Below are 60,948 nucleotides of genomic sequence, written 5' to 3'. Positions count from 1 at the left end.
CGCGACCTCGTCAAACCACTGGTCGTCCGGACCGAATGAGATGGGTGGCATCTTCGACCTCTTGGGGCTTTGCGCGGAAGATGAGGAAACCGCCAGGACTTTGGCGTCTTTCTTGTGTGCCGACTTCGACCTTGGGGGCGCATCTCTTACTGTTACCACGTTCACTATGGTAAGGCCTTGTTCGTTGTCGTCCTGGTCATGACGTCGCTTTACCGCACGGGTCTTGTCCTCTCCCTCGCGGTCGCGATCTCATCTTCTCGACTCCCTGATGAGATGGGAGAATTCGGTCCTTTAGAGGCTCTTGTTTCCTTCGGTTTGGTCCTTTAGAGGTCGGGGCTTCGACAAAATTCTCTTCTCGGCTATCTGTTGATAAACCTCTATGATGGGGACGGAGAGGGGGGTATAATTGGTGAACTTTCCGACCCGGGAAAACGGTCTGGACGACTTGCCCGGACCGCCGTCTCTGGCGTGCTCCTTTTGTCTATCTCCGCCGCCGTGTTGCCTAGGTTGATTGTAGGAGGGTTGTCGCTTGTTGGCAACCACGACTTGACTGACTTCTTCATCATTGATATATTCCCTGGCTACGCTTCGGATCTCCTGCATTGTCCACACCGACTTCGTGGTGAGATGCTTTCTGAAGTCTTCATTCAGAAGTCCATTCGTCAGGCACAGACTAGCTACCGAATCGGTTAGCCCGTCGATCTCCAAGCATTCGTCGTTGAACCGGTCTAGATATTTTCTGGTCAGCTCGCCGGACCTCTGCGTTACCCCGAGCAGATTGATTGGGTGCTTTGCCTTTGCGATTCTGGTAGTAAATTGGGCTTGGAAAGTGCGGCTAATATCCGAGAATCTGGCCACCGAGCCCTGCGGGAGGCTATTAAACCACCGTATTGCAGGTCCCGCGAGAGTGACCGGGAAAGCGCGGCACCTTACCTCGTCTCCCACTCCTTCCAGGTTCATTCTGGCCTCGAAGGCCATAAGGTGTTCTTACGGGTCTTGTGTTCCGTCGTACCTCATGTTCGTCGGCTTGTCAAAGTGCTTTGGCAGCCGGACCTCGAGGATGGAACGATGAAACGGGGTTGCGGCCATTATCACGGGTCTCTGCGCTCTCCTTGGTCTTCCCTCGCCGTCTTCCCGTCGCCCGTCTTCCCGTTCTCGTTCTGTGGCGCGTCTCCTTTCACGCCTGGTGTATATGATGGGGTCGCGGCGTCTTCTTGGGCGTCCTTCCTCCCGGGCGCTCTCGGGTTCAGATCGTGGGCTCGGCGTCCGCCGGGAGTGACTTCTCGAAGGAGACCGGGAGTAGCTTGATTCGGGAGTTCGTTGACGATGTTCCTGATTTGCCAGCTGGCGCTCCAGATTTTGCATCCTGTGACGCAGTTCCTGAATTATCCTGGCGCTGTTGTTGCCTGTTCCCCCAAAGGGGCGTCTTTCTTGAGATTGGGAGGACGGCTCGGTTCGTCGTGGAGGGGACCTCGTGCGCTCCCGGGAGGAAGCCACAGAGGCTTCTCCTCTGTGCTCGGCCCCGTGGCCTGGTTCTCCAGGGCCCAATACAACGTCCATTCAGGCTTCCCCACAGACGGCGCCAATGTTCAGTAGCTCGGATACCGGACGGGTCGGAGTGAAGCTTCAGTTGGTGAGACGGGGGTTGCCTGGTTCCGAGTTACTGGACTGGAGGTAGAGTAGCCGACGTTCCGAGCTCTTCGTGCGGAGAAGGGGGGTATCACCTGCAAAGACACTCCGACGCTCTAGTCAGTCAGGTGTGCAGGCGAAAAAGGTGTAAAGTGATGTGTGTCATACCTTGGGGGAGGGGTAGGACCCTCCCCATATATACTGTGTCAGAAGTGGGTCCCACAAGAGCAGACCTTCCTCGAAGTAGCTTCCTCATACAGCTGTAGTGGAGAGCTATCAAGGACGCGTGTCCGGGTCGGTGGTTGGGTTGCTCGGACCCGACCGTTCGGGTCGGGTGGTCTATGGGTCGGGTCAGCCCGCAAGCTATTATTTTCATAGTTAATTATAGCAAGTTCTTGACCTCAATAAAGGAGAAGGGGTTCTAATAGGAGTAAAATAAAAAAACAGCAACAAAATATACATTGACACACATTTTATATTTATTTTTTATTTTCACCTACCATATCATACACAATATTAGTGATTAGGTTATGTAAAATTAACATTCAATATTGGAAAGTATTTGTTATCATTGTTATTTTAATATTCATTCTCTTATGTAAAAAAAATGTATTTTTTGAGTTATTTATTTAAACGCTACAAAATAACTAAAAATTCAAACACAAAATAACTTATTTATAAGTTGTTATTAATAAAAGTCCTTATACTTTAAACTCTTTTTCCAAAAGAACTTATTTAAACTCTTTAACTGGACCTTAGTCTATGAAGTTCAACAGTAAAAGGTTTGAGCAGTACTAATATATACCATTCTAAATCTAAATTTCAGTATCATCTATTGATGTTCGTAAAAAGATTACGTAATATTATTATAACAAGTAATATAATTAATATATTAAAATAATTTTATCCTTATTATTCCATTTCACAATAATTGTTTATTTTTTTAATCTAGTATTTACTTATTATTTTAAAATATATCTATACAGACCATTAGTATCTAAGATGGCATTCTTGGTTATTGGTAAAACATAACATTTATAATTAATTGTGTGAATTTTTTAATAGTGAACTTATCATAGACCCTTTTATTTTGTTTCTCCAAATGTAGAATTCATTTATTGAACATTAATTTTGAAATACAATAGAGAATCACTAAGGACCAACAACAATATATAATAATGAAATTCCCAAACAAAACTAGTGAAAAATAAATAAATAAAGAGAATATTCTTTTAAAAAACTAAAAATAAGAATACCCTAGCTTGATTCATGATTTATTAATTTACAATAGTTTAATTTAAAGTGATTGATAGTTACAATGGAAGTGTCATTGACTCATTGTATAGAAAAGGTGGCACATCATTTCAATAATTCTTTCAAAAATTAATCTTACACTTCTGGTAGTTACAAATAGTGCAGCTCCTCAAATCCGTATATAATTGTAGGAAAAGTAATAATTGCATGAGCAACTCACAAATAATCAACGGTTTAATATATTTGAGTTTGATACCCACCCCAAAATGGATAAGGAGTTTGAAATTAAATAATGATTTGATTGGTAAATAAAATAACGACTTATAAGAAAGCTAATAAAAAATAAAAGAAAAGTGTTGTAGCCTGTAGGCATGGCTGGCATGTGCACCGCAACATTAAGGCTTTGGTTAATTATACTTAATTAAATAGAAAAAATTTTAAGTGTATCGAAATTACTGGTGTTCGTTGTCATTGTTTTAATCGTTAATTTAAATTATAAAAAATATATATAATATATATTAATTAAAATCAACGATTAAAATAATTAAAATACCGGTATTTTCAGTACACTTAAAATTTTTCCAATTAAATATATTGGATAAGATAAAGTTGCATACCAATCCATAGGATTGAATATGATAATTTCAATTCGATTCACATTCAACTCATCAGATTAAATTTATAGATATTATTCGATTTATATTTACCCTTAAATTTAGAAAGTTGTTAAATGCAAACTTTAAATTAGAAGTAATAATAAGGTTAGACTGGTTAGTCATACTAATTTCTTTATGAGTGTTGAATACAATCCATCTTTATCTTTATAATTAAGGATACCTAACATTTAAGTAAATTCCTAAATTTCAATCCAATCATAATATAGTAGAGCATTAGTGAGTTATAGTAGTTATTGTATATTCTATTATATAAAAATCGAATTTTTATATTTAATGATGGAGTTGACGTGACATGCTTTTGAGAGTGTTTCTTGATTTATTTCTTTTAACTCATTAAATACAAGTTTTTACGATAAATTAACTATATCAACTAATTGATTTGATTAGATATATAATTTATTATAATTTATATCAATTTGATTTGGTAATATTTCTTAAATTATTTATTTTAATATTCTGTTAGTATTTATTTATTTTTTTTTTTAATTTATTAAACTAAATTTATTGTGTGTACTAATTAATTAATTTAATTAATTTATTAGTCATTAAAATAATAAATTTATGAATAAAATAGGCAATAGAGATATTTTCAACTAATAATTAAATCAAATCAAATCATATATATTGAATTAAATTTAAATTATGTGAATTAATGACTAAATTAAAATAAGATAATTTCTTACTTATTCAAGTTGAGTGTAATAAATACAAATTATTTTTGTTAGATAATGATAATTTTGTCTAGTCTACTATATATAGATGGCCACACAAAATTATAAGAATCGTGATTTTTATCGCTCTTGCTATTTCAAGTTTTCAACTCTTCTTTTCTTCTTTTTTTTCTTTATGTATAATTTCTTTTATATATAAATGTCCCAAAATGAGAAAGTACGGATGAGTATTTTATTGATTGTTTGTTTGATGAATATATCTCAATTTAGACATTCTACTACTGTGAATAAAAGTTGACCTGTAGCAATTCAAAGTGGCCAATGTATTTTTTTATAGTATTAGATAGAAGAATATTTGTTAAAATGAATATATCCATTGTAATGATTTTTTTTTTCAATTGTTATATTTTTATGTCAGTTGTGTAAATTTTTTGAAGGCACAAGATAATAAAATAGGTTGACTTTAATATCATTAGAAGCTAAATTTAATGGTTCAAATAAGCACCACTAATTATATTAAAAAAATAAATTTGTAATAATAATGTGATTTACATATTAATTTTTTCGTGTAAATTCATTTCAATATGTAGAAATTAGACTCAATTACGCTAAAATTTTAAAGGTAATATAGAATTTGACGACAAAATTAACATTCATTAAGAAAATAAATTTATTTATGGCTATTTTCTAACTATAAATAATAACAAGACTTATGAAAAAAATATTAATGTCATCATTTTTATTAATTAAATCATAATATTAGGTAGTTGATAGTTTCATAAGCGAAAATTATTAAGTAATTACGTAAAAATTAGCAACGAACAAGCAATAAGAATTCAAAAAAAGTCTATTATATAATACCAATTTCATAATTAAAATATGTCACATATCATATTCTCATATATTCTATTTATTATCTATTCTATTATATAAAAATCAGGTTTCTGCGCTTAATGATGGAATTGACGTGACATATTTATGAGAGTGTTTAACAATTTGTTTCTTTTTACTCATTAAATATAATTTATTATGATAAATTAACTATATCAACTAATTAATTTGATTAGATATTTAAATAACACATAATTTATTATAATTTATATCAATTTAATTTGGTAGTATTTTTTAATTTATTTCTTTTAATATCCTATTAGTATTTTTTAATTTATTTTTTTAATTTATTAAATAAAATTAATTATACTAATTATCTGTATTAATTAATTAGATTAGATTAATTAATTAATTATTAAAATAATAAATCTATGAATAAAATAGGTTTTCGAGATATTTTTCACTAATAATTAAATCAAATCATATTTATTAAGCTAAATTTAAATCATGTGAATTAAGGACTAAATTAAAATAAGATAATTTTTTAATTATTCAAATTGAATGCAATAAATAAAATTAATTTTGTTAGATAATCATGGTCTTTTGGTCTTCTATATATAGATAACCACACAAAATTATAAAAATTATTATTTTTATCACTTTTACTATTTCAACTTTTTTTATGTATAAATGTACTCAAAATGAGAAGGTATGGATGAATGTTTCATTAATTATTTGTTTGATAAATATTATAGTCTGAAAATGTCTCAACTTAGGCATTCTACTGCTGTCGATGGAAGTTGAACCTCTAATAATTCAGGGTGACCATGATATTTTTTATAGTATTATATAGAAAAATATTTTTTAAAATGAATATATCCATTGTAATTAATTTTCTTTGTCAATCTGTTATCTTTTATCTAACAAACAATATCCATGTTGTATTATTTTCATCAGAAGTTATACATAATTGATTGATAATTTTATATATAAAAATACTTATGTAGTAACTAAATACCATATTGTTATCTCGCTAAAGTTGATTCATCTATGATTATGCGAATGTACAGCATTATCAGATGAAAATTGATTGGATTACATTTATTTCCAATGAGGTAGGTGATCTTTTAGGCCCAATCACGGTAAGAGTTGAGGAAGGTTTGAAAAATGCTAACAATACAAATATTTTTTTATTTTTAATACCCAATAATAAATATATAAATTAAAACTAATATTGTTTTATAAAAAATTATAAAATGTATAGCATACTCAAAACATGGAAAAGTCTAGGGGTCAGCAACTTTATCAAATTTTGGCCAGCATGTAACCAGCAAAGAAAAGTGAGCCATTAGATGAAATCTCACACCAATCTCACACCATTAAAATCATCATTGATGGCTACTTGATGGCTACAAATCACAAAAGTTGCTCGTCCCATAGCACTCCTCAATAATATCCAATCCGTATTAACTGTCATTGTTTATCAATTACGTTATGACAAATCTGGTTATTAAAAAAGATTAAAATTAACTTAAATATACACAATATTATTTCATGCTTTTCATTTTTATTTTTATTATCATAAAAAGTCATATATATTATAAGAGAAGCTTATCTTTTTACTAACGGTTCTTTCATTCAATGGTTTCTATAAAGAAAAAAGACAATAATATTGTGTTTGGCAAGAATATATGAGATTTTGAAATATTGAAGCATATGTTTAGTTCTTAACATATTCGTAGATAAAGTGTAGAGTAGATAAAAAGACAGCTAATAAAAGAATAAATGGTTAAAACTTCCTCAATACTAACAATCGTAGTGTATGATAGGTGTTCTATAACTTTTTTGGATTTGATTGTTTCTTTATTATTATATGTTGTTCTTTTTAATTTATGCTAAAAAAACTTATGATAATCATTTTATCGTAGTAGTGTAAAAGTTGTAGGTATTATATTTACTTTGTATGCTCTTAAATCTCATGTCTTTGATGGATATTTGTGACTGAGTAATTATTAAAAGAAATTGGTTTAATATAGGGATGTCAATGGGGTAGGGCGGGGGCGGGGGATGCCTCCCTGCTCCCCATCCCCGCCCTCAGATTTGCTCCCCATCCCCGACCCATTCCCCGCCGTGGGGGAATATTGCTCCCCATTCCCATTCTCCACGGGACCTTATTCCCCGCGGGGACCCCATTCCCCATCTACATAATAGTTCTAATTAATTATTAATTTCCATATGAATAGAGCTGTAAGTATCTATCTTATACAAAAACTGCAAGATTTTATACAAAAAGTCTAAATGATACGATGGTGACTTCTCTCGAAATAACGCAATAGGGGGACACAACGACGAGTCAAAGGACAAAGCAGTGGACAAGGTAAGAGACGTGGCAACAGAGAGGAGAATGGACACGACGGCAGAGTTATGAAAAAGAACGCCGCAAATAGAAATTACGACGCGGTAAGGGTGATGACACGGTGAGGTGTCACGATTCGGTGAGAAGGGTGACGAGGGGTGGCTGCAGAGAGGTTAGATGGAATATGGACAGCCTCAGGGATCTCTGAATTGAAGAATGGTTATGCAAATAAAGATTAGGAGTTTTGGGTTTCTATATATGTGTGTGTGAGAAATGACTAAAAAACATATATGAGAAATAAACTATTAAGGATAATTTAAGGAATTCATAAATTTCGGGGAATAGCGGGGACGGGGCGGGGATCCCCGCTCGGGTCCCCGCGTCTGCTTCGGGAAAATTTTGTCCCCCATCCTCATCCCGCGAGAAAAATTCCCCACAATCGGATCCCCATTCGGGGCAGTCCCCGCAGGGATCTCCGCGTCTCGGGAGATTTTGTCATCCCTAGTTTAATATCTATTTTATATTCTATTTAAATTATAATAGTGAGTAAATATTTTTTTTTCAAAATAAATAATGCGATTTTTCATAAAAACAGCGTTTAATTAATTGTAAAATTAGATTATACTACAAATGATGATTAATATTTTGGTATCAGATGTGCTATAAAACAAATTTTTAGGAATAGAATGTTGTATTATATAATTAAGTTATATATTTCTTATCTTCAATATATATTATTTAGATTGGTATATTTCTAAAAAGGGTTATTCAATTTTTTTTAAATTATTAAATTAAATTAGTTACAAACTAATTAATTAGGTTGATTAAATATCTAGATATCTTATAATTTAATATAATTTAATTTATATAGATACATAATTTTTATAGTTTTATTATTTATTATAATAAATTTTAGAGATAATTTTTACAAGTTATAATTTATTTTTTACCTACATATTCGATTTTTAAGAATAATTTTTTTAATTTTGTATTTATAAATAAATTGTTTTCTACTTTAATATATGATTTTATTTATAAATTTTTTTATTGTGCAATTCACTTTAACAAAAATAAATTAATTTATGAAATTTAAACTTGAGCGCTTTGCTATGGTTAAACTCAAACTTTAATTTATTTTGTCATATTATTATATAAATATTCAATTCTTTGATTAAACACTCATTTGATTACGAAATGATATTATATATGTTACTTTCATATGACAATTAAATTTCAGTTATTATACAAATATTATATTTTAGGTAATTGTATAATTATTTTGTTATTTTGAAAATTATTATATAATTTTAAGATCATTTAATTATGTTTATATTTTTAAAAATATTGTTATTATTGGAGAGTAACTAATATTTGTGATAGTCTAAAATTGAGACATAAAAATACAAAATATTAATATGCTAAATTTTTGAAGTATAAATCTTGAAGTAAATATATGTGATTATAATTAATGATCATAATTAAAAGTCTTTATTTTATTTCAATTTATTCAGGACATGTTTATTTTAAATTTTATTTCTTTATTAATTAGTATTTTTTTTGTATATTTAATTGTCATTAATTTATATAAATTAAAATGTATAACTTAAAAAAATAGAGACGTGTCTAAAAAATAAAATATATTTTTTTCGTTAGTAAAAAATTTTTGTTGCTTTAACTTTTTTTTTGGCATCATATCTTACATTTTTATTATAATTAAAATTTAGAGATAAATTATTAAATATAAATTAGTAAAAAAATATAATACTTAATGAATTATCATAATCACATTTAAAGATATTTAAGTTATTTTCATATAATAAAAGTGATATGCTTCAAAAAATATTTGTATATAATTTACTAACAAATATATGAGATATTTATCATAATTTTTATTTTTTATAATAAAAATATTTTTATATACACGTGGAATTACAAGTGAAATTATAGAATTTACATAGAATTTTTTAATTAGTGTATGTTTTTACAAGTGAAATATAAGTTATTGTTTTATGAAAAATGTGACTTATTTATATATTGTTTGGATTAGAAGAATTTGTAGGAAAATAAAATGTTGGAGAAGAAAATAGACGAAAAAAAATCATTTTTTCATTGTTTGGATCAATAAATAAACTGAATGGAAAACATAAAAGTGTATGTGGAGTTCATGTAAATTTTTTCTCTTCAAAGTTGCGAAGAAAACTGATATAAAAGTGCAAACATGGATAAAAATACAGAGTTACCATTTGAATTATAATTTATATATAATATATAAAAATATTAATATAATTTTACTCTATTATATATAATTTTTTCTATTATATTTTGAATTATGTTTTATATTTGATTGATTATAAACTTGAAGATTTTTAATTATATATTTTGGACAATATTTATTTTGCTTTGGATAATATTGGTTTTATTATTTTATTTCAATAAATTTAGTTTATAATTATGTTTATTACATATTTATAATTATAAAGACTTTAATGTGTGTGAATTTAAAAATTATAATTTTTTTTATGTTTTTAGAAATTATAAATTTATTGAAATTATATATATTGTTTAATATTTAATGGTTTATAAAAAAAAAGAGAACCCGCCAACTCGCCAACGTACCATTAGGCGGGGCGGGAGAGAAATTTAGGACCGCCTTACTAGGTGGGGCGGGACGGGGCGGGACGGGGCGGGCCAGCCCACCAGATGACGGACTTTCTCGTTTGTCACCCCTAATGGGATTGGACATAAATACCCGCCGCATAGAACCTGTTAAATATACGAGAATATAAAATTATTAATTTATCCTAATTTATATATACATAAATCCATTTATTAAATTTAGTAACCCTAATTTCTACCTCCAATTCAAATTCTTCATTTTTCTTCTAGACTCATTCTCAGCCTCAATTATCTCTCTCTCTAACTCACTTTCTCTGCCTCTCAAGTCTGTCAATACGTCGCTCAATATCGTCCCAAAAAATTATGTTATGTTATTATGTTGGAATATGTTTTTATGTTTTCTTCTTTTAAAATATTATCTTTTATAATGAATATGTTATAAATTGTGTTGAATTATATTGAATTGATTATTTTATGATTATTATATTATGTTTTTTTATGTTAATTTTTTTCAAAAGTTTTCAAAGAATATTCGTAGATACTCGAGGAGATCTGCATTCCCTAAGGGGTAATTAAACAGGAACTTGCAATGACAGAAAAGGAACGGGGCATTTTTTTTAAATAGGAGTGAGGGATGGGAATGGGGGCTTGTCACGCACTCCTAAGTATTCATTACCATATCTAACTAGTAACGGGATCCAATCTAAGCCAATTTAAGAGGGGACACGTGGACTTTATCTGTATTGGACATTTAAGTAATGAACGTAAGTCGGATTTGAGACCCTAACAATGGATTTTAGTTAATCTTGCTTGCATTGATATCTTAATAGGTCCAAATATATTTTGGATTAATATTTTGAGTCATTGTTATAGCAAATACTATACTATTTAATATTATAACACTTACTATATGTAAAAGTTGAAAATTTTTTAATATTATAACACTTAATATTTACAAGATATTTTTTAATTCAAGTTAAAGAAATTAATTATCTCTTTTTTAGTTTTAAATATTATTTTCTAATGTAATGAAAAAGTAAAAATAGCAATAATCACTCACATAATTAAAATAGATAATCTTAATATTAATATGACACTATATATATCAAGAATTATTATATATGATATATAATTTTTTTTCTTTTCTGTAATGACTATTTATATAATTTATTGAATAATTTTTTTTATCTTAATATTTAATAAATTTAACATACAAAATATTATTTAACATACAAAATAAGTAACTTAAGTCATTATCTAAGACAATAAATATAATAGTATAAATATTTATTTATTTATTAGTAGTGAAAAATATGTAAATAGTATAAATTGATATTTTTTAAGTATGAAAGCAATAATAAAGGTTATTAATTAAGTTAATTACATAATTAAAAAATTATGAAAAATTTCTTAAATAATAATAAAAAAATAAGATCACTCTTTTCACATATTACAAAATTTATGAAAAAACTTTTGAATAATAAATCAATCCTCAATAGATTATACATTAATTCTGTCAAAAAAATTAAATAATTAATATATTAGATATTATTATTTAAATACTAATATATATATATATATATTATCGATTACTAAATTTATAATTAATTTTTAATTCAATTTTTCGTAATTAAAATTTAAATGATTGAAATTATTAAATGCTGAATATTTTGTATCTAATCAATTTATTTTTTTATTGAAATTAAAAAAATGAGTTGTTAATTAAATTTAAATTTAAATTTAAATTTGAGTAAGAAAATAAAAAAATATTTTAAATTCTATCTCACTAACCAGAATTAATTTTAAGATAAGAAATTATTTTGTACATCATATATATTGTAAAATAGTATGGTCATTTGCTATTTTTTAATGGTAAATATTGTCAAATAAAATAGTGTAAGAAATTAGAAAAAAATATATTTACAAGTTTAGAAAATATTAATTTATTTTTCAATAGAATAAATTATATATTGAATAACAAAAGTTGTTATTGGTTTCTCTTCACACTAACTAATACTCAACGATGGTGTTTCGGTACACTATGTTACCAAGAAATATTAATCGATCTAATAACTTTTGTAATAACATAAGTTTATAAATTTGAAAATTTAGAAATCAATTCATAAAATGTGAAGTTTAACAAGTAACAAGGTTGATCATATTGTTTTGACTTCAAGAATGAATATGATACCAACAAATAAAATTGTCCCAAGTAAATTTCAACAAAGACAAAAGTTCATGAGTATTGCTATTAATGAAAAATTAATCTATTTTAAAGACAAATACAATTTTTTTTTCTACGGATTTCCTAACTCGACAAGTCGATGACTAATCCACCACATATTGATACTCTATTTATTAAGGGTGTAACACCCTACCACACTAATCTTTACGCTTAAATCGTAAAACAGAGGTGGTGTGATATTACGACCTCTAAAACAAAATGAGTACATATAATAGCAGAAGAATTATAATATGCTAGGAGCTTTGAAGAATAGAGGAAACAAAAATCGTGAAATAAAAGCGCAACGCTCAAGGAACGAGTTAACTTGCGTGCTAAGAAAACCATAACTATTAAACATAAGATAACAGATATAGGAATAGAGTGCCAAAGATACAAAATAACAAGCTCCTAACTCAGCCCGCGAAGTCAAGACTGGCCAGAGAATATTTACACATATATACATACATATCCAAAATCCAAAAGTTCATGTACACAATCCTGCCTCTCCATAAACCTCTAAAAGGATAAAAAAGAACAAGTTATGCAGAGAGAAAACTAAGTACATATATACATTACCGTACAGCAAAACTACCCAGTAACCACTCTGCTTCAAGAGTCCAGACGCCTAACGAGATGCCTCTCGACCTGCATCTGAAAAACAACAACATAGTATGGAATGAGAACCGGAGGTTCTCAGTATGGTAAAGGTGCCACACACATAATATATAAGGCCCTGGGAATGCCAGAGGCAATCCTAGAACGTCGACACTCAAATTATAGAGCTTAAAGTATTAAACAGAAGCCATAAAAGGTGGTTTTCTAAGAGTATCTAAACTTAACTTAACTTAATCTTAAGTCTAAGTCTCACACTGCCATTCCTCCATACCTCCATCTCCATCATGCATTTTACAGACAAATAAACAGATAAAGGCAAACACATGAAGGTTACAAATACTGCAAGTAATAAATACACATTTAGCATTGCAAGTACACTTAAGCACACCCAGTTAATGCACAACAAGTATTCAAATAGAATGCATATGATGCATGCCTGTCCTATGGCTGATGAGGCTCATCTGTCGGTTATCCAGCCAACCCGACAAGTTTGAATTGTACTTAGACTGTCCCCCGACGTGCATCCCCAAGAGTCTATGCATAGCTTTTTCTCAAATATTCAATATTGCTCAATGGGGGTTATATTCCCAGGAATTTATATAGTGCCCGGTCACACGTACGTCATAGGGTCAACAGAGTATCGAGTTTTCAACCTGGTACACGTGGTGGCAAGCCACGGTACTTTATCCAGAGAATCTCGTATCTCAGATCATTCAAATTCATAAGCCATATAAATAATTCAATTATAATTCATCAACATCAACATCATTTTCAATCGCATCTCGTTCATCATCATACATCAATCATATTCCATCCTTATCCTTCATTATCACACCTCCCATTCGATCCATCAATAGTTCCAATTCAAAATATAATTCATTATTTTCTAAATGAATCAAACTTAAAACATACTTATTTTCTTAATAACTCAAAATCAAACCATATTACCTTTGAATCTAAATATTTTTAAATAATCATCTAAACAAAATCTCTAATTTTTATAAAATTTCGGCAGCATCTCCTCTAAAACTCGGACGTTGCCACCCTTTTCGGACCCAAACCTGCATTCTTTTCATTTCAATATACCCTTCCTCATCATCATAACAATCACCACAATAAATTTACCTCGAATCAACAATTATACTCATAAAATATTCAAATCCATCAACCAAAATTCAACCAAGAATCATAGTTCACAAATCCTAGGCTTTTAACACAAAATAACCTTTCTCATTATCATAACAACATCCACAATAGTTATACCTCAAATCAATAATTCACCAAATCACCAATTAATCAACAAACACCAAACCAACCATGTTTATCAACAAGATACTAAGTATCAAATATACACATGCAATCCAACTTATCCTACGGTCATCTAGCCTAAATTTTTACAGAACATTATATATTAAATACAAGAAACCTAAACCATACATTGACCGATTTCCACGTAACGACCAAAGCAATTTATTTAAAACCAAGGCAGCCCCTCAAAATTTAACTAATCAGCTTCCTCCAAGTTTCAGTATTCACAATTTTAAGTTCCAATTATTTATTCTCAACCTAATACACATTTATAACACATATATACCCAATTTAATACTCAAAGCTCAAATTCAATGAAATTAAAATGGAATTATAGTTTTCTCACCTTACCCAAACTTCACATAAGTAAGAGTGAACATTTTTCTCAAACTAATTGGATCCTAAAACATCAGAAATTAAAGAAATTCAACTTTCCCATTCAAAATTCGAAAATTGGTGAAAATAAGAGGCTGAGATGAAATATCAAGTTACCTATGAAATTGTTCTGGTAGAAATGTAGAGCTCGATGCGATGAACGCGTGGCCGTAAATGGTGCGGCGATCGGAGCTCGGACGGAGAAGTTACGGGGATCGGAAACCACCGTAAGGGTTTCGGGAGCTTTTCTCGTTTCTCCTCTCCCTGGAAGCTGAAAGCTTCGTTGTCGTTGAAATGGGGAGAAGACAAAGCTTGGGTTCACTTAAAAGGGCTGGTCAGGTTGGACCGACAGCCTGGTTTGGGTCTGGTTCAACCGGTTCGGTTATTTCGGTTCAATTTTGGACTGTTTTCTTTAAAATTAGTGTCAAAATTCTCGTTTCGATGAACTATATCCTAATTTGATATAATTTTCATATTTCTAATCCTCCTTATTAAAAACTAATTTACTAACTAATTATCTACTAATTAATCGGGGTTTACAAAAGGTCTGTCGCTAACTAATGGATTGTTATACACACAAGACGAGATTCGAACTCCAAATACTTGCTTAAACGGACAAATAAGATGACCATTCAACCAATCCAAATTGATTAAAATAAATATTAATTATTTTTAATATTTTTAAGTTATAAAATATTTATAATAATTATTATAGATATTTTTTATTTAAATTTTAATAAAATTTTTTTATATAATTTTATGTATTATTCCGTGCAGGACACGGGAACATACACTAGTTTGTTTACAAAAATAAATATAAGATATTAAAAGGGATAAGTACTTTTTTCGTCTCCAACGTCTGGGGTCAAAATCAATTTCGTCCCCGACCTTTTTTTCTTATTAAAATCATCCTCAACGTTACAAAACATTATAAAATCATCCTTTTGTTCATAAACAATATTTTTTAGACAATTTTACCCTTTTACAAAAATAAAAAATATTAAAATTAATATTAAAAAACAAAAGAAACCTCTCCATCCCTGGCGTATCTCTCACTCTCTTTCGGTCTTTCTCTTCTCTCCGTTTCCGTCACCCCACCACCGCTGCCCCCACCTCCTTCTCCATCTTCTTCTCCCTCTCCAACACCACCTCTCTCTCTCTCTCTCTCTCTCTCTTCACCACCACCACGACCACCTCCACCACCATACCACTCACTACCCTTAACTCTAACACCAATCCTGCTAACTCTTCATCCATTAAAATCAACATCTGAATGGTTGAACAATATCACCCAATCGATTGAACAAAATTAACACCTCCGCACCAACATCAATTGAATGCTCAACACAATACCCGAACAGAGAAACAAAATTCCCACAAAATCAGCACCAAAAATAATTTTAAAACCGCAACCTAAACAAAAATGAAGAAATCCATAATTTAAAACAGAATTGTAAGGGGGTTTGTTCCTATAATTTAAATCCATATTAGCAAACTACAATCTATGCCATCAAATTTTACCGACTCATCAACCTGAAAAAGAGAAGAACGGGAAGCGAAAAGAAGAATTGGCGTGGGCGGCGCGATCGGAAAGCGAGGACATGGAAGCCACCGCGACGCAAGTGGTTAACTTAGCAGCTGCCGTGGCTTCAGAATAGATCTTGAGGATCTTGGATCTTAGTGACAGTGGAGCTGTTGGTGGCGCGGGAATAGTTGGGCCATCGTGAGAACAAGGCGGCGGTGGAGTTGTTGATGGCGTGGGAGTGGTTGGGCCATCTTGAGAACAAGGCCATCTTGTGACTAATCCACCACCACTCCTGGTGGCAGTCTTCCCTTGGAATCGAGATGGAGGACAAAGTGGCGAGGGCTTGCAGGGGCAAGTGGCGGCTTCGGAAAGAGGCAGGGAGAACTCAAACAGCGAACGGCGGAGGATCGGGAGCTGGACAGGAGCGGCGGTGCCTCCATGCAAGCTTGCGACGATTGGTGGCTGCGGGTTGGACGCAGGGGCGGTGGGGGTGCACCTCCCAGGCAGTCCAAACGACGGCATGAGGGGGTGGGGGGTTACGGCGAGGGGGTGAGGGGGTGAGGGAGTGGGGTGAGGGGGTGGGAGTTATAGTGAGGGGGTGAGGGGGTGAGGGAGTGGGGCGAGGGGTGGGGGTTACGGTAAGGGGATGAGAGAATGGGGTGAGGGGGTGGGGCTTTGAGGGGGTGGGGGCTTTGAGGGGGTGAGGGGTGGGGGCTTTGAGGGGGTGAGGGGTGGGGTGATACGGGAGTGTGGTAAGGGGGGTTAGGTTTTGTTTTAAATTTTTAATTATTTTTATTATTTAATAAGGGTAATTTGGTAAAAAAAATAAAATTGAAGTAGAAAAGAACGATCTTATAATGTTTTGTAACGTTGATGATGATTTTAATAAGAAAAAAAGGTTGGGGATGATTTTGATTTTGACCCCAAACATTGGGGACGAAAAAAGTACTTATCCCAATATTAAAACATAAATATAGAAATATAAATTTATATATGTTTAATAGATAAAATATAAATAAAAATATTATATTATAAGATATTAAATTAGTATATTTTGTATTTTTTTTATAAATTTTTTTTTGATAAGATACAGAACTACTGAATGAAAAACAACTTCTTTTTTATTTATTATTATTATTATTATTATTATTATTATTATTATTATTAAATTTTTATAATTATATTTTTTATTATTTTATTGTTTATTCTAAATTTTGTATGAAAGAAAAAATAAGGTAAATCAGATTTTTTATTATTTGTTCTATCTTATATTCGGTTTATCACTAAACAAAATACAAAAATATTATTTTTTGTATCTTTTTTCTTGTGTCATCTTTTCAGTATCTTGTCTTGTTCTATTTTCAAAATCAAACGCAATCTTAAAGTCTTTTAGATATTAATCATCATTTCTTTAATTTGTATATGCTGGTACAAAAAAAAATAGATTTTTTCGATTATCAGTGGTTTTGACCATAAAAATAGTGTTTCGACTACAAAAGTAGAGATAGACAAGTCAAAGTCGAAGAAAGATGGTACAAAGAGCGTCGGAGTCGAAAGGGTAGTTATTTCTTTTCTTTGATCATCAAGGCTTGCTGTTGGACCTTCAAGCTGAGTGGAGGACATGAGTACAAAATTTGAGGAACAAGTTGAAAAAAACGTAGGACTTTGACCAAAGAAGACATGAATGTCAAAATTTAAGGGTCAAGATTCTTTATGGTCAAATAAAGCAATGTTATGGCTGAGAAAAAGGAAGAAGACAGTGGACAAACATGCTCCATGACAAGTCTATTTTTGTGATCTATAAATAGTAAAAATTCAGACTTCAATCAAGAACATTAGATAATTACATAATTTCATCAAATTCCCAGTCTCCGCAACATAACAGATGAACATAGAGTACAAGTAGTGTATGTGAGTGTTAGAAGTCGATTTTTTACTTGTTTTCTTTCGTTTATTTGGTTCAGTTTCATTTAACTTTGAATTTTGTTATTACTTTGTTTGTACTTTTATGATCGTCTTTTTCTATTTTATTATTTATTTCTTTGTCGTTTATTATAAAGTTTATCACTAGCAATCTCGACATAGATTACCTTAACACTAATTAAGTAATTTTCAGGTTAAACTTACTCTTTTTTAAAAAATTCAGTACTTAAAATTTTGATACAAACTCGTTTTAATATCACCTGTCAAAATCGACAAAAAACGAATGAAATAATATATATTTAAGAAACAATGATAATTTAGTTAATAATACACTTCTAATCATTCAGTAATTGAAAATACTAAATCCATTTCTTGTAATTTATTTTCCTCTGGCTAGTTCTTATTTTCATCTTTTTTCAAGGAGGATGACAACCTTGTAAGGAAATTATTTTAATTTCTTAATTTGTTTGTGGACAATACATATATTAATTATAATCACAAATTATGCTATTTTAAATTAAATGACTTATATAATGGTGATTTTATTTATTGTTATAAATGCTAAATTGAATAAAAGCTTATTTGGGAAGTAGTAGAAGTTACTTTTTCTGATTTTTGAATTATGAAAAGTTACAGTACGTATGTTTGACATTATTTTAAAAAGAACTTTTAACTTCCTGTAAAGTTAATTTATAACTTTTTGAAAAAGTAGAAATATATGACTTCTCCTCCTCGATATATAAGTCATTCTATCATTTCCGTAGAACAAAATAACCTCAAAACAAAAAAATACTTTCATTCTTGACTCTGTACAAAAATACTAGAAATACTGGCCACACCACTATTTTCACCCAAGGTTCCATATGCTAGAAACATTGGCCTTCCACCATCATTTTCACATAATGATTTATCTATTGAAAATATTGACCCTCCACCACCATTTTAAAATAATGTTCCATCTAAACCACCTATTGCATATATTCCTTTTGGTTTTTTTTTTTAATCATTTTACCACTCTATTTTTATTATTAAATTTGTATTTAACATTGTGTGTGGTATAAAATCTCATTTTTTATTTTATTTTTTCCCATGTAATTTTATTTTTATATAGCTACTATTATTTTTATAGTTAGTTATAGCAAGTTCTTGACACCAATAAAAGAGGTGAAAATTCTAATAGAAGTAAAAAAATAAAAACTAACAACAAAATATACATTGACACACATTTCACATTTATTTTTTTATTTTTATCTACCATATCATACACAATAAAATAGAAAATACTAATTACACAATAATTTCTTTGGCATTGCCATCAAGATTATTGTGAATTAAAATTTTATTACTATTTACTACATACAAGAACACCATTATGGGTGAAGATAAAGTAGAATAACCAGTTTCTATCTAAAAAATGAAACTAATAAGAGAGCAAATAAAAAATTAATTGCCTAAACAATTGTAATCTTGGTGATTAGGTTATAAAAAATCAACATTCAATATTGAAAAATATTTGTTATCATCGTTGTTTTAATATCCATTTTTTTTGGAAAAAAATTGTATTTTTTAAGTTATTTATCCAAACGCTACAACTTTAAAATAAGTACTTCTATAACTAAAAATCCAAATACAAAATAACTTATTTATAAGCTGCTATTAATAAAAGTCCTTATACTTTAAGTTCTTTTTCCAAAATAGTTTATTTAAGTTGTTTATCCAAACTGAGCTTAAATCATTATTACTTTTGATTTGGAATTAAATGAGAATAAAATCATATATTATCTTTTGTTCTTTAGATAATTATCTTTTGGATTTTAGATATATTATCTTTTGGAGTTTAGATACTATTTTATTTGGGTTTTAGATTTTAATAAGTGTCATGTTCAAATATAAATAGTACCTTCAGAGTTTCTGCCTCCAATATACTAAAGCCTGCCTTTATTTTTACACATCAAAAGAGTCACAATTCAACCATTATGATACACAAGGCTTTGGTTGAGGAAAATCGAAAGAACCATAAAACTAAGACAAATCTTCCATCTAATCCTCCTCACCAACCACGACCAACAACAACAACCTCAACCGCCACCGCAACTGCCTCAACAATCTTCTCAACCGCTTTCCGCTGCAGCTTCCGCCCCTATCTCCTCGATGGGGATGTTATCTGCCGCGAACGCTGTGGCAGCTGCGCTGAATCGCGTGGCGAGCAGTAAGGTGCCGAGAGGGAGGCGCCTGGCGGGGGACCATGTGGTGTATGACGTGGATGTGAGGCTTCCCGGGGAGGTGCAGCCGCAGCTTGAGGTGGCGCCAATAACGAAATATGGTTCGGATCCTAACTTGGTTCTTGGAAGGCAAATAGCTGTTAACAAGTCTTACATTTGCTATGGGTTGAAGCAAGGGAACATTAGAGTGCTTAATATTCACACAGCTGTTAGGTCCCTTCTCAAAGGCCACAATCAGGTTCGTTTCCTCTTTTGGTTACTCTTGTGCTTGTAATGAGAGGGGAAGAGACATGATCAAAGATTGAAATGAAATGAAAGACTTAATATATATGTGTTTGTTTTTAAGTATATTTAAGAATGTAACATCATGTTGGGAAATAAGAGTAAGAAAGGTGGAGGAGAATCTTGAATTGAATTAAGTTGAATTTTAGAAGGTTTAGTGTGTGTTTGGATTACATTTTGCAAATTGAGTTTGCATAAAATTGATTTTGTAAAATTGATTTTGATGATAAGTTAGTTTGGGTTAACGTAATTTATGTTTGGTAATCTTTGTATTAAAATTGATTATAGTAAAATAAATGTTGTTTGGATTATACTACTCAAAATCACTTCTAGATGAAAAATTACTAAAATAGACATCAATTTTATATACCTGCAAAATCAGAATACTATAAAAAATATTTATCATATAAATAAAATAAATATAATAAAAAATAAAAATATAAAAGAGAGTACTATAAATTTTATAATGTCACACAAAAAGAAAATATTCTATAATTTTTTTTAGTATCGTCAGTATTCTTTAATTTAGTATTATTTTAGACTATAAATTTTTATTATTTATGACTCTATTGTTACTTATAATTAATTTTTTATTTATTTTGTTATTTTTTTATAGGATCATAATTTATATTATTCAAAATTTTGATAATAAACAATATATAATAATTACAATTACAAATTTTACAAATTCAGAATAAAAAATAAAAAAATTAATACAAAACAAAAATAGAGTACATCAAAGAATAGAAAAAAATTATACAGATAAGAAATAATAAAAATTCCATAAAACCAACAACATATATTATATGAACAAAAAAATACCATAAAACGTAAATAAAATTAATATGAATAAAATCAAATAAAAATAAAAAATTTCAATTTGTTAGTGATTGAAATAAATCTGAACGATTTTGATGAAAAAAAATGGAATTAAAAAATTATGAAGAAGTAGGAAGAACTATAAAGAATGACTGTGAAGATAATAGTTACTAGTATCATTTTTATAGAAGAAAATGAAGGGTAGGGTTGGTAAAAAAGAAATATTTGAGCTTCTCCTAAACGTGAACGTAAAACGTGAAACGCAGAAGCTACAAATTTGAGCTTCTCCTAAACGTGGGTTCAGAGGTAGAATCAATTCTGCGTTCACAAAGATAAAAATGGCCAAACATAAGAGTGAAGCTTTCAAGAAGCTCAAACGTGCTTCTCTCCGCTCCAACGTGTTTGCCAAACACACCCTTAATTATTCTGTTGGTTCTTATAGTTTCACAAAATTTTCAATTAGAATCCTATACTTTTTTTTCTTTTAATTGAGTCTTTGCATTAAATTTTTTTTTTAATTGGGTCTTTACATTTTTTTTCTTTTTATTTAAGTTCTTGTACCAATTTTTTTTGTTAGACCCCTATAAAATTAAGTCAATTACTACTAAGAGGGACTTAATTGAAAAAAAAATTGGTGCAAGGACCCAATTAAAAAAAAAGTATAAGGACCTAATTGAAAATTTCACAAAACTATAGGAATTAATTAAACCATTTTAGAAAATGTGTTGGGTTGTTTATGAGATAGTTAAGTGAAAGAATTCTGTTGTTGATTTGGTATGTAAGAAAATTTAGTTATTTTTTAATGCAAAACATAAGTTAGTTCCATGTTATCTCACAAATGACAGGTTTGGTTCTTTTTGTTTTCTCTTTTGATGCTTGACTGGTTTTCCAATGAAAAATTATAAAATAAAGCAAAAATAAGCCATTTGAACCTGGAATCGTTCCATAGGCAACCAGGGACATGGTTGTATCTTATATGGTTGATTATTGCTAGTTAATGAGGTGAAATAGGCAAATGTTGATTTGATCTATCATGCACTTTTGCAAAAAACTAGCTTATGATTGTTTGATACAAGACAGTTTAATAATGTCCGAGTTTGGGTTATCTATTGAACTCAATGTTGGAATTTGCTAGGCGAGTTGTAAATGTTTGATAGTTAATGGGTCTTTTCATAAATGTATCATAAATTAGTAAATATGAACATTATTTGCTTGATTGACTCATGACTCACCTTCCAAATGGTACCATTGGGAAAGAGATTGGCACTAGAATAATCTAAAATGTTTCCTTTATAACATTTGAGGGTCATATGGGATGGAGAGGATTAGACGCCTAACATATATTTGTTATAAAGCTCATGATCTTTATAGAGTACTATCCCTCTCGGACATGCTGAGAGATTGGAATGCCATGCTTTATATATAAATCTTTTGTATTGTTTTTGTCTTGCTCTTGTATAGAGGAACTCTCTTTTCTTTTCTTTTTTTTTTTTTTTTATCCTTTCCCTCGTCTTAATGAAATTCTCCTTTTATCAAAAAAAAGTTGAGGATTTGTGCCTTAGGTAGCATTTGTTTGTAGAGATAGGATAGAACATGACACTGAGACAGAGATAATAGGACAGAGACATTAAAAGTTATTTTTTGTGTATTGTATTTGGATACGATGTACAAGATAATAATTTAATGTCCAGTATTATGTTTGGATACACATGAATAATACTAAAATATTATATGAAATGATTAAAATAGCCATATGATTTCAAATTTTTTAATACAAAATAATTTAATAGAGAATAAGAGTAAGTAGGAGTATAGACAATGGGAACTTGAAAAAAATGTTTGAAAGGGCCAAAAATTTTAATAAAAAATTATATAATAGTATTTATATTAAAATAAAATTTATAAATATAATTATTTTATTTTTAAATTTATTATTAATATGTAGAAATACATATGATTAATATTAACAAAAAAATAAATCTGAGTTTGATTAATAAAATATTTCATTTAGGAAAATAAACCAAATTAATTTTAAATACAAAATCAGTTTTAAAAAAAAATCCGTTTTTACATGAAAAAAAAATTAGTTTTTGCACATAAAAATCTATTTTTATTTAGTAAACCAAATTTTTTTATCTAAAAACTGATTTTTCTTTTCAAAAAATTGATTTTTTTAATTATATAAAATCAATTACAACTTATAAATTATTTTTTAGCATTTTAAAAGATCAATTTTACCTTTATAATATTTATCTTTCAAAAGTCTCAAGACAAATTATTTTTGTTATTATTTTTATTACAAATCAAATAATACAATACAAGATTAAAATAATATTGAAGTAAGAACGATAAGAAAAAAGAAATTATCCAATCCAATAAAAATTTCTACAAAAAGGAAAGAGTACCTGTAGAAAGAGAAAGAAGGAAAACGTAGAGATAGAGAGCATGGAGAAAAAAGTACTTAGAAAAATGCAAATTAGGAAAAATAAGAAGAGATAATAGTGGAATAATAAAAAATATCTATGCACACAAAAGAAAAAAAATCATAAAAAAGTCCGCGTCCCTCTTCCAAATACCGTGTCTATCATCGTCCTTCGTAAAAGAATGGACACAAAAATATGAAAAAAGATAATATGTTCAGTATCCATGTCTTTGTTTCGAAACACTTTTTAAAGATGTGTTGTCTCTGTGTCACGAAAACAAACGCTACCTTAGGATGTACTTGTATTTTAAATGGATGAATCTGGAGTTTGAATCACAGTCATGGTACAACCATGTTAACTTGCTGAATAATAAATCGATAGGCGCAGGACCCAACTCTTTGTTGGACTTCCATTTTAGCATTGATTTGCTTATTAGGGAGATTTACTTTCAAGAGCTGATATGCTTTTAGATCAAAGAGTCAAAGGTAGCATTGCCTTTTGTTCATTGCAGCAAAGTTCTAGTAGTTATTTATTAGAAGGTTGTTGCTGGTTTGCTGCCTCTTGACTTGCAACTTGTATTGTAGTGCTATACATGTGTATTAGGTTGATGCCCTTAAAATGATGATAGTCCATCTTTCACTTATTTGTTTCTTCTTTTTCTAATCAGAGGGTCACAGACTTGGCTTTCTTTGCTGAAGATGTTCATCTCCTGGCTAGGTAGTTTCTGTTACCTGAAATAATTAAATGACCTAGTTTTCTTGTCAACGGTTTATGTTAACATGCTTTTCCTACAGTGTTGGAACAGATGGCCGTGTCTTTGTATGGAAGATCTCTGAAGGTCCTGATGATGAAGATAAGCCTCAAATTACTGCCAATATTGTTATCGCTATCCAAATGGTGGGAGAGGAGAAAGTTGAAAATCCTCGAATCTGCTGGCACTGCCACAACCAAGTAAATGCTCCATATCCTGCTTCATAGTTCTCTTCCATGAAGCTTCAAGAAGTGATGATTGAACCTTATTCCTTCCATTCCTGTCATATTAATTCATGCCTTTTCTTATAGGAAATTTTGATAATTGGTATGGGAAGACATGTTCTAAGAATTGACACCACAAAAGTTGGAAATGGTGAGGCCTTTGTGACAGAGGACACTCTGAGGTGTCCTCTTGACAAGCTCATGGATGGTGTTCAGCTGGTGGGGACTCATGATGGAGAGGTGACTGATTTGTCAATGTGCCAATGGATGAGAAATCGTTTGGTATCTGCATCACATGATGGCACGGTTTGTATTTTCTTGCCTTAATTAACTACTATGTGTTGTTTCTTTCAGTTCTATTTCTTTCTCTTTGTGATTTACTAATTTTTTATGTTTGTGTTGAGGAACATTTATACATAACGAGATACTTTTGCATAGATGACAAAACAATTGAGTGCACCATCCTCATTATTCCTATGTCGTACTCAGTTTATATTTTTGTTTAGTTTGTAGTATGTCTTAGTTTTATTTTTTTGCAATTGTCAAATACTACAGATAAAGATCTGGGAAGATCGCAAGACACAGCCACTTGCGGTGATGAGACCACATGATGGGCATCCTGTTTTTTCTGCTACATTTTTCACTGCTCCCCACCGACCTGATCATATTGTTCTTATAACTGGTGTAAGTTCTTTCATCAAGTTTTTTAACATGTTGATTAGGTATTGCTGATTTTGCTATGTCCAGAAGTATGCGATATGCAATTTATTTGAAAAATATATAGTTTCATTCAGGGAAACCTTCATATTATTTTGTCTAAAAGCATATAAAGTTTACTTACATTGTGGTTGTGATTTTTATTATACGTTTCTAATCTACTTATATTTATATTATGTGGTTTTATTTGAACTGTTTGTAGGGACCTCAAAATCGGGAAGTTAAGCTTTGGGTCTCAGCAAGTGAAGAAGGTTGGCTACTTCCAAGTGATGCTGAATCATGGAAATGCACGCAGACATTGGAGTTGAGGAGTTCAGCTCAACCATCTGTTAAGGACTCATTCTTTAACCAGGTTGCAGCATTGTCTCATGCAGGTCTGCTTTTACTTGCAAATGCTCAGAGGAATGCTATATATGCTGTACACTTAGAATATGGTTCTAATCCTGAATCAACACGCATGGATTATATAGCTGAGTTTACTGTGACCATGCCCATTCTGAGTTTTACTGGGACAAGTGATATATTACCTCATGGTGAACATATTGTTCAGGTTTATTGTGTTCAAACACAGGCCATTCAGCAGTATGCTTTGGATTTAGCCCAATGCCTGCCATCACCATTTGAAAATGTGGGACTAGAGAAGCCAGATTCCTCTGTTTCCCGTGATGCTGATGGATTCAGTACTGTGGACTCATCTGGTGTTAGAGCATCTGAAATGTCGTCAGCCAGTTCTGCTCCCAAAACAATGTCACAAGCTGGTGGCACTGAGAGTGCACTTGCTGGAAGATACCCTTTAAGCTCTGGCTATATTGGGGGACCTACTTCGGCTCCATCCAGTAGTGATGCTGATATTGTTTGTGTTCCATCTCCGCCTCTTCCTTTGAGCCCAAGGTTGTCTAGGAAACTGTCTGATTTCAGGAGTTCACAATCTAATTTGGGTGACCATGTTGGGGACCAATCCATTAATGATTATTCAGTTGACAGACAAATGCCTACTATTCATAGGAACTTGTCTGATGCACCACTTATGAATAATGATTTGAAGAATGATGAGAAAGTCAAACAGGATGATATTTCGAGCGTACTTAATCCCTCTGTTATGTTTAAGCAACCAACTCACCTGGTTACTCCTTCTGAAATCATTAAGGCCGGTTCTCCCCCTGAGACAAATATAATTGATAGAAATAGTGAAGGAGATACAAAGATCCCAGATGTGGTTGATTTGGGTAATGCTGAAGTAGAAGTGAAAGTGGTCGGTGAGGCTCCACCTGATCAAAGCGATGAGTATAATCATCAGGGATCACAACAAAACCTAGTTTCTGATGCTAAAGAAAAATACTTTTGCTCTCAGGCTTCAGATCTCGGTATTGAGATGACGCGAGAATGCTGTGCAATATCAGGGGGAACTTATATTACAGGGGAACCAGGGCAAGTTGATCTTAGTTTAGGGGAATCACTTTCCCAAACTTCTAATGCTGGTGAGGATGGACTGCAAGACTCAACAAAAGATGTGCACGAAAAGATTTCTGACTCATCTGCATCCATGACAGTACCACCTTCACCTGCACCTAACACAAAAGGGAAGAGACAGAAGGGAAAAAATTCTCAAGCATCTGGTCCATCTTCCCCATCTCCAAGTGCATGCAATTCAGTTGATTTGTCAAATGAACTAGGTGGAAGTTCAAACCTCCCATCTGCTGAAAATGCATTTCATCAAATTCTAGCAATGCAAGAATCAATTAATCAGGTATCGTTCAGGAGTTTTGTGCTGGTCACATGAATAACTAATACTGTATTATATTCAATGTATTAATATGTGGAGGTTGTAATGCATTTTGTATATTTTTAGGAAAAAGCCTCATGATGCCAAGATTTTGTAGTACATGTTCATTGAAAAGTGACCATCAATTAAAGCTTATATTTCCATATATTAGGAGCTTAAGGGCATGTAGGATGTATATGTTTGTACACCTATTGAATTTTAACCAAGTCAATATAGGATAAGCCAAGAAATTGTATTTTACAGGATTGTACTTTGTATATTTTGGTAGTTTTACTTGCTGAAGATTTTTTTCTCCTTGCTTGGCAGTTATTGACTATGCAAAAAGAGATGCAGAAGCAAATGACAATGATGGTTACAGTTCCAGTTACAAAAGAAGGTAGAAGGCTTGAGGCAGCCCTGGGGAGAACTGTAGAAAATGCTGTCAAGGCCAATACGGATGCTTTGTGGGCTCGAATTCAAATGGAGAATGTAAAAAATGAAAAGTTGCTACGAGATCGTATTCAGCATGTTACAGGTTTGATTAGTAACTTCATGAATAAGGATCTACCAGCAATATTGGAGAAAATACTAAAGAAGGAAATAGCTTCAGTGGGTCCAGCTGCAGTCCGTGCAATGACCCCCACTATTGAGAAAATAATATCTTCAGCCATTGTAGAGTCTTTCCAGGTTAGTGAATTGTTTATATATATATCTTGGGTGTTAGATTGAACTCAATGAAGTTGTATTGTGGATCTAATAGACACTTTTTACCAGAGAGGAGTAGGTGATAAGGCAGTAAATCAACTTGATAAATCAGTCAATGCAAAACTTGAAGCCACTGTTGCCAGGCAAATTCAAGCACAGTTTCAGACGACTGGAAAACAAGTGCTTCAGGTGTCTCACTTGCTTTCACTTGAACTATGTTGTATATTCATTCAATCTGGGTCAATCTGGCATTTTTCTTTGTAAAAAAAAATTTCATCATGTTCACCATTGTAAAATAATTTCTTCTGTAGGATGCACTCAAATCCAGTTTTGAAATATCAGTGGTTCCCGCATTTGAGAAATCATGCAAAGCAATGTTTGACCAAGTTGATTCTACATTTCAAAAGGGCATGGTTGAACATTCAACTGCAGTGCAACAACGCCTTGAATCTGGGCATACTTCACTGGCAATGACTCTAAGGGTAAGTGTACTTATTGATATTCTCTTGTTCCTTTGGTCTTCTGTAGCAACATTCTCGTTTGCATTTGGACGAAATTGTGTTGCTACTCTCTTAAAAGGAAAAAGTTCAGGGTCAGCAGTATTCAAGAAAGTTATTGATATAGAGTTGAAGAATCTAGGATCAGTGAGATTAATGGTATGAGAAAACAGAGTTAACTTGGATCACTAAACAGAGTTGATTGTACATTTTTCTCGATTGTAATTCTGTATGCTTTTATGTTATGTCAATGTAGATAATATATTTACCAGAGATAAAAATCTTTGTTGCTTAATTCATACTGGTAGTGAGTTCAAAAGAAAATTTACAGATATGCCATATTTTACTCTTAGTTTAGCTTTGCCCACTCTCTTTGTTTCCCAGTGTTGATGTTCCCTGTTATGCAATTTGCAGGAATCCATTAATTCAGCTTCATCAGTTACTCAAACTTTGAGTAGAGAAGTGCTAGAGGGACAGAGAAAGCTAATGGCATATGCAACTGCAGGAGCTAACTCTGGCACACTAAATCCTTTGCCCATTCAGCTGAACAATGGACCTCTGCTTCGTGAAAAGGTGGGGTAAAAGTCCTATTAACTTGCAGGATGATTGACTTTCATATTTGAGTTTGCATCGTAATCATTTCTTACAATTTGTGTCGCATATAAGGTTGAAGTGCCTCTCGATCCCAAACAAGAGCTAGCAAGGTTGATAGCTGAACGGAAGTTTGAGGAAGCTTTCACCGGGGCTCTACAAAGAAGTGATGTGTCGATTGTATCTTGGTTATGTTCTCAGGTATGCCAAAAACATTTCTATAAATATCTTCAAAAGTATAACTAAAAAAGTGGTACTTCAGCTGGTGCAATGTTGAAATGGATTTCCTATATGGTATGCCAGAGACTATGCTTACTTTATGAACCCGACTATTGATCTTTGTGATTGATACCATGGTATGAATTAGAAAGGGGCATATTATCTTAGTTGACTAGTTGTCATCAGAATCATTACAGTCACCTTAAACCTTTAATTCTACACTGATGCTCAATCTAACATTGGAATTGGTCGTTTGTTACATGTCAAGAATATCTTGTCACGAAGTTGTTTTATCGGACCTTATTTTCTAAATTTTTACCCTTAAACTAAAGTTCCTTTCTGTTGATGTCGGGGATTAAAATATTGAGCATTAACAGTACCACACCATTTCTGCGAAGCAGGTTGATTTACATGGACTTTTGTCAATGGTTCCTCTTCCTTTGACCCAAGGAGTAGTGCTTTCACTTCTGCAGCAACTGGCATGTGATATTAACAATGATACCTCACGAAAGATTGCATGGATGATGGATGTGGCTGCCGCCATTAATCCCTCAGACCCCATGATTGCGATGCATGTGCGACCCATATTTGAAGTTTATCAGATACTGAATCATCAACGTAGCTTGCCTACAATGACTGGACCTGATCTTTCAAGCATCCTTCTTTTATTGCATGTCATCAACTCTATGCTCATGACATGTAAATGATTTTCCTCATTTCTGGAAGTGTGCAATTAGCCTTTTTGAACTTTCAGATATTACAGCAATTTTGTACAAAGCTCAGTGAGTTTCATTAAAGGATCCATATTGGTAGGTAGTTGACTGTGAATCAAGGTAGTGTTGAAGAGGTGATTCTTCTATCAAAATTTCTGCAGCAACGAAATTGTTTTTGGGCTCAAAATATTCTGGTTATTTTTTGTCCTCCCAACATTAGTTAAATATAGAGGAGTGTATATACTATATGTGTACTCAGTACTGTACCTTTTGTTATTAACTTCATAATGATCTGACAGACAAGGGTAGTTTTAATCCTCCTTTTAGGATTTGTTTTGAATGCATCCATGAATAATTAATTACATTAAAGACGCGAGTTTCTTCCTTTATAAAAGAATTCTGATATCTTTTGCTATTAGAGAGAAGCATCATTATTATATATATAATACAAGCACCTTGTTGAGCATAGTGTCTCCATCAAGTTGCATATTTAGATATAGATATATATTTTATGGTACAAAAATTAAAAAAATTAACTATAATCTAATGGTTAACGCCTTAAGAGTTGTGTAAGTTTTACAGTTCGAAAGCACCAAGTTCATTATCCATAATAGCCATTTCGAAATTATTAGTGTAGTAGATATATGTATAAATGATAAATCTATAAAATAGTTATATCATAGTTATATAAAAATAAACTAAGAAAACAAAAGCAAAATGATGGTTACAAAATTCAATCTTCATTATGCATACAGATAAAAAAAATGGCAATACACTTAAGATTTACTCCTTTTATCAGGCCAAAATCGGGTATGAACCAGCACCTGTGATGTTGTGTATTCGTTATCATTAAAAGGTTAACCCTCCATGTAGAAAGTAGTTAGATTTCCCAATTAGGGGGTTCATTAGTCACATTGTAAGTGCCTTTTCCAATGTAAAAATGTTCGGAACATGATCGTGTCACGAATTTTACATGAAGAGTAATTTATGTATCCTTTAGATTTTGGAGAGCCCACGGAGATAAAGGATTCTAAACAGAAGATTAAAATGTTATTTTTTACAATTGTATGTTTTACCTTGTAGTTCACGCAAAGACTGAAATGTTCTATCAAGGTTTAGGGACATATCCTAAGCTTCTAACAGCTCTCATGTGTAAAGGAAAAAAAAAAAAGAGGCCATATTTGGTTTGATTTTTTATCTAAACATAAAAACATACACCATTCAAGCCCTAAATTTATCTAGCAAAGCAATCAAGGTATATTGTTTATATTAACTGTAATTATACAGCCACCAATTTTTGTCAATATAAGTGTTTAAAAGTTCAAATGTAGGTCTTAAACTCTTGCATATATTATGAATGATTAAATGAGAATTAACGATATATACTTTAGAGGGGACCTATTAAAATCAAGTCGAAGATAAAAAACAAAAGAAAATTTAGGAAATCAACTCTATATCCAATCAAGCATCTTAAAATTGAGCATTCTCTCATGTTTTTTTTTAACATAAAACTAGCTTTTAAAATTTTAAAATCTGATCTTTTAAAAAATTGGTTAATTGCATAAAGAATTAGTTTCTAAACTTTCTCTAACGAGAATCAACTTATTATTATGATTTATCCCTGGTTTCATTGGGTATAGTTTTTTGTTTTTAAGTTATCAAAACTATTTTAGCCATCATATAACTAAAAATCTCATGTTTCTTGAGAAGTTTTCAGCAGCTGATTAAATTAAATAAACATAAAATCCATCAACATCGGTATCAATGGAGTAGCGGGAGCAGTGGAGGCTCACTCAACTCCATCCAAAAAAAATTATGAATTAGAATCATATAGTGGGGAGTGAAAAAAGCCCAATAAATAATTCATTATTTTAATTTTTTAATCTCGTGTAAAATTTCCATTTCTTTTTTTGGGTGACTGTAAAATTTCTTCTTGTGCTTCGGATTCGTTAAACCATTTTGTTGGTTTATGCAAAACAGCAGCAGATATCACGCACAGGGGAAGAAAAAAGAAGCAAGCCAAAATTGGCAAAACAATATTTATATTCCATTTTTTCTTTTTAACTTTTTACAACGTTAGTTACATCCATTACCACCACCATCACTCTCTCAAAGCAACGAACACCTTCTCTTTGTCCTTAAGAAATCCACTACTTCTCTTTCGTTCATAGCAGAAGTAAAGCCAAGTTTTTCCCCTCCAAAAGAAAAACAAAAAAAAAGACAAGTTTGGATTCCATAACAAGACAATTCCCCCTCCTTCCCCTGAACGGCTGAACTGTTACCTAATATCTTTTTTTCCTTTTTTTATTTTTTTAACTCTATCTACCAGCATTGGTCCGTTTCCCATCTTCGGGTCGAGTAATGATCGGAATTCCGTTTCACGCTCAATGGCTCCGGAAACCTCCGCCGCCGGGAGGCCAGAGACAGATCGTACATAGCTCTCGCTGAAGAATCCGATAGCGTCTCGTATGCGTTCCGTATCACGATGAAGTCGCCGTCGTCCGTGCCGGAACCGCCGTCAGAATCCGGCAACCGCCTCACGGCCACAACGTCGGGGTGGTAGAGCTTCGCCAGGCTCCGGAAGGCAGACTTGATCTCCATCACCGACGCATCCTGCTCGACTCGCAAAACCTCGTAGAGGCTAGCCGATGTGGCCGGCACTGGAGAAGCGACGGCGCGGATCGGACTACGGCGGCGGAATCTTTCGTTGGAAGCTCGGTTGTTGCTAGAGAAGGAGAAGTTGACAGCGGGAACGGTGGATAGGCTGAGTATTGCCGGCATCGGAGGGTTAGATCGGAGAAATGTTGAGGTTTGTGATTTTCCGGCGAGGGGTAAAATGGGAAAAATGAAAATATTGGGACTGTTAATGAGAACGTGTTTGGCTATTTGCAAATGTAGGATGAGCGAAGAAAAAGTATAGGGGTTTATGTTTATATAGTAGTCAAAGGAGTAGGGGTAAAAGTGTCATTTTGTATGCCACGAAGGATGAGATAGGTAGCTGCGTGGGGTGAAAAAGAGAGTGACAATAAACTGACCATGGTGACGTGGCGCTATGCAAACGCGATTGTAGGGAAGGCTTCTAGAAGGGATTTGTATCACTCAATGTAATAAAGTGGGTTGCGGCCCATATTAGTTCTTGGTTGCTGCGAAGATCTTTTTATTTGATATTTAGAAAATTATTATTTTTCTGTGAAATAAAAATGTTTTATAACTAGAAGAAAAATTTATCTATTTTGTACCTTAAGGACATATACTATATGTTAATACTGCAAATTGAAAATTTTTTTATTAAAAATACAAAAAATTTAAGTTTTAAATTTATTTATTTTAGAGAAAAAATTTTAAATAGTTTATGACAATTATTTCAAAAGACAACAAGATTTTAAAAATTTTGACCTTAATCTTTATTTCTATGAGATTTATTAGTCTTTCTGTCAATATATAGAATAAGTCTATATATAACATGTTAAACCGTTGATTTATCCGTTAAGAATCAACTAGGATTGACAATTTTTTTTTATTGAAAGTCTCGTTATCTTTTAGGGATAATTGTTTGTTTTTTTTTGTTATCTTTTTTAAATATATAAATTAAATTTATTGTTATAAAACCAAGAAATATTAGTAATTTTTAAATTATTTTTATTTATAAAATTTAAATGGACAATATATTAGCAATTAACGAGTCACATAAGCATGTTCTGGTGAGAAATCATTAAAAGAGGAATTCATCAATCTCGCGAAGTTAATTATCAGGAATCGAAATGGATATTTTTTTCTTGAAAGTTTTATAATCCTTCAAAAAAAATTATCAAAGATCGAAATGGGTATTCACCCTTTATTTTATATATATTAAATAAAAAATTTAAATTTTTTTACTAATAATAAATTTATAATGACCCATAGAAATATTAGTCATCATATATCTACATATATTTACATATGTTTTAAATAATTTTTTATAATAAAATTAGTGTTAACTTTTTGTTATAGAGTAATCAAAATGTTCAAAACTATTAAAAATTAACCAGTACTATAACTTTTTTTAATTCTATTCTATTTTAATAATGAATGTGAATTTAATTTGAAAATATTATTACCATTCCATCCATTTGCTATCTTTGTTTGTTGACATCTCTTTCCACTGTCAAATTTAATATTTTAATTTAAGATTATTTGATTCTCATTTTTATTAAAGCTAAAAAACCACTATACTTAGTCTATAAAGTTCAACAGTAACAGGTTTGAGCAGTAGTACGTAATATATACCATTCTAAATCTAAATTTCAGTATCATCTATTGATGTTCGTAAAAAGATTACGTAATATTATTATAACAAGTAATATAATTAATATATTAAAATAATTTCATCCTTATTATTCCATTTCACAATAATTGTTTATTTTTTTAATCTAGTATTTACTTATTATTTTAAAATATATATCTATACAGACCATCAGTATCTAAGATCGCATTCTTGGTTATTGGTAAAACATAACATTTATAATTAATTGTGTGAATTTTTTAATAGTGAACTTATCATAGACCCTTTTATTTTGTTTCTCCAAATGTAGAATTCATTTATTGAACATTAATTTTGAAATACAATAGAGAATCACTAAGGACCAACAACAATATATAATAATGAAATTCCCAAACAAAACTAGTGAAAAATAAATAAATAAAGAGAAGATTCTTTTAAAAAACTAAAAATAAGAATACCCTAGCTTGATTCATGATTTATTAATTTACAATAGTTTAATCTAAAGTGATTGATAGTTACAATGGAAGTGTCATTGACTCATTGTATAGAAACGGTTCAACTAGGTATCCTTTAAAAATTATACAACATTCAGCCTTTTATTACAATAATTAAAAAAAAATTAAAACAAACACAACTAAAAATTATGAATAGATTTATTGTCTTTTTAAAATTAAATACACATTCAAAATACAATCTAAAAAAACTGAAATTTAAAATTTAAATTTTAAATTTTTGTTTCAGGTTTAATATATTTAATTATTAATATATTATAATTTAAATACATATCTAAAAATCAAATTATTCAAAATTCAAAATTTTGATTTTAAAAATATAAAATAAACCTTAAACTATCAAATTATTAATTAAACTCGTACAAAACACTCAAAGAAGCAGAGAAGTCACGTTTGCACCATGTCAAAAATTTAGAGGCGTACATGAAAAACTCAGAGGTGCACATCGAGAAGTCATCCTCCGCTGTCGTTCATCCTCTTCCGCGCTCATCCTCGCCTTCCTCCTTTTCGGCGCTCATTTACAACGCTGTCTTTTTAATGTTTAAATTTAAATTTTAGATTTATGATTTTGGATGTGTTTTAAAAATATTTTTTGTATAACATCATAATTTTAGATGTGTTACAATTATTTTTTAATGTTTAAATTTAGATTTTAGATTTATGATTTTGGATGTGTTTCAAAAATATTTTCTGTATAACATCATAATTTTAGATGTGTTACAATTATTTTTTAATGTTTAAATTTAGATTTTAGATTTATGATTTTATATTTTCTGTATAACTTCATAATTTTAGATGTGTTACAATTATTTTTTAATCTTTAAATTTAAATTTTAGATTTATGATTTTGGATGTGTTTTAAAAATACTTTTTGTATAACTTAATATTTTAGATGTGTTACAATTGAAAAAGAAACTACAATTGAAAATATTTTAGTTTATGTATATAATTATATTCGACCATTCATAATTGTATTATTAACATTTATATTGTATTATTAAAGTTGACTGATTTTAGATGTGTTTTAAAAATATTTTATATAAAATATCATATTATCAGATGTATTATAATCGAAAAATAACAACACAATTTTAAATTAATTGTTGATTATATACTTTATTTGCAACAATTTTATTAATAAAATTAAATAAGATCAACCTTGTTCCAATTAAATCAGCAGAGTGTTTTTATGTTTAAATTAAAATATAATTAAAAATGTTGAACATGATATTTCTTAACAAATTACATAAACACATGTGTGGAAAATAATGATACCTTTAACCAATGCAAAATGAGAGAGTGCTTCAGCTGGAAGGTGGTGATGGTCTTCACTAATGAAGACGAGATGGAGAATTCAGCTAGCAGCGTCTTTTTTGGTTTGAGATTCACTAATGCGTGTGAATATTCCGTAGAATAATGAATTTAAAAAACTGTATCTGTTACGTGAAGTTACGAAAGTAAAGCAAAGTCACCGTAACCACCAATGAAGTGGGTGAGTTTTAAATTTTAAATTTAAATTAAAATCTAATTATAGATATGTATCTACAAAATAGGAACATGTTACATTAAAAAAATAATTAAATATTATTTAAATCTGATTAAAGGCTGATTAAAGGCTGATTAATATTGTACAACTAGCATTTCCCGTATAGAAAAGGTGGCACATCATTTCAATAAGAAAAAATCAGCCAACTCACAAATAATCAACGGTTTAATATATTGACTTTGATACCCACCCCAAAATGGATAAGGAGTTTGAAATTAAATAATGATTTGATTGGTAAATAAAATAACGACTTATAAGAAAGCTAATAAAAAATAAAAGAAAAGTGCTGTAGCGTTTACCTGTAGGCATGGCTGGCATGTGCACCGCAACATTAAGGCCATGGTTAATTACTTAATTATACTTAATTAAGTATATTGGATAAGATAAAGTTGCATATGAATCATTGGATTGAATATGACCATAATTTCAATTCGATTTACATTCAACGACTAATTAATCAGATTAAATTTATAGATATTACTCCATTTATATTTACCTTTAAATTTAGAAAGTTGTTAAATACAAACTTTAAATTAAAAGTAATAACAAGGTTAGTCATACTAATTTCTTTGAGTGTTGAATAGAATACTATCTTTATCTTTATAATTAAGGATACCTAACATTTAAGTAAATTCCTAAATTTCAATCCAATCTTATAATATTAAATTATTTATTGTTTTGTATGACTATTGAGGTTATCCAGAGTGGTATTGGAAGTTAGTAGAGCATTAGTGAGTTATAGTAGTTATTGTTTGTTTACAAAGATAAAGATACGACACTACAACATAGATATAAAAATATAAAATTTTATACATTTAACATCTAAGATATAAATAAAGATACTATATTATAAAATATTAAATTAATATATTTTATATTTTTTTTTGAAAAAAGACATAGAATTACTGAACAAAAATACAATTTATTTTTTATTTAATATTATTATTATTATTATTAAGTTTTTATAATTATATTTTTTATTTTTTTATTTTTTATTCTAAATTTTATATAAAAGAAAAAAATAAAATAAATCAGATTTTTTATTATTTGTTCTATCTTATATTTAGTTGATCACTGAACATACAAAAACATTAATTTTAGTATTTTTTTGTACCATCTTCTCAATATCTTGTCTTATTTTATTTTCAAAATCAAACACAATTTTAAAGTTTTTTAGATATTGATCATCATTTTTTTAATTTGTATATATTGGTATAAAAAAATGGATTTTTTGACTACCAGTAATTACAATCATAAAAACAATGTTTTGACTACAGAAGTGAAAATAAACAAGTCGATGTCGAAGACAAATGATACAAAGAGCGTCAGAGTCGAAAAGGTAGTTATTTTTTTTCTTTGATCATCAAGACTTGCTGCTAGACCTTCAAGTTAAGTGGAGGACATGAATGTGAAATTTGAAAAGCAAGTTAAAATAAAGTGGGACTTTGAAGACCAAAAAAGACATGAATGTCAAAACTTGGGAAGTCAAGATTTTTTATGATTAAAACAAGGTCATAGCTGAGAAAAAGAAGGAAGTAAGATAGTGCACAAATATGCTCCATGACAAGTCTATTTCCATGATCTATAAATAATAGAAACTCAGAAGAGTTCGGGAACTTCAATCAAGAATATTAAATCATTACATAAGCTCGTCAAATTTTCAGTCTCTGCGACGCAACAGAAAAATATGGAGTGCAAGTACGTGAGAGTGTTAGAAGTTGATTTTTTACTTGTTTCCTTTTGTTTATTTGGTTCAGTTTTATTTAACTTATTTGAATTTCGTTATTACTTTGTTTAAATCAATATTTTGTGTGTGCTTTTATCGTCTTTTTTTATTTTATTATTCATTCCTTTGTCGTTTACCATAGAGTTTATCACTAATAACAATTTTGACATAGATTATCTTGACATTAATTAAGTAATTCTCGAGTTGAACTCACTTTTTTTTAAAAGAGTTGTATTTACTTCTCGATACTTGAGATTTTGATACAAATTTTTTTTAATACTACTTGTCAAAATAGACCAAAAAATGAGTGAAACAGTATATATTTAAAAAACAATGGTAATTTAATTAATAATACACTTCTAATCATTCATCAGTAATTGAAAATACTAACTTCATTTCTTGTAATTTATTTCCCTCTATCTAGTTCTTATTTTCCTCTTCTTCTTTCATGGAGGATGACAACTTACCAACACCAAGGATTATGAAAGACTATTTACCATCCAGTGCGCCTACTAATCTAATATTATTCGTAATATTGTAATAACATGGATATAATTTTTCCTTTATAAGTGTGATCCACTGATTGAAATTGACTCACTATAAGGGTTCATGGTCTAAATCGACCTAAAATTTTGGTCAAGTCCAGTTGAATTTTGAGTTAAATTCTGTCCAATTTTATTTAGATATGGTCAAATACAAAATAAAAAAATAATCTGACTATAGTATTTATTTGGGTGTTGTTAAATTAATAAAAAATATCTTTTTAATTAAAAAACTTTTTTTAATTATTTTTTAAATATATTTGATAAATTTTTAATAATAAAAATAAAAATATTAAAAAAATTTTTTTTTGAAAAGTTATAATTTATATTTTTTTAAAAATATGTTTTTAAAAAAATATTTTTTATATAATAAATAAATAAATAAATAATACTTTTATATTAATATATTCAAATATAATTAATAAATAAAAAAATTTTACATAAAATATTCAAACATAAATTATTTTTATTTTTTTATAAATTTTTTTTTTTAAAAAATAGCACAAAAATTTTTTTTTTTGTTAGAATCCCGTAAACAAGCCCTAAGTTATTCAATTAGTTTAGGGTAAATGTTCGAGTCCCTTGAACCAATCCGGCTGAACCAAAAATTAACAGATATGAATTAAGCTTTAGAGGAAGTTAGGTAAATCTGGTTTTAATTTTTTAAATTATTTATTTTAATTGAATCTTTATTGGCACTATTATCATATTTCGTTAGTTTATGTGAGAAAAAAATTTGTATATTCTCAAGAGGTGTCATTTGATAATTGGTGCTGTTATTTTAATTTGCATATGTACTTTGGGATGGAAGTGTATCCATTGATTGAAAAAATATAGCTTTGATCAAGAGGATGGATTTGATAAAATGTCATCTTAATTTTTTAGTTTATGCTTTATATAAATTCAGTTTTTATCCAGTTTAAATCCAATTTTATTATGACTAAAAAGTAATAAGATTTTATTAAATGTAGAGTTGGATAAAAATCTTAAAAATAAATCCAATCAATATTTAATTAGAATGAAGTATGGACCAAGAAAAATCTGACACTCCCACTAATACTTACTTCATCTTATCATGTGAGAATCAAGTGTGTTAAGATCAATACTACATTATTTCATTTGTGACAAAGTAAATTGATGATGACTGTTCCCACCAACATCAATTTTTTTTTTCCTTTTCTTGTCCAACATGGGAATTAATAAGAACACATGTGTTCAATCTAGCGCTTTTTATTTTCTATATGGAGGGCTGGAATGAGTTGAACTCAGTTATGGAGGAAGGGGAAGCTTTACTTTTCTGTGGTGTCAGTGGAGAAGGAAATCGGACTGTGCGAGTGGGAGAGGGGAACTCGGACCCTCCGATTTGCATGCACCTAAACAGACCGTCCGAGTTGTGTATAGGCAAGCCACACGTTGCTGATTGCTTGCTCCCCACAAACGGTGCCCCTTTAACCCAACCAAACCGAGTGCATGCGTACCAAACGAGTTCAGTTTCATTTCCTCTCCCACCCAACACACACAACTCCATCTTCTTCCTCCCTCAACGATCTGGGCAGCTGCTGTGTGAGGAAACAAAGCAAAAATGTCAAGAAAAATTAAACCTAGAAATGTTGATCATCCGGAACTCCACATTATAAAATATTTGAGTTACTCTGATTATGTAAGTTTTTTTTTTAAACACTACAAGAAAACAGCTCTATTGCCACGCTTTTAAAGCGTGGCAAAAAGTTGAAAAAAGCGTGGCGATAGCTTTTCGCCACGCTTTTTGAGCTACAGCCACGCTTTTGGAAGGGTGGCCTGTCTAAGGGTGGTGATTGCTCTATCGCCACGCTTTTGGTGACCTACCGCCACGCTTTATTTTTTGCCACGCTTTTGTGGATTGCCACGCTTAAAAAACGTGGCCATATGTGTGAGATACGGCCACGTTTTTAAAGTGTGACAGTAGCAAAATACGGCCACGCTTTAAAAGCGTGGCAATAGCCTTATCAAATTTAAAAAAAATATTTTTTTTTTCTAATTTTTCCTTTATCATTGCACAATATAAATTTTTAGTCCTTTTTTATTACCAAAACCTATAAATATAATGTAATTTTTATTACAAAATAAATCAAATAGTAATTAGTGACATAATTTATACTATAATTATTTTATACATTAATACTCATACATAATGTATCTCGAGTTCAAAATTCTTATTTCTCAACCAGAGTATAATAGCAATAATCAAATGGCCAAAGCATCATCTCCATATATATGTCCCATGGAGAAAGAAAACACTAGAAAACTATTTTTATATGGATAAAAGAACGGAAGGAATTTAAGAGTTCAAAATTACGAGTCACGTTATATATAATAAATTCTATGCTTGTCCTCTACCAACTAACAACAAAAATGAAATTCTTTAAATAGTACACAATGTCGTCACTCGATTCACGATTAATTTCCACAATTAAATAACCAAAGACTCCAAAAGTAGCCAAGAAGCGGCATCTATATATAATATGCAAATTAAAAGTTTCATCACTAATAAATTAGAAAGCAATTATGCTAAGTCAAATATCTGTTGGCTTTAGAGCACCACCTAAGGAACAATAACACATTAACATAGTGAGGATAAAATAACTTTACTAAAGCTTCAAGATACTATAATATAATTTTATAGCAATACATAAAAGAGAGGAGGGAAAAAACAGTGAGAATAAAAGGAATACCAAAACCAGCAAGAAAACACACTGTTTTTTTTCGTTTTTAGCCCAAACTGAAACAATGCTCAAGTCATAACCAAAACAGAGTGCACCAGAAAAAAACCACGTCGCAAACAACGCTAATATTGTGACCATTATCAATTAACCAAGAAGGAACATGAACCAGGAGAACGAATCAGGGAAAAATGAAAATGGAAAGTGAAAGCCCTAAAAGTAACCCCAACGGAAAAAATCGAGAAAATAAAAAAATAGAAGCGTTTGGTGAAGAGATCAGACCTTTGGAATCGGAGGGCTTGGAGGAGAAGAGACCGTTGGGGATACCTTGTCGTCGCCCATGTTTGGTAGAGCTTGAAGGTGAACAGAGAGATGAAGAGTATGAAGAAGAAGATGAAGATTAAGAAGATGAAGAAGAAGGCGAACAGTGACGAAGGCGAAGGGCGAAGGGCGAAGGGCGAACAGTGACAAAGGCGAAGGGCGAAGGACGAAGGGAATATGAGCTCTTCCAGTAGGCGAGTGTGGTTTCGAAGGGAAAAGAAGATTAGGGTTAGTGTCTAACGGGTTGGGGGCCGGGTTGCGAGCTGGGTTGCGGGCCGGGTTGGTGTCAATGGGTTGGGGACCCTCTCGCCACGCTTTTACAACGTAACTTTTTCTCTCTACGGCCACGCTTTCGAAGCGTGGCAAAAAAAAAACCTTTTGGCCACGCTTTTAAAGCGTGTCAAAAGAGAAACAGGATATGGCCACGTTTTCCAAGCGTGGCCTTAATGAAACCCTTTTGTCACGCTTTTAAAACGTCCTTGTTGCTCTCTATGGCCACGCTTTTGAAGCGTGGCAGTTTTAAAACGTGGCCGTTTCTCTAATCAATTGCCACCCTTAAAAAAAGCGTGGCCGTTGATCCTTTTCGCCACGCTTTTGAAGCGTGGCAAAAAAAAGGTGGCCAAATCTCTAATCTATCGCCACTCTCATAAAAGCGTGGCCATTGACCACTTTTGGCCACGCTTTTAAAGCGTGGCAAGAAAAAAGCGTGGCCATAGGCATTTTTTCTTGTAGTGAAATCTTATTTATTTTTTGCAGATTTTAAATTTTTTTTTAAATTTAGTTATATTTATGTTTGGTTGTTAGGATATTTATGGTTATTAGGAGTTGATCTGAAGAACATATATATGAATTAGTGTATAGATTTATTGATAGAAATTTAAAAATAAATGTTTAAATAAATAAGGTGTAAGTGTAGTAGTTTATGGTTGTTAGGAGTTGAGTTGAAGAACATATGTATGAATTAGTGTATAGATTTATTGATAGAAATTTAAAAATAAATGTTTAAATAAATAAGGTGTGTAGTAGTTACATTTTGATCAGAGTAATTTGTAATATAATAAATTATAAAAAAATAATTTTAAAAAAATTTTGGAATAATTTTAGAAGTTATGGTTATTTGTAGAAATTTAGGAATATATGATTAAATAATAGTTAGAATATATATATATGTTTAGATGTGGTTAGTTGTTGTTTAGATTTTTTTTAATAACATATTAGAAATAAAAAAATTAATATTAGAAATTTTTGTAATAATATTAGAAATTATAGTTGTTAACTATTGCAATTAAATTCAGAAATTTAGAAATATGTATTTAAATAATAGTTAGATAAGTGGGTTTAAATATAATTAATTTTTGTTTATAAATTTTTGTAATAATTTTTGTAATTAGAGTTAAGAATTTAACTGTAATGTTTAACTTTAAAATTTATGGTTATATGTTTAAATAATGGTTAGCAACATGTGTGTTTAAAAATAAGTAATTGTTGTTTAGACGTTTATCCAATATAATAGATTAGTATTAAGAATGACATGTTTATAATTTTTTATAATAGTTTTAGATTTAATAATTAATTAGGTAACTGTTATAATTAATTAGGTAACCGTTCTAATTAATTATAGTTTTAGTTGAGGTTTTATTATTATTACATTAGAACAGTATTAGTTACGTAGAAAGTGAAACTATGTATTAGTAATTATTATCTGAGCAGTTTAGATATAGGCTCTATGTACATTAATTAAAATTTGAGATGAAAATGTTATTACTTAGTAATTCGGATTCAATATAATTATATTCTTTAATTAGCTTTTTAAAATTATGTATGATAGTTATGTAATTTAATTCGTGCTTTTGCTATGCTTTTGTAGGCCTCACGGATGATGACATGTGATCACCCTGTCCCTCCAGATCGGTACGATGAGAGAGTGGAGGAGCATCTACGATCAACTGGGTTTTACCATGTTAGTCAGATTGGAGTAGTTCAATGCCAGAAAGCACTGGTAAATGCTTTAGTGGAAAGGTGGCACCCGGACACACATACCTTCCACCTTCCAGTTGGTGAATGTGCCGTGTCACTGGAAGACGTGGCTATGATCTTTGGTCTTCCGACCGAAGGCCTTCCAGTGACTGGCAAGACTTTGAGTAGTTTTGAGGCATTAGAGGCGGAGTGTCTGCATCAATTTGGGGTGGCGCCGAGAAAGTCGGATTGTCGAGGAAGTGGCATAAAACTGACGTGGCTACGGGATTTAAAAGAACGGTCACAGTTGACCGATGAGAACAGTATACAGGTGTACGTTAAGTGCCACATCATGTTGTTGATCGGTACGATCTTGTTTGGAGACAAGTCTGGGACATCTGTCCACTGGAAGTATCTGCCTCTGCTGAGTGATTTTGCTAGTATTGGACAGTATAGCTAGGGTTCAGCCTGCCTAGCACACCTGTACAGGAGCTTATACAGGGCCTCACGTTTTGATTGTAAGGAAATCGATGGTCCGCTGACACTTCTACTGTGTTGGGCATGGATGCGCTACCATATCTAGCACCGGTTCCTAGGGAACCTCGCAGTTTTTCGCTTGCCAACAGGTTAGACTATCTTACTTTTACCTGGTATCTTCATGTTTAGAAACCAATTGTGTTAATGAGATGCATTATATTAGGTGGTGAAACTGGGAGCGTGGAGATCGAGTCTATAGATATCATAAGCTTGCTCATTTTCGGAAGGCCTTGGATGAACTCCAAGAAGGCCAGGTGTATTTGATATTTACATTGTATGTGGGTCAGGTCTAGTGATTTACTTATTTGGATTTTAATTATTTGCTTGCTTTACTGTTACCAGTTTTTGTGGGTTGCATATTCTTGTGATCGTGTTGATCCGGACATAATTCCTGCTGAGATCTACATGCACTCAGTGATTTGGAGTGCAACGGTGCCACTGATATCTTTTGAGTGTATTGAATAGCATGCTACCGACAGGTTTAGACGTCAGTTCAGTTTCATTCAGGAAGTTCCTCATCAGGAACGGAGTCTAGACCGCGCACACGGTGAAGTATTAACTGGTCCTAAGAATCTGAACTGGGCCACAGCCACGACTCATTCATTTTGGGTGATACAGTGGACAAACAGGTATAATCACGTTCTTACTAATGAACCCATGATGCCACAACAGCCATTAGATACTTATATGTACTGGTACCGTTCAAAGTATGGTGATCACTTGAACTTGTCGGATCTTGCGGTCTAAGAGGATGTTGAGGGTGACCAGGTTATGGATGATGATAATGAAGAGCAGGAGCCACAGTCACCACCGCCTCCAACTCCACCTCCACCTCCACCTCCAGCGGCAGAAGAACAACCTCATTCCACAAGCCAGTATGTACCTCAGATACAATTTCCTACGTCATTCCCGATACATCAGCCATATTTTGACTCAGGAGAGGGAGGTTCTTTTAGCCAATTGCTTGGGTTCATGGCCTCAGATGCCGGCCAAGCACAATATAGCCACCAGGCTGACTTCATGGCGGGTAGGTATTCGTTTGACGCGAGGTATCCATTTTATACCTACTCGGGTGCAACTGGAGGGTTTGTATCTGGTGATTCTAGTAGGAGTGACGGTGGTCGAGGAGTTCTTAATAGTCAAAATCCGAACCGTGTTTCAATGACTATGATTGAAGAAAATGCTAAGACTTTTGAGCATGAGACTGCTGAGTACTTAGTGGATGAGCCAGATGACGAGGAAGACGATGAGGATGAGGATGAGGACATGGAGGAGGAAGATGATGAGGACATGGACCAGGATGAAGAATCCCGTAACGATAGAGGTACAATTATCATATAAGCTTTTCCCGTCAATTGATATTATCATAGTAAGTGTATAGCCAATTGATGATATTATGGTCATGTATGGTACATTGGTTAAGGTTGATGTTACTATATAACTGGTATGTTTTTGTTAGGTTGATTAAACTATATACCTGCTTGGCCAATTGATGATAGTATATTTTTGTTAGGTTGATTAAACTATATACCTGCTTGGCCAATTGATGATAGTATGTTTATGTTTGGTATGTTTTTGTTAGGTTGATTATACGATATGCCTGCTTTTTCAATTGATGATATTATGTTCATGTATGTTTATGTTGATTATACTATACAATTGCTTGGTTTGATGGTTGTTTATACAGGTGACACCTGCACTCCAGGTGAGACAGGCAAAGGCTACAATCTCAAGATTGATCCACCGCGTCATAGCGCTAGTCGATACACTCCGTCCGTGATCAAAAAGGCCGCGAAGAAATGCAAGAACATTGTGAACTTTGGAAAGTGGACAGTGAGAAAGTAGTTCTGGTGTAGTTAGTTTAGGCTATGTATCAGTTATCGTACTTAATGTAGACTTTAACTATTTATGTATGACTAAAGTATGATAAGTACCAACTAAGTATTGTATTTAAATGTTTCAGTTGATGCTCCTTATGTTCATTAAAATACAATGAAGCAGGTTACGATGGCAATGTTATGATAACCGGACCAGACCAGATCGGTTCGTCCGGATAACTGGCAAACCGGACCCTATATCGGTTCGGTCCGGCATTTGGACCATGTAAGGATGAAAACCGGTTTGAACCGGTATAATTAGGCATGAACCGTTGAATATCCAGTGAACCTGTACTCTGACCGGTTCGATCATCGGTTCGGTTCTGGCAATAATGTACGACCGTTCAAATCTAATAAAGTACATTGACACAGGTTACAATGACTCGATCACCGTAAAGTACATTCACAAATGTTACACCGGTTCATACATCATAAAGTTCACTAACACAGGTTACGATGGTTCAATTACCATAAAGTACAATGACACAGGTAGCAATGATTCATTTATCATACAAGGCATTGACATAGGTTACAATGCTTCAAATATCATATAAACCCATTGGGGATTATTGTCGGTACCTGGAGGACCTCCCTGACGGCATCTACTACGACTGTGACCCTCAGCTCCATATTGCCTACACCTCTTCGGACGGCGTAGCATACGTGTGTCCATCTCATTCAAGAAGCGCGACATCCTGGGCCGACCTTTGGAAACGCGTCTCAGGTACGGATTCGGTACTGTTGAGTTAAGAAATTAACTAAATTAATTAGTGATGACAAACATTATTTTTGGGCAAAATAAATAATTAGAGTTGATTATTTATATCTACTTATAAACTAATTGTTTATTGTTGCAGGCAAAATTTCAATAGCCCAATTGGAATAAAAAGCAACCAGCAAGGATATTGGGCTGAAAGCAAAATTAAGAGCCCAAGGAAAAGCAAAGAAAGAAGCCAAAGAAATCAAATCGGGCCAAGCATACCAAATACCCGATCCAAGCCCGATCTGGTTTCAGAAAAGCAAATCCCTCTCTTTTGCTTAATCAAAAGCAACGTTCATCTCTCTCTGACCAAGTCAAATCAGCTTCAGAAAAGTAAGAAAGAGAAAGAGAGAGAGAGAGAGAGCTTCTTCACCAAGATAGTCACCAAAGAAGCAAGAAAGAGAAACTAAGCTTGAAAGGCAGAAGTCATCTCAACAAATCCAAACCAAATCAAGCTTAGGTTATAGGTAAATCTTTTCCTCATACATGCAACTCGGTTTCATCTCTTCTTCCCATCTCTCTGCTCTATCCGAAATGGGATACAAGGGAAAGAGGATTTCTGTTCTTCCCTGCTGTGTATCTACGGTCTTAAACAAGACTTGGGGACCAAGTTGGTTTTCAAGGGCTCAGATCAAGTTGACTATTGGAAGATTTCTATGGTTGCTGTTTTATGGCTTTCGGTCAAGATGAAGAAGTCAGAAGCAAAGTTTCTACTCTAAGGTTTAATGAGAAAAAGTGATTCTGTGGGTTGGTGAAGCTCAAGGCTCAAGATGTTGACCTTGGAAGAAGAACCCAGCAACATGCAAGGAGATAAAAAGAGGTTTGCTGTTCATTCAGAAACCAAGGAGAGAAAACCAGAGTGTGAGAACAGTGTTCTGTTAGGAAGTTCCTCTACTTGGATAATGCTTTCTTTCAAAGAAGCATTCAGCCGATACTGAAGAACTGCATCTAAGGTTTGCGAATCTGGTTTTGCACATAGCAAAGAGGCTGCTGATGAAGTCAATCTCCTTCATGTTTTACTGATTGTAATGTGCTTTTCTAAGTTTATCTTTCTGTAATTTCTTGTGAGAAAAGGCATTGTGAGAAAGATTATGAAAAAGCTATGAGTGGAAAAAGGCTGAGAGAAACACTTGAGAGAGAAGCCTAGAGTTTATTTCAGATTTCTTTAGGTTGATTAAGTGTCTTGTATCTTGTACCTGTAAGGTATTCCTTTCTTAGTTGGGTTAGCACTAAGAGGAATAGTTAGGTATTAGCATAGCCAATGTCAAGTTAGGTTAGAACTTGAGTGTGAAAGGATTGGGACAATCCTGTGAAATTGGTGTATGTAATACAGTTAACTATAGTGAAATTCTTCCATAGTTGTGGAGGAGACTGAACGTAGGTTGCATAGCACAAGGCAACCGAACCAGGATACATGCTGGTGTTAGCTTTTCTCTTCTCTGCTGTGTTCTATTTTCTGATATTCATGAGACAAAAATAAATTGTCTCATAAATTTTCGCTGCTGAGTACAAACAGAATCAGAATTGAAAGTTTGTTTTAAAGGGATAATAACAGCAACTTAAAAAGGAAGGCATAGATTCAACCCCCCTTCTCTAAGCCTACCACAACCTTCAATTGGTATCAGGAGCTAAGGTCTCAAGAATCAAGCTTAACCGCTTGGAGCAAAGATCCAATGGCGAACAACTTGGGCACAACCATAGTTGCCTACACCCTCACTGAAGGCCAGTCAAACAACCGGCCACCTTTCTTCAACAGGAAGAACTACTCCTACTAGAAAGAAAGGATAAGGATTTTCATCCAATCCATTGATTACAACATATGGAAGATTGTTGTGAGCGGTCCAAAGATCCCAACAAAGACAAGTGCTGATGGAGTGGTGACTCCAAAAGAAGAAACTGAATGGAATGAAGATGATAAGAAGAAGATAGAGTTGAATGCCAAAGCAATCAACCTTCTTCACTGTGCTATCAGCTTTGAAGAGTACCGGAAGGTGTCTAGATGCAAGACAGCCAAAGAAATCTGGAAAAAACTCCAGGTTACACACGAAGGCACCAAACAAGTAAAAGAAACGAGGATTGATATGCTGCGAAAAGAGTACGAGATGTTTAGCATGAAGGATGGAGAAAGCATTGATGAAGCGTTTGAGAGATTCTCAATCATAATCAACAACCTTGATGCTATGGGCACAAACTATGCAGAACAAACCTTGGTGAGAAAACTCCTTAGAAGCCTCACAAAAGAATGAGAAAACACTGCCACAGTCCTAACCGAGAGTAACAACATAAGTCCCATAACCTATGATGAGCTGAGAGGAAAACTCCTTGCCTATGAAGCCACACACACAAACACAGACTCAAAGAAAAAGGGAATAGCCCTCAAATCATAAATAGAACCGAAAGAGAGTGAGTCTAGTGATGGTATTTCAGATGACGAGCTTTTGTTTTTTGCTAGGAGATTTAGAAGGATGATGAAGAACAAGGGCAAATACAAGGGTTCAAGTTCAAATGAGCACAAGATAGACTTGAGCAAGGTAACGTGCCATCATTGCAAGGAGGCTGGACACTTCAAGCTAAACTGTCCAAAGCTCAAAAGGGAGGACAAAGGAAAGAAGGAAAGGAAGAGAGTACTCATGGCAGCTTGGGAGGATCTTGAGAATGACTCAAATGAAGAAGAAGAATCTGAAGGAGATGACAAAGACTGCTTCATGGCTGGAAACAACAATCTTGATGAGGTAAACTATTATGATTTGACCATTGAGGACTTGCATGCTATTATTGATGATCTCACTTTAAACACATCAAAACTGCTTGATAAATACAATGAATGCAGATCTGAAAGAGATGTGTTAAGAGCTGAAAATGATTTTTTAAAAGAAAAGGTAAAGAAAACTGAATGTGCTTTGGACATCATTGAAGAAAATAGATTTTTAAAATCTGAACTTGAAAAATTAAAAGGAAAGCACGTTGTGGATCCTTCTCATGAGTTAATTGCTGAAAATGAAAGATTAAATGATATGATTAAAAGGCTGAATGGTGACTTAGCAAAATTTGCTCAAGGTTCTAGTAACTTGGACAAATTACTTGCAAGTCAAAGACCATTGTTTGAGAAATCTGGTTTAGGCTACATAGCCAAGGAAGATGCAGTTTCCAACACTTCCTCTATAAAATTTGTGGCTTCTTCATCAAATACCAAATATATACCAAACAAATCGGGTATTGGATATGTTTCAAATTTTGAAGAAAAATTTGATGAAGTATACACAAGTGAAACTGAGCCTTCACCAAGAACTGATCCGAGTTCAAACCGGCCAGGTTTGGGTTATATTTCGAAAAATAAGGCTGCTTTCAAGAAATCATTTTTCTATAACAAAACCTCATTTTCGAAAAATCCAAAGAGTTTTAAAAATTCTGGTGAAAACAGTTTTGCAAAGAGGAACAATTATAACAAAAATCAGTTTGTTAAAGGAAATGCGTCTCCTCCAAAAATCAGAAAATTTTAACCATTTAATCACTTCAAGCAATTTCACTCACCTAAGTTTCAGCGACACACATAAGAAAATCATTGTGTTAATTGTAAGAAAGTTGGTCACTCATATGAACAATGCTTCATTGAAAAGAGAGTTGTAGGAAACAAAGTCTACAATGTTGTTTGTGATTTCAATGCACTTGGGCAACCAAGGTGGATTAACTTCAAAGAATCCAAATTAATTTGGATACCTAAGGCTACTTGAAACTCATCATGCAGATTTGCCTAGCATCCAAGAACAAAAAGGACATGTGGTACATGGATAGTGGATGCTCAAGGCACATGACTGGAAGATCAACCTACTTCATCAAACTAAACAAGTATGATGGAGGTTGTGACCTTTGGAGATGATGGTAAAGGTAAAATCATTGCTGTTGGAAAAGTAGGTAATGAACAATCTACTTTCATTGATGATGTACTTTTGGTATGTGGTTTGAAACACAATCTTTTGAGTATAAGTCAGCTGTGTGATTTAGGATATTTAGTGATTTTCAAAAGATTTGAATGCTGTGTTGTAAATGAAAAAACAAATGAAGTGATGTTTGTTGCCAAGCATTTTAACAATATGTATGGACTTACTCTTGATGAGTTAAAAGATCAAACTGTAGCTTGTCTTCACTCTAAAGAATCTGAAAAGTGGTTATGGCACAAGAGATTGGGCCATGCAAGTATGTTTCAAATAAACAAACTTGTTAAGAAAGAATTAGTAAGAGGTCTTCCTTTGATAAAGTTTGATAAAGACATCACTTGTGATGCTTGCCAAATGGGAAAACAAACAAAAAGTTCTTTTAAACCAAAGGAAGACATCTCTACTAAAAGACCACTTGAGTTGCTACACATTGATTTATTTGGTCCAACAAGAACTCAAAGCCTAAGTGGTAAACATTATGGTTTGGTAATTGTGGATGACTACACTAGGTTTGGTTGGGTTTTATTTCTTGCACACAAAAATGAAGCCTTTTTGGCCTTTGAACCTTTTTGCAAGAAAATTCAAAATGAAAAGGATTTGAAAATCTCTTCTATAAGAAGCGATCATGGAACTGAATTTGAAAATAATTTATTTGAATCCTTTTGTGAGGAATTTGGAATATCTCACAACTTCTCTTGTCCAAGAACACCACAACAAAATGGTGTTGTGGAAAGAAGAAATAGAAGCATACAAGAGATGACAAGAGCTATGCTTTGTGAAAGTAATGTTCCAAAATTCCTTTGGGCTGAAATAGTTAACACAGCTTGCCACATTTTAAATAGAACAATCATAAGGAAATTTTTGAAGAAAACCCCTTATGAACTTTGGAAAGGCTACCCACCAAACTTAGATTACTTGCACATCTTTGGATGCAAATGTTTTATTTTAAATAACAAAAAAAATTTGGGAAATTTTGATCCAAAGGCTTATGAGTGTTTGTTTGTAGGATATTCCACAACTAGTAAAGCATATAGGGTTTATCATCAAGATGCTAGAATTATTGAAGAGTCTATACATGTTACATTCTGTGATACTAACTTGGTACAAAGCATTTTGGAAGATTGTGATGCAGGAAATCAAGCTCAAAAGGAAGATGAAACCACTCAAAATAATGAAAAAGGAAATTCTGGTCAAACTGAACCAGAAACTGCAACTGCTGAAAATTCGAGAGACAATTCCATTTTGTCTCATGAATCTGAAGGAAATCCTGAAGCCAACAGCACCCAGAATCCCTTGGCTTCTCAAACTGCCTCCAAGTCTACCAGACCTCGTGAATGGAGATTCTTGAAGAATTATCCTGAGGAATTTGTCATTGGAGACGTCTCTCATGGAGTGCAAACAAGGTCTTCCACTAGAAAGGCAAATGAAGGATCAAACATTGCCCTTCTTTCACAAATACAGCCTCAAAACGTCAAGGAAGCACTCAGTAACCCTTCTTGGGTTAAAGCTATGGAGGATGAGCTTCTTGAGTTTAAAAAGAACCAAGTATGGAATTTGGTTCCAAGGCCAAGTGGAAAAAAAGTGACCGGCACCAAGTGGATATTTCGGAACAAGTTGGGAGAAGATGGTAGCGTTGCAAGAAACAAGGCAAGGCTAGTGGCACAAGGATATGACCAAGAAGAAGGAATAGACTTTGATGAATCCTTTGCCCTTGTTGCCCGAATGGAAGCCATAAGACTTCTCTTAGCTTATGCTGCATTTTGTGGTTTTAAATTATATCAAATGGATGTGAAATGTGCATTTTTGAATGGTGTGATAGATAGAGAGGTGTATGTGGAGCAGCCTCCTGGTTTTGAAAATAAAGAGCATTTTGACCATGTTTTCAAATTATCTAAAGCTCTCTATGGTTTAAGACAAGCTCCTAAAGCTTGGTATGAGAGACTTAGCTCTTTTCTTTTGAAAAATAGTTTTCAAAGAGGCACCACTGACACAACTCTATTCATCAAGAACTCTAATGATTCTTTTATTCTAGTCCAAATATATGTTGATGACATTATTTTTGGATCAGCAAATGAATCCCTTTGTTCTGAATTTGGAAAACTCATGACAAGTGAATTTGACATGAGTATGATGGGTGAACTTAATTTCTTCCTTGGGCTGCAAATTAAACAATCTGAAAAAGGTATTTTCATTCATCAAGAGAAGTATGCCAAGGAATTAGTTAAAAAATTTGGTATGAAAAATGCCAAACCCATGGGAACTCCCATGCATCCTAGTTCTAAATTAGATAAGGGAGAAACTGAGAAAGATGTTGATGAGACTAGGTATAGAGGAATGATTGGTTCTCTAATGTACTTAACTTCCTCTAGACCCGATATTGTGTAAAGTGTTGGATTGTGTTCTAGGTTCCAATCCAAACCTAAAGAGTCACATCTTTCTGTAGTTAAAAGGATCATTAGATATGTTCATGGCACATCCAATTTTGGTCTATGGTATCCTAAGATTGATAATTTTTCTGCAGTTGGTTATTGTGATGCAGATTTTGCTGGTGATAGAGTTGATAGAAGGAGCACTTATGGTTTATGTTGCTTCCTTGGAAAGTCCTTAAATGTATGGTCAAGTAAGAAGCAACCAACAGTGGCCCTTTCCACTGCAGAGGCTGAGTATATAGCTGCTTCTTCTTGTTGTTCTCAGCTTTTATGGTTAAAAACACAGCTTGCTGATTACAAATTAAATGCTGAAAATATTCCTTTGATGTGTGATAATATGAGTGCCATTAATATTTCTAAAAATCCAATTTTGCACTCTAGGACTAAGCATATTGAAGTGAAAATTCACTCAATAAGAGAACATGTCCAAAAGGGAGATATTAGTATTCAATTTGTTAAATCAGAGGAGCAATTAGCAGATATTTTCACAAAACCATTAGCTGAGGATAGATTCTGCATGCTTAGGACTTGTCTAGGAATTTTGAGTTGTGATTCTTTATATTGAAAAATGTTGATGTATTTGCTGGAGCTTTTTGTCTCATAAACAGGCATGAGACAATTCTGGGCAGGTGATGAACGTTTCCCTCAAGTCAGCGTGTTTTGGGCTTGTTTCAAATGAACCTCAATCTGGGCCAACCTCAAAATTCAGATCATGAGTGGTCCAAACCTGTTTCCTCAAGTCCAACATCTCTGGGCCCAAATATGAATGTTACAATCTTGCTTGTTATTTTAGATGACTTGTGTGTTTCAGTTTTCATAAAGGGTTTTCACTTAATGTTTTGTGGCCCAAAAGGTTTTCAAGTGGATTTAATTTTTTGCCCAAAAAGTGTTTCAGGTTAATTTTGTTGTTTTTCAAAATTTAAAATTAACTTCCTATTTTAATTTTTTAAATCAAATAGAATCTTTCTTATATGAGGTCATGTCTTTTTAAGTCTTTTCAAATGGTGATGCAGTTGCATGGTTTTGGAAATTTGCTTTTGGGTACGGTTACCAACACTCCCTCTCTTCCCTCCATAACTCCTTCTTTATCCCTTCGGTTTTCACCACTACCCACTTTACTCTCTTTCTTCTTAATTCAAAAACCACCAAATGAGGAAGAAAACCATAGCACACAAGCCTCCTCGAGAAAAGGTGTATAAACTTCCATCCAAACCCTCCACTCGCTCCCAAGACCGAACCTTCACACCTTCACCATCTCCTCCTACCTCTCCTCCTCGCTCTGTTCCCATGGCGCGAACCAAAACCACTCCAAGGTACCCTGCTCCTGCCAAGCCGACGCCACCACCTAAGACGACGCCCTCCAAACCAAGCTCCTCGAAACCTGGCTCATCCAAGGAGAAGCGTCCTGCTGTTGAAGAACCTGTTCCTGAGACAGCAAAACCTAAGTCAAGGTCTGTCCCTGTTCGATCACAAAGAGGTAACCCTCATCGCCCTCTCAAATCTGTTAGAGAACCAGACATTGATCCTTTTGCTCACAAATCACACTACATGACATCTCACTCAGACTTTAACCCCCATCGTTTCAAATCTGCCATGAACCACGATTTTTATAAGGGAGTTATTCAGTATCGTACTCTATGTCCATCTTTTCTGGCTGATTTACCTGATTTGAAAAAGAAAGGCTTTCCTTTTGTTGAAAATTTGGAGTTTTTAGACTGGAATCACCTTTTCAAAATCAAAAAACCTATATATCCTCAGTTAGTCAAAGAATTTTATGCAAACATGACTTACCATGAAGGAAGTGTGTATTCTTATGTTAAGAGCAGAGACATTATCTTGAATAATGAAACTATCAGTGACTCCTTGAAGTACACTGATGTTGGGCCGTGTGCTTATACATCTGTAAAGTGGGATGATAGAGTTGGTATCTCTTACCATGATGCTTTGGCTCACATTTGTGAACATGTTTCCTCAATTGATGGCATCACATCCACTCACAAAGCCCTAGGATATGAACGTGCTCAGTTGCATCGAATTGTTAATCACATCTTGATTCCTCAAAGTGGTTCATATCAAAGGGTTTCTTACACGGACACACTTGTTTTGTATGCCCTAATCACTAAAACAGAAATCTCTTTTGCCTATTTGATGGCTAGATACATGTTTGATTCTGTTAGAAGTGTGAAAGATAAAGCACTACCTTATGGCATATTTTTAACTTGCATATTTGAGAATTTTGGTGTTGATCTGTCAAATGAGGCTTATGAAAACAGACATTCATACCTAAAAGGGGGTGGTTCAGTGAAACATAACAAAGGACCCACTAGATCTGAAAGAGTGGTTCTAGATGATGATGATGAAGAGTTCATTCCAGATGACTCTCCTCCTCCTTCCACCGAGGGAACTTCCATCTCAACTGGGAAGAAATCTGCTCTACTGAATGTGGTCAAGGATATTGCTCAAGAATTTGTTTCCCAATCAAACCACATGATTGCCATGAGCAAGGAACAAAGGAAGCTAGCTAGCAAGCATGAGAACTTTTTGAGAAAATCAAGAGATAGGGTGGCTGTGCTCATGACCTTCATTGATAACCTTCACAATGATGAAGACATTGCCACTGATGTTGAAGAGGAAGCTGATTCGGAGGGGAATGGTTCTGATGCCTAGGATTTGTCTCATAAAAACTGCTGCTGATGCTCTCTTTTTGTCTCATAAACTCTGTTTCTTTAGCCATTTTTTCCTGTGTTATTTTGGATGACTGTAATAACTCTAGATACTGCTGCACCTGTGATAGTTTATTTAGTACTTTGAACTGTGCTCTAACTATTTTCTGCAGGATACACGACTTTGTTTTTTGTTGATCTTGTTTATTATCCGCCCTTGATGACAAAAGGGGGAGTAATAGCAAGCAATAGGATAATAGGATAATATTTCCTTTCCTTAGGGATCTTTGCTGTGGATTCTTGCTGTTGCTTACTTGATGGGATTCTTGCTGTTGCTAACACTTAATTTCACATGCTGAATGACCTCTTGCTGCATTAATACTTGCTTTCACATGCTGAATCATTTTGCTGATAATATTAGCATGATGTTGGGTTGATTATGTGTGATGTTACTTATTTGATATCCCTTATCCAAGATAAGTGTATAGCTCTTCATTGTGCTTTCTTTAAGTGTAATGTAAACAGGAACAAAAAGGAAAGAGCATAAATTCAGGGAGAGCTATTGTTGAAAAAGAAAGGGGAGCAACACATTAGCAAGCAACATCATTCAAAGGGAGTTTCTAAACCTCACTCAAATTCATTTCCTTTTGAATATTGCTTAAACCATGTTTGTCATCAAGGGGGAGATTGTTGAGTTAAGAAATTAACTAAATTAATTAGTGATGATAAATATTATTTTTGGGCAAAATAAATAATTAGAGTTGATTATTTATATCTACTTATAAACTAATTGTTTATTGTTGCAGGCAAAATTTCAATAGCCCAATTAGAATAAAAAGCAACCAGCAAGGATATTGGGCTGAAAGCAAAATTAAGAGCCCAAGGAAAAGCAAAGAAAGAAGCCAAAGAAATCAAATCGGGTCAAGCATACCAAATACCCGATCCAAGCCCGATCTGGTTTCAGAAAAGCAAATCCCTCTCTTTTGCTTAATCAAAAGCAACGTTCATCTCTCTCTGACCAAGTCAAATCAGCTTCGGAAAAGTAAGAAAGAGAAAGAGAGAGAGAGTTTCTTCACCAAGATAGTCACCAAAGAAGCAAGAAAGAGAAACTAAACTTGAAAGGCAGAAGTCATCTCAACAAATCCAAACCAAATCAAGCTTAGGTTATAGGTAAATCTTTTCCTCATACATGCAACTCGGTTTCATCTCTTCTTCCCATCTCTCTGCTCTATCCGAAATGGGATACAAGGGAAAGAGGATTTCTGTTCTTCCCTGCTGTGTATCTACGGTCTTAAACAAGACTTGGGGACCAAGTTGGTTTTCAAGGGCTCAGATCAAGTTGACCATTGGAAGATTTCTATGGTTGCTGTTTTATGGCTTTCGGTCAAGATGAAGAAGTCAGAAGCAAAGTTTCTACTCTAAGGTTTAATGAGAAAAAGTGATTCTGTGGGTTGGTGAAGCTCAAGGCTCAATGTGTTGACCTTAGAAGAAGAACCCATCAACATGCAAGGAGATAAAAAGAGGTTTGCTGTTCATTCAGAAACCAAGGAGAGAAAACCAGAGTGTGAGAACAGTGTTCTGTTAGGAAGTTCCTCTACTTGGATAATACTTTCTTTCAAAGAAGCATTCGGCCAATACTGAAGAACTGCATCTAAGGTTTGCGAATCTGGTTTTGCACATAGCAAAGAGCAAAGAGGCTGCTGATAAAGTCAATCTCCTTCATGTTTTACTGATTGTAATGTGCTTTTCTAAGTTTATCTTTCTGTAATTTCTTGTGAGAAAAGGTATTGTGAGAAAGATTATGAAAAAGCCATGAGTGGAAAAAGGCTGAGAGAAACACTTGAGAGAGAAGCCTAGAGTTTATTTCAGATTTCTTTAGGTTGATTAAGTGTCTTGTATCTTGTACCTGTAACGTATCCCTTTCTTAGTTGGGTTAGCACTAAGAGGAATAGTTAGGTATTAGCATAGCCAATGTCAAGTTAGGTTAGAACTTGAGTGTGAAAGGATTGGGACAATCCTGTGAAATTGGTGTATATAATACAGTTAACTATAGTGAAATTCTTCCATAGTTGTGGAGGAGACTGGACGTAGGTTGCATAGCACAAGGCAACCGAACCAGGATACATGCTGGTGTTAGCTTTTCTCTTCTCTACTGTGTTCTGTTTTCTGATATTCATGAGATAAAAATAAATTGTCTCATAAATTTTCGCTGTTGAGTACAAACAGAATCAGAATTGAAAGTTTGTTTTAAAGGGATAATAACAGCAACTTAAAAAGGAAGGCATAGATTCAACCCCCCTTCTCTAAGCCTACCACAACCTTCAGATACGAATCGGGGACTATTGTAAGAAGGCCACGTAGTAGGATTCCCTAATGGCCTAAACCTAGCCCGATACACGCGCCTGACCTGGTTCATCTTATAAACGTCATACACATATACCTGCCAATCTAGTCGTTGATTTGCACAACATGCAAACACATGCCGGCAAGGAATCTGGTCCACCTGAAACTCACCACAATCACATGTCTGACGACGGAGGTCAACAGCATACTCCACTCCACTTGGCATCTCACGCACTTCAAATACCTCATTCTGCCTGTCAAAGAAATTAACCTGAATGTTTCCTGATGCAAGCTGATTTGCATGAATTTTGGAGGTCACATGCTCCGTAAAAACATGGCCTGCATTAATCCTCGCCTCCGCTTCTGCTCTTTTCTGTGTGAACAACTCATTAAGTCTGTAGAACGTTGCTTCCACAAGTGCAGTGATGGGGAGATTGCGTGCACCCTTCAAGACTGAGTTGATGCACTCCACTAGATTAGTCGTCATATGACCCCATCGGTAGCCACCGTCGAATGCCAACGCATACTGTTTACGGGGAATACGGTTTAACCAGTTAGTATACGCCTCGCCCAATCTCGTAAACAATGGTAACGCAGTTCATACTCACGAACCGTCCTCGAATATCCTAAACAATATCAGGTACCAAACAACAAATAAGTTTCAGGACGTATAGATTGTTCGCAGTTTCATCAATAACTAGATTTGAAAGATACAATGTTACCTATATTGATGATAAGCTTTTGCAGATAGGGTGCCCTTGAATTTTCTCAGAAAGTTCGATTCTATATGCCTGATGCAAAACATGTGGAAAGCTCTAGGAGGTGACCAAGCTCCGTGACTACGTTCCACAGCTGCATTTATGGACTCATGTCGGTCCGATATCAGCCCCACACCATCCCGAGTCACAACATGTTGACGTAGGTTACTGAGGAAAAAGTGCCAAGCATCAGAGGTCTCTCCCTCGACAATAGCAAATGCAATCGGCACAATATTGTTGTTACCATCCTGCGAAACGGCCACTAACAAGCAACCCTTGTACTTTCCGTACAAGTGAGTCCCGTCCACCTGGACAACTGGCTTACAGTGTTTGAACGCTCTAATGCATGGGTAATAGCTCCAAAAGACTCGATGTAATACCCGGATATCAGTTACCAAATCATCCCCTTGATATGCAGGCATAGTCTCAAAATGTACGACAGCTGATGGTTCTTTATGACACATGGCCTCGAACCATATGGGCAACGCTTCGTAGGATGCTTCCCAACCTCCAAATATCTTCTCAATGGACTTCTACTTTGCCAACCATGCTTTTCGATAGCTGACCGTGTAGTTGAACTTCGATTGCACTTCTGCAATAACTGATTTTACCTTTAAAGAGGGGTCAGCCTCAACCAACGGCTTTATGGCTTCGGCAATCGTATTTGAATCCAGCTTGGAATGATCCTGAGAGATGGTTGCTCTGGTACAAGTGTGACTGCCGTTGTACCTCCTAATAACCCAACAGTTTACTGATCATGCTAACTCTGATAAGCCAATCACACCCTGACCCGTACTGTGTACACTTCGTATAAAATGTCAACGGCTCCGACTCATACACACGGTAGTCTACAGATCTTCGGAGGGTATACTCCTTCATCGCCTTAATAACAGCTTCCCTGGAACTGAATTCCATCCCCACGGCGAACTCACCATCTACAACAAAAGGAACTTCTGCCAAGAAGGCAGCCATACCGTAAGTATTTAATACATGATTGTTTAATGACCAAAATTAAATATTAAATCATCACTCGAGGTATCAATTATGATATACCTAACGTTTACATTACGTTATTATCTAAATCTCCATTACATAAAAATACAAACACATTAAAACAAATTCTCCTCCATAACTAAAAATAAATACCTATACTTCCAGATAACTTCATAAATACTATTATAAACAATCAGTTATGATACCCTAATTAACTAAATAACTAAATAAATATAAATTAACCAAATAACTAAAAATAATTATTAATCACCTAAACAACTACAAATAACTACTATAACAAACGCTTATTAATAACTCCTTATTAGCTAAATAAATACACAGTAACTAAATAACTAAAAATAAATACTAACCGCCTTCATAACTTCATCAAGACTATAATAAATACTCATTAATAAATAAACTAATAAATAATCCCTAATTAACTAAGTAACTAAATAAATATAAATTAACTAAATAATCCCTAATTATCTTCCTAAATACTCTAAGAAATACTTATTAATAAAGCCTAATTAACATATTAACTAAATGAATACTGGACCCTAAATACTAATTCACTTAAAGTATTTTTATTTTGAACTTGTCTAAATAACCTCTTTTGCAAATGCTAAACGAGTACCTGCACTCATATAGTCCGGAAACTCCGGAGCATGCATGGCTTCCAAATCCAAAACTAGCATGAAAGATGGCTCCTCAAATGGCTCTTCGTTCGCGAGTGCATTTGCAACGTCTGCCACATTCGGAGCCATATTGCCGTCGGCTGGATCTACATCTCCATCTTCACCGACAACTTTGTAATTGCTTTCGAACTCTTTCTCACTGTCACTATTGTAGTCTTCTCGTAAAATATTTCGGTCGGCCTCAGATTGTTCGAATTCAATGTACAACTCGATGAAGGAAATTTGAGCACGACTTTCAATGTACATTGAAAACATCTCTTGCATGCTTGTTTCGTCGGTTACATATTTGGTCTGAAATTGGACGAATCCACCAAATACTGGTACAGGATATCTGTATAAAATACATGATATTTTTCTTGACATCTCCGAATCTATCTTCTCACAAATCACTCCTTTAAGCTCTTCAAATGAAATTGTGAAGGGAATAACAACATCTAATGGATCTTCACAAACAAATTTTACT

General features: G+C 33.0%; 3 protein-coding genes across 3 annotated transcripts; 1 reads left to right on the top strand and 2 right to left on the bottom strand.

Annotated features, from left to right (window-relative positions):
• Positions 1-291: 291 nt before the first annotated feature.
• LOC112720898 (uncharacterized) lies at positions 292-978 on the bottom strand. The gene has a single exon (XM_025771989.1). The coding sequence runs from the start codon at positions 976-978 to the stop codon at positions 292-294; it is 687 nt and encodes a 228-aa protein (XP_025627774.1).
• Positions 979-20,043: 19,065 nt separating this feature from the next.
• Positions 20,044-30,298, top strand: LOC112720089 (enhancer of mRNA-decapping protein 4). The gene is made up of 12 exons (XM_025770905.3): positions 20,044-20,464; positions 24,418-24,467; positions 24,545-24,701; positions 24,813-25,031; positions 25,281-25,409; positions 25,645-27,189; positions 27,532-27,891; positions 27,979-28,098; positions 28,221-28,391; positions 28,821-28,979; positions 29,073-29,198; positions 29,618-30,298. The coding sequence occupies exons 1-12, from the start codon at positions 20,156-20,158 to the stop codon at positions 29,921-29,923; spliced, it is 3,651 nt and encodes a 1,216-aa protein (XP_025626690.1). The 5' UTR covers positions 20,044-20,155; the 3' UTR covers positions 29,924-30,298.
• Positions 30,299-31,954: 1,656 nt separating this feature from the next.
• On the bottom strand, positions 31,955-32,830 carry LOC112720088 (chaperone protein dnaJ 11, chloroplastic). Its single transcript, XM_025770904.3, has one exon. The coding sequence runs from the start codon at positions 32,708-32,710 to the stop codon at positions 32,252-32,254; it is 459 nt and encodes a 152-aa protein (XP_025626689.1). The 5' UTR covers positions 32,711-32,830; the 3' UTR covers positions 31,955-32,251.
• Positions 32,831-60,948: the final 28,118 nt, after the last annotated feature.

Source organism: Arachis hypogaea, chromosome 11 (genome assembly GCF_003086295.3).
Source record: "Arachis hypogaea cultivar Tifrunner chromosome 11, arahy.Tifrunner.gnm2.J5K5, whole genome shotgun sequence".
Lineage (NCBI taxonomy): Eukaryota > Viridiplantae > Streptophyta > Magnoliopsida > Fabales > Fabaceae > Arachis > Arachis hypogaea.
The sequence above is the reverse complement of the archived record's forward strand: the minus strand, read 5'-3'. Positions and strand labels throughout refer to the sequence as shown.

Excerpts from the sequence above, each read along its gene's own strand:
- LOC112720898 (XM_025771989.1), bottom strand. The coding sequence starts at position 978 with ATGGCCTTCGAGGCCAGAATGAACCTGGAAGGAGTGGGAGACGAGGTA.
- LOC112720089 (XM_025770905.3), top strand. The coding sequence starts at position 20,156 with ATGGGGATGTTATCTGCCGCGAACGCTGTGGCAGCTGCGCTGAATCGC. Across the intron at positions 24,468-24,544 it reads GATGTTCATCTCCTGGCTAG|TGTTGGAACAGATGGCCGTG; the intron begins GTAGTTTCTGTT and ends CTTTTCCTACAG. Across the intron at positions 27,892-27,978 it reads CCATTGTAGAGTCTTTCCAG|AGAGGAGTAGGTGATAAGGC; the intron begins GTTAGTGAATTG and ends ACTTTTTACCAG.
- LOC112720088 (XM_025770904.3), bottom strand. The coding sequence starts at position 32,710 with ATGCCGGCAATACTCAGCCTATCCACCGTTCCCGCTGTCAACTTCTCC.